Source organism: Trematomus bernacchii, unplaced genomic scaffold (genome assembly GCF_902827165.1).
Source record: "Trematomus bernacchii unplaced genomic scaffold, fTreBer1.1, whole genome shotgun sequence".
Taxonomy (NCBI): domain Eukaryota; kingdom Metazoa; phylum Chordata; class Actinopteri; order Perciformes; family Nototheniidae; genus Trematomus; species Trematomus bernacchii.
In genome coordinates, this window is record NW_022987803.1 from 1,204,682 (window position 1) to 1,268,276 (window position 63,595).

Sequence of the window (63,595 nt, forward strand, 5' to 3'; positions counted from 1 at the left end):
TATTAATGCCATACATTTTAAATGTAATTAGATATACATTATTAATGCCATACATTTTTGCATAAATATTTATTCAGTATGATAGCTGTCTAACAGAAGTTAAATCCATTTCTCACTTATTCTGACAATGTACTTAACCCCAAATAAAAGAACCCAATAAAAATAGTTGTTAAATAATAGTGAAGTCACGTTGTAATAACAATAACTCATCTCTCTCGGTTTTTTTTTGTTTTCTTTGTGTGCTTTGCCAAAAAGCCACTGTGTCAAGTTTCCTAGTTGGGTTGCCGTAACGAACAGCAGCCGGCTCTCGATTTTTAATCCTAATTTAATCGTTTATTGTTCGCCGAATTGACATGAAATCACTGACAAATATGAATATACTGTATTCAACTTCATTAAAATGTTATTAACGTGCCTAAACTCAGTAATTCACTAAAAATTACTGATCCCTCCGCGTCGCGTCGCGGAGGGATCTTGATCCCTGGGTGTTATTTTTCCCCATAATGACCAAGTCGCTGCAATTATCCCGCTTATTACATGGCCACAAAGTAACGACATGACTCCCAATATTAATTAAAATGCTTTTATGGATTTAGAAATATTTTTATTGATTTAAAAAATAGTTGTATGTATTGATTTAAATTTACATGCATCCGCTAAGAAAAATAGGTCCGTTGTTACCGTTTTTTAAACAGTCAGAATGAAACGGCAGCTCTCAGCTGTGTGTTCACACTCCTAATGGCCCATCACAGCTCTCTCCCCCCCTGGATCTTTCTTTTCCAACAGTTAAGTTAACTGTAGGTTACTCTGAGTGACAAGCTTACAGTTAGTGAAGTAACACTTTTTTTTTGTGAGTCACGACCTCGCTGTTTCATTCTAACATAACGCTCCAAATATGACTGTTTCCACTCGGACTTCAATACAGCAACACCATTGTTTGGTTTCCATGGTAGCGTGTCTCTTTAGTAGCGTGCACTCCTTTCCTGTAAATTACAGGTCCAGCCAGGCAAAACAGTAATATGAAATATGAACGTTAGTTTTAACTGAAATGATCAAATAAAGTCAAAATGTCACAGTGTTTACAAACATTGACCATACCGTTCACCAGCCCCCCACCCACTATGTTGAGTATAGCCTACTCTTTGTTTAAAACGAATTGGCCATCGGAATGTGTGTGTCCCAACCCCCCCCCTGTGATATCTCTTCTCCAGCAGTCTGTAGTTTGTGTTCGCAGATCATCACCCTTAGCTATTTCAATTACCTCTCAAACAAACTAAACTAGTTATAAATGTTTATTTTAAATAAAGTATGTTTCTTCACATGTTAGGTCTTGAAGGTTCATTGAAAGTAAAGCTTACTTTGGTTCTTGTGCTCTAGTTCTTCAAGGAATCTTACTGAGAACTTTATGTTTCCTCTGACTGCTTATGCCAAAAGCAACGACAAATTATCTGTTTTAAATACCTTTTTAGACCGTAAACTTTAGAATGAAATGTAATACCGGTTAGTTTTTTGTGTTCATACTGACAGAAGAAGAAATAAATTAAGTATGAATGAGAATAAGACTTATGTAATGTATTGACATTTGATCAGTAGCCTATAAATGTATTACTAACTTTATCCACTGTGGTACCGAAGCTTGGATCACCGCCAAAGACATGGCCGAGGGCAGCTGGCACCTTTCAATATTTTTCATGTGCGATTCTAACGCTTTCAGAAAGTGAAACATACAGCATCATTTGAGAAAAAAAAATCAAAATAAGCGTTATAAATGAACCCTGACTACTTGTGTTTAGGACTCACTGTATTTTGCTACTCTCTAGGTCTGTGGGCCAAATCCAGATATGGGGGGGGGGGGGGGGGGGGGTTCTGTTAGAAGGGGCGACGGGGGAGGGGGGAGAGAGTTAGACGCTCGTGAATTGTCAACGGGGGGGGGCCTCTCTGCACAGAGGAGCCGCGGAGAAGTGAATCACAGTGATCTCATAAACATATGACCAATGTGCGAGGGTGATGACATCAGAGCATCGTCCTATGGGCTTAGCCCCGGACCAGGTACAACAGGTATTCACTCAGAGGGGGGTAGTTACCCATTTACATGTCAAAAAGCAACAAACAGTGGGCGGGTGGGGAAGTATACTGAGAAGTATATAATGAGAACTGCTACCAATGGTGGCCTATTTAGTTTATTAAGAAATACATATTTGTAGCTTTTTTTTTATCTGCAGTAGGAAATGCAGAGAGTAGCGACAGGGCTGGTCCAACCTGATCTGTAAAGTGATCTAACTAAGTGCTATTCATTTTCTTGACGGGGAAGTGCAGTGTAAATGGGGGGCTTATATGCATTTGAAAAGCAATATAAATCACACAATTCGTATACAATAGGCATTAAAAGCACCGTCGATAACCATTGCCCTTCTCCTATTCAAACCAAAAGAGAAAATGCAGATATTACACTCTGAAAAGAAAGGGTAGACATATCTGTACTCTTATGGCGCATTTCCACTACACGGTCGGCCTCGGCCACACTCGGTACGGCTCGGTACGGCTTGGCCGCGTTGGGCCTTAACAGGGCCGACACACTTCATGCTGCGCTTCCATTACAGTTTAGGAACTGGGGTAGTTACTATAGTAACGCAGTGTAGGCGGAGCCGTGACGTCATCTTCAATGAGAAATCCAGAAACACAACACAGCCGTTAGCTGTGAGCACTCAGAGCTCACAGCTCCTTATATATGTTCAGAAACTCGACAAAAGTTAAACAAGTACACACCACAGACTGCCTGTGTCATGGTGAATACAGTCGCTGCCTTATTTATGTCTGTATAGGCCGTTGTTGTGAGTGTGGACGGTCGGGGCATATACTGCGTTAGCTTAGCCATCTCCATCTAGAAAAACACGAATTTTAAAAGGTTTTCGCCTGCCGTCTGTCTGCAGACTTGACAAAGCATTAATTCATGGTTTTTACTAACCGGTATCAGTATGTTGTTACTTCGGCATCATTTTGAAACGTGTATTACAATTAAATCACGGTCAAATATGTCCATCTTGTTGTAGTTCTAGCCCTCTTGCCAGCGCTCCTCTCTCTAGTTTAGCATACTCAGCCCGACTCAGCCCTGTTTGTTGGCCCCGATAGAACCACAATTTTCTAGGGCCAGAAAAGAGGGGAAAAAGTGGCCCCGCGCCGTGCCGCGCCGGAACGAGGCCTAGTGGAAGCACAACCAAAAAAGGGGACGGCACGACACGGCACGCTTAAAGCGAGCTACGCGCTGCAATGGAAATGCGCCATTAGTGCCAAGTAGCTAAATAAATTCTCCAAATCAAACCAAATCAAACCAAGATATCTTGGGTATTCACTCAGAGGGGGGTCGGTTGAACCGGGCAGAGTTTTTCGCCGGTCAACGTGTGTGAAAGTTTAAAGTTTATCATCTAAATTTGCCGAAACAAGTTTATATTCTGAAAGCCAAGACTTTGTTTATTTGAAATCAGATGAAAACAAACTGTAACGGACCCATATTATTCATATTCCGAGTCATAAAGACTTTATTTAAAATAAACATTTATAACTAGTTTAGGTTGTTTGAGAGGTACAGCTACCATTCTTTAATTAGATGTTTGATAAGTGCATGCAGATCACATAAAACACGTACACAGATACATTATTTTGTATTTTTATTAAATTCGACAATGTCAATTTCACTTTCCACTATGTCCACCGTTGTTTTTCACAACCAATGGCAGAACTTTATTGAGGCCTGTAATTAGTCGTTGCGACTCTGAGCGTTAGGGAAACCCATCATCTTGATAAAACATGAACTTTTCTTGTTATCATTTTTATTGTGTTAACAATTAAGTTAACAGGTATTCACTCAGAGGGGGGTCGGCTTCATAGTTGTATTTATCATCTAAATTTGCCGAAACAAGTTTAATATTCTGAAAGCCAAGACTTTGTTTATTTGAAATCAGATGAAAACAAACTGTAACGGGCCCATATTATTCATATTCCGAGTCATAAAGACTTTATTTAAAATAAACATTTATAACTAGTTTAGGTTGTTTGAGAGGTAATTGAAATAGCTAAGGGTGATGATCTGACTTGAAGTGTGTGTTTTTTGCTCCTCCCCATTCTTTAATTAGATGTTTGATAAGTGCATGCAGATCACATATAGTAAAACCTGTAAACCTGTATAGGATACCTGTAAATGTAAATAGATGCTAATGTATACCCCTGTAATTATGTTGTGATGTCCTTTTTGTTTTCTGTTTGTTTTTATATGTGTAACTCAATGTACCGCAGGTCTCCCTTGTAAAAGAGATCGTTGATCTCAATGGGATTTTTAACCTGGATAAATAAAGGCTACAAACAAACAAACAAAACACGTACACAGATACATTATTTTGTATTTTTATTAAATTTGACAATCTCAATTTCACTTTCCACTATGTCCACCGTTGTTTTTCACAACCAATGGCAGAACTTTATTGAGGCCTGTAATTAGTCAACTACAGGTCTCTTGAAGTCTTTTTCTTCCAAAAAGCTTGTGACAAGATGTTATTGCTCTTGGGGCATTAAAAACAAGATTTTAACTTTAGTTTTTTATATAATATCTGCATTGTCTCTTGTGAAAAACTAAGTCTTAGTTTGGCCATAGTTATTTAATATATAGCGCCATCTCCTGGTTAAACCCTGAAATTGGAGAATAGTGGGAGGGCCTAACATTCCTGAATACTGGTCTTTGGCAGGTCTTAGGCAGGTAACTGGCTGGCAGTAGGCAGGAAGCTGTATGCTGGGGTCCAAAATAAGAGGCTCCATCTGTAGTGGATAGTTTGTCTGTTCTTCTTCAGTTTGAAGAAACAATTCAACAGAAGATAATGATAGGTTGCATGAGCTTTCCAGTAAGCTAATTCATCCCTAAACCTCTGCGCTGCTTTGAATGCCAAAGGTTTGGGCATGTGGCAGACAAGTGCAAAGCAACTAAGCCCAGGTGTCCAAAATGTGCGGGGAACATGAATATGGTAGTTGTGCTACAGGTGCTAAGGTGAAATGTTGTAACTGTGGTGGGGAACATAGTGCTGCGTATCAGGGCTGCCAAGTGCAGAAAAAGGCCAAGGAGGTGCAGAGATACAAAGTGCAAAATAAAGTCTCATGTTGAAGCAACAGAAAAGGTATCATTAAACATAGCTAGGAAATCCCAAGTAGCAGCAAGTATATTCTCTTCAGAGGATTTTCCCAAACTCCCACAGGCAAAGGAAAGCTCCACAAAGTGTTCACATAAGTGTGTGATAGGAGAGGATGCATTGATTGTTAATAAGTACACATTTATGGCCTTTATTGGAAAAGTGGTGAATGTTGCTTTGCAACAAGCAAAAAGGTCAAGACTGAAAACAATAGTGGAAGCAGCAGGTGCATTTTTGGGGATAAAGGATATAACCGTTGAAATGCTACATGATATGCTAGCCCCCAATAATGATGATTCACAGATTAGTGAGTAGATGAATGGTGTTTCTCATTCTGCAGTGGAATGCTAGAAGCCTTATTGCAAATGGACAAGAATTCAAGACCTATATATATCAGTTATAAGAAAAACCAGACGTTATTTGTATTCAAGAAACATGGCTGAAGACTCATTTGGACTTCATTATTGGGGGATATAGTGCTTTAAAACAAGATAGAAATGATGGTCAGGGAGGGGGATGTGCAATCTTTATCAGAGAAGTCATGTCTTATAGTAGGCTAACATTTAAGAACAGTCTTGATTTAGAAATAGTGGGTGTAGAAGTTTGGATTAATAAAAGGAAAATTAGTGTCCTGAATTTTTATAATCCATGTAATAAACTCAAAATAGAGGAATTAGACAGACTTTGTCATGGAAATGAAATAATATGGTGTGGTGATTTGAATGCACATAATACAATGTGGGGAGGGAGATCAACAGATTACAACGGACAGGTGGTGGAGGACTTAATGGAGGCAAAGGAATTAGTTTGTTTAAATAATGGGCAAGGTACAAGACTCAATTTTAGAGATGGAACAGAGTCTGCGATCGATCTAACTCTGGTAACAAGTGAATTAGCTTCTGGTAGCAGTTGGGAAGTATTGGCAAATAACAGTATTGGGAGTGATCATCTTCCGATTATAATCAAGTTTGATATAAGTAATGTGGTTGAGCCAGGGGTCTCCAACACGTCGATCGTGAGCTACCGGTAGCTCGCAAGCCCTCAATAAGTAGCTCGCCAAGCAAATCCAAAATGTAAAAAATACACCAAAAATAAAGGAAATGTAATTAAAACTAGAAAATGCATTTCCTGCAGAAAATGCGTGTGAATGCTGTAAACTGTGAACATTTGTGGCTGAATTTAGCTGAAAATGCAGAAAAAGCTGAATATGTTATTAGCTGAATGGTAGCTGCTTTTAGCTACAAAAATGCAGAAAAAGCTTAATATTTAAAAGAAAAGGTTTAAAAAACCATGTATAGCCTTGATGTCCTGAAATAGTTGAATAATGTAATAGTTGAATGGTTTCTGCAGCTGAAAATAGGCTGAAGGAGCGAATTATGGCAAGTGTAAAACAGTTTTTGGGGAGAATTTGACTGAATATTGGCTGAAATAAGGGGAAGAATAAAGATTTGAAGTACTATAGTGGAATGCTGTGGCACAGCATTCGCACTAATAATCTACCCTATGCATAAACGAAACCTCAATCATAGCGAACTCTATCTACTTACTACAACTCTATATCTATCTAACACCCCTCCTCCCCTCACCCCCCACAATGAATATCGACCAATCACGTTCTTGCTTGATTTGCGGGACCAGCGTTGCAGTCGGGAAGAAAAGCAATGTGGAGCAGCAGCTCACCGCTTCATAAGGAGTTTAACCTTTCCTTCTGGCAGAATCTACACAACACATCAGCCCCATTGAACACAGCCTAGGCATGCCAGCCTATAGAGTGGCGAAGTCCCTCCCCTTCCGGTGGACCTCCATGGGACCTTATTTCGAGAGAGAGAGAGAGAGAGAGAGAGAGAGAGAGAGAGAGAGAGAGAGAGAGAGAGAGAGAGAGAGAGAGAGAGAGAGAGAGAGAGATAGAGAGAGAGAGATAGAGAGAGAGAGAGAGAGAGAGATAGAGAGAGAGAGAGAGAGAGAATAAATAATGAGATGGACTTTTTCTAAATCAATTGGGAGATGTTTGCTAAATTGTGTGATAATGAAAATTGATAAGATTGATTGGCAGGAAGTATTGATGAAATAAATGAGCAATTTACTTCAAATATAATTAAAAGCGCTAATCAAACTATTGGGAATAAAACTGGTAAACTTAGTAAATGTGTTAAGATGGTACCGTGGTGGAACAAAGAATGTAATAATGCAATCCGAAACAAGATCAGGCTGTTTGGAAAGTTAAGAAAGACACTACACAATTTATTAGAATATAAAAAGGCACAGGCTCAGGTAAGGAAAATTGTTAAAAGAGCAAAAAGGAAGTGTTGGAGAGGATTCTGTTCGAGTATTGGGAGAACTACGCCATTAGATAAAGTATGGGGAATGATTAAGAAGATGAGGGGAATTAGACAGCAGAGTAACCTGCCAGTGTTAGAGAATGGAGGGGAAGTTGCCACTGGTGCTATGAATGGAAAAGGCAGAAATTCTAGCTAAGAATTTTGCCAAAGTCCATTCTTCTGGAAATTTGACAGAAGAAGGTAAGATCAGGAGACAGGAAGTGTTAGATGAACATCCTAATGTATATGAGGAAAGACATTAGTCGAAGAGTGTTGTAAATGTACCTTTTTCTATTCAAGAGTTGAGAAGAGCACTAAGTAAGTGTAAAATGACTGCTCCTGGGAAAGATAATGTATGTTACATAATGTTGACCAAATTAAGTGATTTTGCATTAGGAAAGCTGCTGGAGATGTATAATAAGATTTGGGAGAAAGGGAAGCTGCCAATAATATGGAAAGAGTCTGTCATTATTCCTATTAGAAAACCTGGGAAAGATCCAACCAGTCCAGGCAGTTATAGACCTAGCTCTGACATCGCACTTGTGTAAAGTTATGGAAAGAATGATAACAGAAAGGCTGACATACTATGTTGAAAAAAATGAATGAATGACTCCTTATCAGAGTGGGTTTAGAAGAGGGCGGAGTACTTTAGAGCCACTACTGTGCCTGGAATCTGAAGTCAGGAAAGCCCAAGCGAATAAGGAGTGTGTTGTAGCTGTATTCTTTGATGTGGAAAAAGCTCACCATATGATGTGGAAGGAAGGGTTATTAATAAAACTGGACATTATGGGTCTGGGAGGTATCGTATATAATTGGATTATGGATTTTTTGTTTGGCCGTGCCATCAGAGTCCGAGTTGGCAATTCATATTCTCGAAGGCATGAAGTTGAGAATGGAACCCTGCAGGGGAGTGTAATTAGTCCTCTTTTGTTTTCTATCATGATAAATGATATATATACACAAGTAGGATCTGATATCGGTAAGTCACTTTTTGCAGATGATGGAGCTATTTGGAAAAGGGGTAGAAATGTAAATTATATTGTAGGTAAGATTCAGGAGGCCATTACGGAAATTGAAAGCTGGTCTCTGACATGGGGGTTTAGATTGTCGGTGGAAAAAACTGAAACTTTATTTTTTACGAGGAAAAGGGTAGGTGAGGAGGTTAGGTTAAAACTTTATGGACAAGAACTAAAGAAAGTGATGACATTTAAGTTTCTGGGAATATGGTTGGACGAGAGAGTCACGTGGAGTACTCACATTGATAAAGTAGTAGATAAATGTAAAAAGGTTTTAAATGTTATGAGGTGCTTGGCAGGCACTAAGTGGGGGGCTGATAAAGCTGCTTTGAGGAACGTATACACAGCCTTAATTAGATCAGTCATAGAATACGGACTAATAGTGTATGGTTCAGCTGCATACTCTTCTCTACACAAAGAGATAGAGTCCAGGCACAAGCACTAAGGATATGCTGTGGGGCAGTCAGATCTACACCAGTGTCTGCACTTCAGGTAGAGGTCGGAGAAATACCAATTTCTTTGAGGAGAAAACAGTTAATTGTTCATTACTGGGCAAATCTACAGGGCCATAAAGATACTCACCCTACTACACAAATTGTAAAAACAAGTTGGGAAAGTAACAAAATTAAAAAAGAAAGTTTTTGTGTGTGTGTTTCGGAATTATGTAAGGAATTCAAAGTTAAAGAATGGAATATTAGTCTGACGGTGTTGATATCAGCTGTTCCACCATGGTTGCTACCTCAACCTATAGTAGATTTATCCTTATTGAAACGGTTACATTCAATGAAAAATAAAATCAACGTGCAGGCTTATGTGAACACTGTTCTACATGAACAATATGGGCAGTTTATACAAATATTTACTGATGGATCCAAAAATCCAGAAAATTGTAAAACTAGTTGTGCATTTTATGTTCCTGAATTAAAGGTCAAAGTGGGAAAGCGAGCGAGTGATCACATTGCAGTGTACACAGTGGAGATGATGGCTATCTCACTAGCACTTCAGTGGGTAGAGGAAGTACAGCCAATGCGAGTGGTCATTTGCTCTGACTCCAGCGCAGCTTTGGAGAGTATAAATAACTTCTCATCAGTATGTCGTCAGGATATTCTACATGACATTTTACACATCATGTTTAGGTTAGTTCATTTGGGAATTGTTGTTCAATTTGTGTGGGTTCCAGCGCATGTGGGTATTAGAGGTAATGAGGTAGTGGATCAAGTGGCAAAAAAAGGATTGAAAGCAAACCAGATTGATATAATGGTACCCATCAGTAGAGCAGAAGTCAAATCAGTTACGAAAGTTGTTATCAAGCAACAATGGCAAAAGTTATGGGACAGTAACACTAAAGGAAGACATTTATACAGATGTAGCAGCTAATTTAGGACAGTTTGAAACGCGAGGGTCGTGGTCGGCCCGTGAACGGGCCGTGATCAAGAGACTGCCCCCAGTCTGACTTGAGACCGCCCCCGTGATAAATAAATGTAATTATTGTGAAGCCAGCTGCAATGGATCATTGATCCACCAGGGGGTGCAGTGGGGTTCCACACTGGAGTCATGTGAAATCAACTTCGATACAGTAAACTGGATGTACAGTATGTCTGGTACTACTGTATAGCGGATCTTTGTTAAGATCCATATGTCACGGATAGGATCATAGTCTGTGCTAAATAAGAGACATGTAATCATTTACAAAACATCACCATGTTGCTATTTAACAAAATAATGTTGTTTAGTCGAAAAAAACGAACGAGAGGAAATGCAGCCGGCTCTCGATTTTTAATCCTAATTTAATCATCATCTTCACCACGATCATTTATGTTTATGTTCGCCGAATTGACATGAAATCACTGACAAATATGAATATTCTGTATTCAACTTCATTAAAACGTTATTAACGTGCCTAAACTCAGTAATTCACTAAAAATATTTATATTTTAATGGAGCCTTGTCAGGCATCTTGATCCCTGGGTGTTATTTTTCCCCACAATGACCAAGTCGCTGCAAATTATCCCGCTTAATACATGGCCACATTCTCAACAAAGTAACGACATGACTCCCAATATTAATTGAAATGCTTTTATGGATTTAGAAAATGTTTTTATTGATTTAAAAAATAGTTGTATGTATTGATTTAAATTGACATGCATCCGCTAAGAAAAATAGTCCGTTGTTACCGTTTTTTAAACAGTCTGAATGCTGTGTGTTTACACACCTAATGGCCCATCAGCCACAGCTCTCTCTCTCCTCTTAGTAGCGCGCACTCCTTTCCTGTAAATTACAGGTCCAGCCAGGCAAAACAGTGCACTTCTCTTTCCCGCACTACTGTGACAGACCATGGGGCTGGGTCAGCCACTAACATATTCATATTGCTCTTCTCAAAAAGAGAAATATGAATGTTAGTTTTGAACTGAAATGATCAAATAAAGTCAAAATGTCACAGTGTTTACAAACATTGACCATACCGTTCACCAGCCCCCACCCCCCTGCCTACTGTAGGCCTATGTTGAGTATACTCTTTGTTTAAAACTAATTGGCCCTCGGAATGTGTGTGTCCCAACCTGTGATATCTCTTCTCCAGCAGTCTGTAGGTTTGTGTTCGCATATTTATGCTGTCGCAGTTCCTAAATGACGCGTTTACACCTTAAAACGATGTTTAAAACGAAAAGTAAACGTTCAGGGTTTTTATTAATGGTAATTTTCAGACTGTGAGTTGTTTAGTGGTAGCTCATATAGTCTTGATTCTTGTGGTTAAACTTTTCGGTGGCAATGGTGTTTTTATTTATTTATTTAACAGGGACAGTGCACATTAATGAACATTTCTGTAAATGTGCCAGAGTTAGCCAAGAGGCTATTTTTCATCTGTAGTCCCTGGACAGATTTTAAAAGTCAATCTAAAACACATTTCATTTTAAACAAGTAAATACAATACATTTAAAACATGCAACATACATTACTGGGATACTTAAATAAAACAATTTAAAATACAGAACATTAAAAGAAAACAAATAAAACAAATCAAAAGAACATGTTCAAACATGTTAAAACACAGGCAGTGGGTTGTAAGGAGCAGAAGATTGGGTCAGTGTTGGCAGAGCTGATTCCTCACTAACCATATTTTGAGTTTTGATTTAAATAAAGTGAATGTGGACTGGTCTCTGATTGGAGATGGGATTGAGTTCCATTGCTGAGCAGCTTTAACAGAAAATGAAGACTGACTGAAAGAACCTTTTCTGAGTGGAATAATGCAATCTCCTCTCTCTGCACCTCTTGTTACCCTAGTTGCAGTTGTGCGTATGTTAATAAACTGTCTAAGAGGAGGTGAGGTAAGGCCGTTGACAATCTTGTAAAAAAGGCAAGCATTTGCAGGTTTTCCCAGCTTAGCAACTTGGCACTAATGGCGCGTTTCCACTACAGCCCGCAGCCCGGTTTAAGAGGGCTGTGACGTCAGCGGCCCGTTTGTGGTTGCGTTTCCACTTGGCCTAGTACCGGCCGGCGGGTCCTAATTCACAGTTTTTCTGGCCTCATAAAATCGTGGGGCCAGGGCCAGAGACAACGAGGCTGAGTTTGTGACGTCAACGCTCTCGGCTGCTGATTGGTCGGAGAGAATCGTCACAATCTGCGCGCTAGATAATCCATTTTTACAAACAGCATTTTTGTTAACAGAGGAGCTAACACAATGGCAAAGAAAAGCACACCATGGTCGGTCGAGGAAGTGACGACGTCCATTATATTGCAGATGATAAGGTCCAGCGGGTGCTCGACGGGACAACTCGCAATATCAAAGTCTTTCAGGAGGTCTCTACACAGACACTGGACTCTGCAACGGCGTTACTGGAGTCTGCATGGTACGTTTTTGCTAACGTTCTGTTATTTGCTTGAAAGCTTTGTGTCCCTATCTGTTCTAAAGCTCACTTCTAACAAATAAGTCTATTTTATCCTTACATTTATGTTCGACAACCCATGATTTTATGGAGCCCCGAAGGCTAGCTAGGCAGATAGCATTAGCGAGAGCTATTGTTTGCTAACACCATATGTGCCATTGTTTACGTTCAGTTTGTCTTTTCTATAGTTGTTGTTGCTATTTATAGTATTGTGCTGCAGTAGTTTGTGGAATTTACAAGTCATGTTTCTGTTCTAGATGATTACATTGGGACTAGCGAGGAGGAACAGTTCCGAACAACGTCCTCTGCATCAACAGCACAAACCGAGGAGGAGACGATCTGGCCCTGCAGGAACGGCAACTGGCCCAGCAGAATCAATGCCATGTCTTATCTTATTGCTTGTTGATAAATAATTGCACCCACCAGCGATCACACAGAAAGATGGCATCATCTAGGCGTCCCTCTGCAGTCAGAAATATCACAAACACCATCGTCCACAAAGCACTGTACAGGGGTTTATGGATTTAAGAGAATATTTATCACAGTGAAACCTTTATCATCTGTTGCAATTAAAGCAAATAAGAGAATAAATACTTGGTTAAATAATACATTTTAACTCTTTAGCAGGACAACTCTGCATACTGTTTGAAATTGAGTTTGCTAGCTTGAGGTCCTCCTCTAAAACATAACATTACATAATGGTATTAAGAATACATGATAAATACATGTAGTAAAAATTACTCAATTGTAATACCCTCGTTGTGCTAGACTCAAACACATTGCTTATATATTTCAAAGAGAAGAGAACAAAATAAAACACCTATACAAAGAGAGCGGTGCACAGCGCTTAATATTTACTTGCACTATATTTCTGTTGATCTGGGTTATTGTGTTGCACTGTTGGAGGAGCCTGTGACCTAAGATGTTCATTGTCATAACTACACTAGCTATGTTCGTATGACAAAATAAAAAACCTTGAACCTTGAGGCTGTGTCTTTCAGACAAACCATCATAATCATATTATTTTATGCTGTGGATACTTTAGCCTCCATCCATGTTAACAATTTTTTACACTTGCATTTATGAATATAGTTCTGTTGTGTTTTACACTTTTGTATTTATGTTTATAGTTTGCTTTGATATTTGCTTCATTTATTAGATTATTATTATTATGGGGGCAGTACTGGTGCTTGAAATTCAAATATTTACTAAATAGTCAATTCTGATAACATTTTTTTGGTTTAAATAATTTGACAAACACATGTATGTGAAAAAGAAAAGATGTATTTATGTTCAATACAATGAATATTTAGGTATTACATTATACATTCTAGGTATTCAGGTGCGCATCAGACCCAAGTAACATGTAATGTAATGTTGACTAACTTATAACGAGCAAAACATTCCGGTTTTTAACATATATTATACAATAATGTCGCTTTCTCACAATGTCCTCAGTATTTATTGCTTTTATCACTGAATAAACATGTATTACATTTTGCAAACATGAAAAAACACATCAGTTTTACACATTTTTAAACACCTTAATTCCTGAATGACAACTTCGCTGTTTTCTGTTCATAATGCCCTCTTTTGAATTCATGTAATGAACGTAGGTTTTCCTCAGGCATCCTGAAGTTCTCCACCCACTTTGTGTGTGAAAGATGGAACAATCACATTCCACCACTCGGTAGCTCGGTCGGTAACTTCTGAAATACACAAACAAAAGCATACATATTTTAATACGTAAAAGTGGTAGCTACAATTAATTAAATACTTGAAATACTTTGGTCGTATAGGGAGCGTGAGCCTAAACACATTGCTAGTTAGCGAACGTTAGCTTACCAAGTAGCATCGTAGTTAGTAGTGATTCGAGTCGTCCTGTAGTCTCTGCGGCGTAGGAGGACTGCCCGAACTCTCGCGTCAGCTTCTTCTATACGTCGCCTCTTTCGAAACAACTCTTGTCTATTTCTTGTGATAATAAACCACACAGCAAAAAACAAGCAAACGATCGCTTTCACATCTTCACATCCTCCATTGTTGTGTCGCATTGAAGATGACGTCACGGCAGTTTTAAGCAGCGTCGCTCCGCCTATACTGCGTTACTATAGATACTACCCCAGTTCCTAAACTGTAATGGAAACGCGCCATAAAGTGAGCTGGTCCTAACGAGGCCAATCGCGGCCCAGCCATACCGAGCGGGGCCGAGCGAGGCCGTATAGTGGAAACGCGGCATAAGAGTACTGATATGTCTACCATTTATTTTCTGAGTGTAATATCTGCATTTTCTCTTTTGAAAAACTATGTCTTAGGCGCCGTTTACACGAGGAGAAAACTGCTTGTATCTGCATAGTTTCGCGTGCGTATAGCCCTATTATTTACACGAGGCCGATAGAAACTGACCCCACAAACAATAACGGGTCCCAAGGTGGATAGATTTGCAAACGAAACGCTCTGGGGGGTCAACCGAGTCCGTGTAATCACCTCGATACGAATATTTCCTGAAAAAATAACGATAGCCCCGCCTCTCCCCACCTCTCCTGCAGCAACTATCAAAAATAGCTGTGTTAATTAAACGCACAAGGGGTTCTTGAATGAAATAATATTATAAAAGGCAAACCAGAATTGTTAACGCCCAATATACTCCTTAAACAAAATAAACAGAGTCAGATTTCATGCATTGATCCATTATATTGACAAAGGAGGATCTCACCCGGTGTTTGTAGAGAATATCTCTCTCTTTCTGAGCGGTCCTCTCCACGGAGACCTTCTTGGTCGGGATGCAATATCCACAGATTCGGTTTCTTTCAGTTTCAGTTTCAGTTTCGGGGCTTAAACAGAAGGGTAGCCATGGCAACATTGCAGCGGGGCTGTTCGGTTGCTCTTCTTCGCGGCTTTTGGTGTATTTTGGCGGAAGTTACAGCGCCACTTACAGTCCCAGCATATGTACTACAGCGTTTCCAGCGGCCTCGTTTGAACAGACACGTTAAATGAAACTAATGCATGTGAACGGAAGACTTTTTTGAATACGCATACTGTGCATAAACGCAAACGGTCCCGTGTGAGCGGGGCCTTAGTTTGCCCATAGTTTGGCCACTCATTTTTAATCACACACGTCTCCCCATCCCATTCAAATTCAAATTCTTGACTGAAAGAGCAGTGTAGCCTACAGTACATGTAAATGGGTGGCATTGCCTATATGCATTTGAAAAGAAATAGTAACCCCCTCTGAGTGACTATGTGTTGACTTCACATCTTGTCACAAACCAGGGACTTTACTTCCTGATTTTTGGAAGACAAGACTGACCCAAGATACCTGTACATAGTGGAAAGTGAAATTGACATTGTCAAATTTAATAAAAATACAAAATAATGTTCACATTTGGGAACCGATTGGAAACATAGGACTCAATCTTTTGCTTCACATTGAGGGGAAGAGGCATTTTCCCATTGGTCCCAGTCCAGTTGGTTCTTTTCACCATTCTCCCATATGTTACAAATGGCGTTATGGCCATGAAAATATTAGCAGCATAGATCTCAGGGTGATGCTGTCCCTTAAAAAAGCTGTCCTGATAAAAATGTTCCTCTCGCTCTGAGGAAACTGCCCTGGTGGGTTCATCAGGTGTGGCCGCCGACCCTGGAGTGACCACTGGCACTGGAATGACCGGTGGCAATGGTGTTTTTATTTATTTATTTAACAGGGACAGTGCACAACAATGAAGAGAGTGTCTGTTTCTCTGCTGTGTAAATGTACCACAACCTGCAAAAAGAAGCTGTCTAGCCCTGTTTGTTTTTTTGACCTTTCAGATGTTGTTGTATAGCCTCTGGAGCAGAAATGAAAGAGTTTTAAAAATGTTTACGTTTTGGTAAGTTTTTAGGGAAATGTTGTAATATTGCAACGTTGGCCTTAGGTGGGAGCAGAATTTCTAACAACCTAAACTAGTTATAAATGTTTATTTTTACTGTCGGCCGGGTCACTCATTACTGGATCAGCTGCTGCATGAGACAGACACTGAAAAGTATTATCATCTGAAATTAATCATTATGTTATTAGTATTAAATACTATACATTACATACATTTAGAAATACTCTGTTGTAATTATTGATGCATAAATGTGTTCATCCATTCAATGTGGCATCTGCTATAATGGGGTTAATGCATGATATTACTTAATAATACAATACACTATATAATATATGATATGATAATTACATTTTAATTTGATTCATTTCTTATTTCATAGTTTCTCTTCATTATTATAACAGTTCTGTTTCATAGGAGTGTTGAGAGCTGTATCCATAAATCTCTTAATTTTGCCCTCAAAGTGCACCAGATTGATGCATTTAACTTCAATTTAAAGAAAAACATCTTCTGTTGCCAAAGTGCTGTACATATAATAAAGATACCCTACAATAAATACACTTTACATCAAATACAACAGCACAGTTTGTTCAGAATATCAGTATGAGTATGAGCACCCAATATTGATGTGTTCAAATGCTCTTCTAAACAAAACTGAAAGTCCATGAAAAGTTGTCTTTCTGTATTTGTGAATGAAGCGCCATCTCCTGGTTAAATCCTGAAATTGAAAATCTGGCAACGCCCTCTTGGAAAATAGTGGGAGGGCTTAACATTCCCAGATACTGGTCTTAGGCAGGTAGCTGGCAGGTAGCTGGCAGGTAGCAGGCAGGAAGCTGTAAGCTGGAGTCTGAAATAAGCTGCTACATCTTGTTGTAGCAAATACTTTTGGATGGTGGCTTACAGCCCCCCTCCGCTACGCGCCGTTCGTTAGATGAGGCTGGTTATATTTAATAAAGAAAGGGATTCAAAACACCGGAATAAAGGTTATAACAATAATCTGATTTTACTGATAAGAAACAAAACACGTATACAAGTTTACAGAGTACTCCGGACTTCAGGTTCCACAGCTGTGCGATACAGGTATCGGGACCAGCCAGTCAGAAAACAGGAAGCATTTTACATGCAAAAACAACAGTATTCATATTCATATTTTGGGGCGGAGATGTGTTGACTTCTTTCTTCCCATTTTACTCCGAAGCGAATCAGAGAGTCCGTGGGGAGGAGCTGTGTGAGCTGCTCACTCCCCCAGGTGTTTTTACTGGTTGGATTCACTTCTGGTCGGGTCCAATACAGCGAATCAGAGTTCTGAGAAAAAGTATGTTTTCTTCTGAGATTCGGAAGTTCACAAGGACAGAGTCAATCTTATCTCTGCACCTGTATTCACTTCTTTACTTTCCCAAGGAATATTTCACACAAACTATTCTTTCCCAGACAACCAAACATTGTACATATATTGATGCCCAGAAAGAACCTTGAAAAAAATATGTGTGTGTGCTGGTGGGAGGAGGTGTATGTGTGTGTAACAGGATCTCTGGGTCAGTGAGTTGTAAGTGAGAAGACAATATCTATATATGGGATTACTTAAAACAGTTCAAACAATACATGTTCATTAAAATACAATTCAAAATAATACATGTTTACTTCAATACAGTTTAGAACCATATCTGTTTACTTTAATCCCTCTTTTGATCTCACCTCACGAGATCAACATATACATAGCATTTGAAACATAACCACTGTCATTCTTTTCTACTGTGTCTGTCCCAACATTTATATAAATCCATCAGAAGCTGGGATTTAGAGCACTTTAAACCTTTAGGAACAGTCCACCATAACAACTTCTTATGACAGTGGAGGGAGACCAAAATATGTTTAAAAAAATGTGTCTTTGTTGGCTGAGTCATCGTACTCTTCCCCCTCCGACGCATAAGCCAACAAGGGCATTTGGTAAGAAGGGGAAGGGGCAGCTTTTCCCTCAATGGTGGAACTGATGAGTCTAACACACAATGAGCGGATACAAGGCACACAACAACAACCACATGTCACTAAAATGGCAATAAAAGTAGCCACAGAAATTAGAAGACTGTTGGGGTGAGGCAGACATATTTAGCGAGACCTGAGTATGATTTGTCAGAGTTGGAACATGGGGCGATTGCGCACAGATCTATGTCCACTATTCCGTCGCTACCTTCTTGGAGAGTGAAGGTTCTTTTTGGGGACATAAGGCTCGCTACTCTAGTTCCTCTTTTGGTCCTTACTATCTCTTCCTCTGGGGCGGGAGTTGGAGAAAGCACATCATTAGTTTTACAGACAATGAAAATTATCGTTACCATAATGGTAAGTAGGAGGCCCAGGCCCGCTACCATTCTCCAGTGCCCGTACATAATTATGCTGTTAGCTCCAATTCTTCTGGTATCTTTAAACCGTATATTACCAATGGTCAATGCCTTCGTACCTTGGTTCCCCAGAATACAAAACGTGCCCCCTGAGGGAGATTGAGACCCAGATATGCCAAAACCCTCTTGAGTACGAGGAGTATTTAAATAGACATCTACCCTCGTCCAGATGTTGAGTAATGATAAAAGGGCCTATTTGGAAAGTAAAACAGGAGTTACTCCAAACTTGGTTAGTGATTGATTTTAAGCGATAGGTTTTTAATGGTAAATGCGGGTCCCCACATATATCAGTAGTCTTCCACCAACTGATCCAATTTAGCAGGGGTGAGGGAGATACCCGGGTTTTATTACCTATCTCACGGAGGTTTTCTAAGCGCCTCTGAAAGGTACTCGTGTTGCTCGGAGTCTGAAGAGAGATTCCTGTCTCTGCCCCAAAAGAACCCTTCAACATTTCCTGGAACCTTTAACACATAGTTCTGTGGAATAAAAATAAACAAATCCCTTAAACAATGGGCAAAAAATATACAAATCCCTTAAATTATGGGATTATAAAGCAAAGTCCAAAGTTCCTCAAAAAATGGATTGTTAAAACAAAGTTCCACACCGGCTATATCAACCTGTTTCAGCGGGAAGTGGAGTCACCTGTGCCGTCTTGGTTTGCCGTGTCTTTGTCCCCCCAGCCCGCTGACGGCGGCTTCTGGGCTGCCTGCTAGAGAGATGTCCTCTGGATTCTCCTCCTCCGGCCCGCTGATGGCGGCTTCCGGGTTGATGCTGGAGAGATGTCTTCCCGATCCTCCTCCTCCGGTCCGCTGATGGCGCCTCCTGGGTCGACTGCTGGAGAGATGTCCTCCCGATCCTCCTCCTCCGGTCCGCTGATGACGCCTTCTGGGTCGACTGCCTTGACGAGGGCCAGATCTGTCCTGATGTCGTCAAGGGTCCTCACAGGTGTTTTCCCGACCGCACACTGGCTCCAGTGGTACCAGTTGTCTCCCTTTCCTTCTAGGCGGACGGCATGGGAGGTTCTTTGGGTCACTCGGTAGGGGCCGGAAAACCTGGGGTTGAGCCACTTAGGCCTGATGACTTTCAGCCAGACGAACTCTGCTGTGTTGGCCTCGTGTTTCTCGGGTCCCCCTTTGGCATCAGCAACCTGTGTGGAGAAGTCTCATACCAAGCCCTTAAGTTGCTGGAAATATGGTTTTGAACTCATCTCTTCTACTTCTTTAGTGTTTATTGGCGGTTGGCAAACCAACTTGTAGGTGCATTACCGCCACCAACTAGACTGGAGTGTGGACAAGAGACTATGCAGAAAACAATAAACAAAAGAAATAATGCAAAACCCAAACAAAAAACAAACAAACAAACAAAACAAAACAAAACAAAAAAGAACCAAAACTAGATTATTTTAAATTTATCAATTTCTCTTAAAAACGTAATAATCTCACATATATATTGCCTGATGAAAAGCACCTCTCTCTGAGTACAATATTTCCTGCAAAGCAGTAAAGAGCCTGCTTCCTGTGCTTCTTTAAGAGTGTCATCTGTTACGGCGGGCAGCAAGTCAGTGGACTTCATGACGAGCATTTGGAACTGTCAACTCTGTCCAGTGTGATACTTATGTACATCAGTATTGACCTATATCCCCCCTTTTTCTGAAATAGAATGCCGTTAACGGTGTTCTCATTTTCAGAAATATCGAGCCTTATATATCAGTTATTAAATATCAGTTATATATTATATATTATTATTACTTATATATCAGTCATTAAATATCAGCCTTCTTCCGGTCCCCCAGTTTGATCCCACTAACGATCAATCTCTCTGTCTGCCCCCACTGTTCTTCTCGTTCAAATTCTAAATATAATATAATATACAATATGTCCAGCAGATCGAGCCAAACCTTAATTTACCATTAGTCTCTGTTTGTTTTGTGCCACACCCTGTTGGCCACCAGATGGTAGCACCTGACCAGGAATGAGCTTCACTTCAGCCACAAATACTTCTGACTCCCCTTTCTTTTTTTGATTCCACTGAAAATCAATCTCTCAGTCTGTTCCCATTGCTCGCGGAAGCTTCCGGAAATTGGAACGCCTATATCACTCTTTTCAAACTCTCCTTCCATGATTGACCTTGTTTCTATTATCTGACTATGTTGATATGTGTTCGTTTGTATTTATTTAATATACTGGACAATTCTTGTCTTTACTCTTAACGTCCTTATTGTATTTATTGGAATGCCCTGTCCGAAATGTAAAGTTGTCCAGCGTGAAATTGTGCAGAATATTGTTACACACCCTGTTCGCCACCAGAGGGCAGCAGCTGACCACGAATGAGCTTCCCCTCTCTGGTGCAGACTCTGCACAGTTCTCCACACAACTCTCCGGGTGTTTCTCAATCGCGAGTAAAGCTGCTTCAGAGACACTATTTCAAGCATACTACGTCATCGAGTGCCGCCGAAGTACTGTTCCAATCTCCAGTATACTTGGAAATCTACCGAGCCCGGCGTACTCCGTTTGGAGAAATATCGAGTCTGCACATGAGTAGACTTCGCGGTCTTAAAATCCCCACAATGCTTTGCGCACGGACCAATTTCCCCAAATCTGTGGCGGAAGATGTAAGGCAGGGCCTCTCATATGACGCACACCTGCACACTTGCTAGCGTGTTCCACACTTCGTTTTCCGAATGCCAGGAAGTATTCTTGACTCGCTTCTGAAGCAAGATGCTCGGCAGACATGTGCTACCAAGCAAGCGTACTCGCGATTGAGAAACACCCATAGACTCATTCTGAAAACTGCACTGGAACAACATAACATCAAGGACATGGATTTCAAGTCAATATTCGCAAGTAACTCAAGAAGTGAGGTAAACAAGCTGATCTTCAAGTTTCTCAAAAACACTGGTCTGAGGACAAGGATTTGATATGAACATTTAATAAATCAACAGAAGTGGCGATATATGCTCCAAGTGGAAGCGATTCGCCATTAAAGCGAAGAAGAAGAAGAAGAAGAAGAAGAAGAAGAAGAAGAAGAAGAAGAATAATAAGAATGTAACGATTCAAAGGAAGCGGTAGTGTAAAATAATCCAATATGGTCTAGCTGCAGCCGCAGCAAGACGGTACACGACACGCCCCCTACACGACGGTACACGACACGCCCCCTACACGACACGCCCCCTACACGACACTATGGTGGCTGAGAGACGTTGATACCGTACATGGCAGATTAAAAACGAATTGCAAATGTTATTGTAGCATTTTAAGCAACTATTAGGCAAATAAATTAATAACCTAGACCAGGGGTTCCCAACCTTTATTGTGCCAAGGACCGGTAGATACATTAAAAAAAAATGTACTCACCACCAGCAGGTAGCAACAGAGGCTAATTGTATGTAACAGCCTGAACAAATACTAGAACAATATGCATCCAAAACATATTAACAAAGTTTAAAAAAGAACCGGTGTTGTTTTTTGGTTTTTCGGAAAACCAAAAAACCGACGTTATTCAGTTTTTAAACCAAAATGGGAAAACAGATAAATCAACGTTTTGGTTTTGTTTGTATGATTTACGGATAATCCAGTGAATGCTGGGAAAACGAGGAGAAGGCGCATTATGAAGGAGATGTCCGGTCGCCAGGGTGTGTGTGTGTGTGTGTGTGTGTGTGTGTGTGTGTGTGTGTGTGCGTGTGTGCGTGCGTGCGTGTGTGCGTGCGTGCGTGTGACACTGGCATTTGTTTTCAGAAGATATTATGATAGTGTCGTTCGTTCCGGTGCACTCCGACAGCATTTAGCACTACATCGAGATTAAGATTAAACTAATTTATTTTGGAAACAGCCGTATATATGCCGGTGTCGGACAGACACAAACACACCGAACACACAGAGCTGAGCTGAGCAGAGCACATACACACACACATCATGCGCCTTGGTGACTGACTGGACATCTCCTTCATAAAACTAATAAAAGGGGGAGTAATCGGGCAGTTCGATGTGTGTAGATGTGTGTGTGGTTAACACGTAGCAGCCTGCAGTCACTCTTAAGCTGTTCTGATTAAGTTAAACACAGCGAAGGCGGTGCGTAAAAAGGCACAGCTCTTTACCGAGTATACGTCCCGCTGCCTCCTGATGCTGCAGCCATTTCATGAAGTGAAGGAGGGTTTCCTTCTATAAAGCAGCTGCGGGCAGCAGATACCGTGAGAGTCCCGGACATTAATTCATAGATCAAGGCAGACTGGTTTACTCTAATGTTTTGCCAATCCGGTGCTTAAACAAATAGCTCCCTCTACACCCCTGGCCGACATGTCCTTAAAATGAAGTCCGAGTTTGAAATATATCTCAAATAATGTATGCACCACCATTTCCCCACATAAACATAACAGTCTGCAATCAAACGGTTGTCTCCTGTGCGCACCTCTTCCTACTTGGCTCACCAGTAACATTCTCGTGCGCACAAGAGGCTGAGACCTTAGGCTGAGCCGCCGAATCCCTCGGAACACCATAAAAGCCATTTTCAACGGTTTTCTGGTGAAAGATTAACTACTGTAGCTACTGGATGAAATAATATGACTGGTGGCATAGGTGCGAAAATTAAACACTTTTTTTTTCAAACTTCCGTTTGAGACACAACAGTATATGACTTTAAGCACAAATCATTTTGTCTAATTAATAAATTAAAACAAAAAGGTGGCTTAGTCAACTTTATTTTTTAGTACATATAAAATAGGTAATAATGAGATAATCTATTAATTATGTTTGTCTAACTGCTACACATGTATTTATACATAAATGTAGATATTTATGAACATCTAAATATAGTTGTTACAGGTTTTAAGATATAAATAATCACATCATGGGGTCATTAAGTTTACAAACAGGTTCATGTAAGGTAGGCCTACTATAACATGAAAACATGATTTTTAAAACTAATTTCTGAATCTCACATTAGCCTGTAGTTTGGTATGTTATTGATATGGGCTGGACACCTCTTCACAATGATCATCATTGACTTACTTTAGACCAAATTAGGAGGGCCAGTCAGGCCACTAATGAGCTCAATCATTCACATGTATTATTATTACTTTATAAATTAAGAGTACGAGGGGTCCATTACAAAACTTTTGCAGGAATCGTCATGCATTCTGAATGTTTCAGTACTTTAAAAACAGGCATCATGGCTTAAGATCCTGTTCTTGTTTAAGATTATTCATACTAATTTGTGAATTTAACATCCATATCACGCTTCAAAACTGAAACTAAAACATTTTTTGTTAAAGCATTGCAGGCCTAAAGCTCCACGTCAGTGACCTATATTTTATTTTCTTCCATCAAACTTTAAAAATGGCAAACAGCATGTTTTTAAAGATTTAATCTTTTAAGAAACAAAATATCAACTTTGAACAGAAGGGTTTAAAAACACGTGTTTAATGCAAATAAACTTGAAACATAAACCTATTTGTCATTTCAGAATTCACTTTTATTGTCTGCGTGAAAGGCACAGTAGGCTATGAGCGAATACATATCAACATTCAAAAATTACAAAATCGTACAATATATACCATGTGCTACTGTCTAGGATTAAGTATGGTGAGACTTTTCAGCCCGCGACCCCCAAAATAACAGTGCCAGAGACTGGCGACCCCCGACGGGATAGTGATCTCCAGTGTGCTGGGCAGTGTGGCGGCGGAGGGAGCCGAGGGCACCACCGGAGGAGAGGCAAGCGATGACCGCAGCATCACCGTGGTGCAGATAGGGCAGAACGGGGAGTACCTGGGCACGGCGCGGCTCCCCGCACAGACTGAGGGGACTTGTTACACGGAGCCCATCACCGGGGAAGCTGCCGGACCGAGAGTTTGATCCTGCCTGCGGCGGCAGAAGGCGGTCTGCTCGGCCTGCCTCTGGGGTCCTTCCTTAAACAAATAAATAAAAACCTTTTACATGAAACATTCATCTTAACAGATAAGATTTGATCATTTATTTTAAACGTCAGGCCTACAGCATGGCCACAAACCCCATCTACAAACAGAGGCTCTGTCCTAATTACCTGATTGCATCCACCTGGGTTAACTTTATATAAGTTTACTTTAAACCACACTTAAAATAATAATATAATTATACATATGTAGGCCTACATGTCTACAGTATAGCAACTAATAATTGTTTTAAATAAATAAACATTCAAATGTGCAAGACACCTTCAATGAATATTTAAAACTTACACAAAATCAGATTCTTGTAAAAATTACAGTACATGCATTGTTCCATCTGTCAAGCTAAGATATACATATATCTTAGCTCTTAGCTTGACATGCTCGCTCAGTTAGCATACACATATATATTATTTATGTATTCCATTCCTTTAAATTGAATATTTAAAATACAAATTAGCTAAATAAACACAATTACACTGCGCTAAACAGCCAAATCGACAAACAACCGAGAACCTAAATAGTATGTAATTATATCTAAAACCACAAGACGTTAATTACCTGAACTCGATGCGCCATATTGTTTGTTGTGTGTTCTCTGTAAACCTCCATGTATCCTTAAGTATCCTTGCGTCAGCGTATCACGTGTTGGGCATGCTCTCTTCTGACCATATAGAGGTGAAGTCCCTCCCCTTCCGGTCGAGCTCCATGGGACCTTATTTCGGAAAAAGTATGTATTGAAGTCAATGGAGAGAGAAAGATTATCTTTCGATCCCGTTTGAATTGAGCCACGAATTACACATATGATGTTTGTCAATTTAAAAGATAATTTTACAAGTCAACATTTTTTAAATGTGTCGTAAAACTGTGAAGTAACACTTTTTTTTGTGTGAAACGCTCAATGAACTACATCTCCCGTCTCGCACCAAGACGGCCGTCACGTTGGCACATTTCACTTCTGTCTTTCAGAATGAGGCGGAAAGTATTAAAAGAGGTGAAAATCACTACAAGTCTGGGCATGTTGAGAGCTGTACATACACACAAGGGGAGTTAGTCGGTTCCGTAAGAGCCAGCATGCGGGACCGGGAATCTGGGATTTGTAGTCTTTCTAGTTGCGTATTTTTCATAGTCTTATATTTCAACAGTTTTACGACAAACTGTGACTTTTTTGACATGGAAATTATTTGTTAAGATTGACAAACATCATATGTGTAATTCGTGGCACAATTCAAACGGGATCGAAAGATAATCTTTCTCTCCCCATTGACATCAATACATTTTAGGCTTGTTTGAGACGAGCGAGACCGACGCAGACCTGTGCAATTGCGATCAACAGGCTTGTTTGAGACAAGCGAGACCGACGCAGACCTGCGCAATTGCGATCAACGTCTTGCTAGTGCGTTGCATGATGGTTAGTCATTTTGTCCGACTTGCTCTGGAGGCTCGCCTACATGAGACGTTGAAATCTCGCGGGACAAAGACGCCCGCAGACTTGAGAGCGAGGCGCGGCGAGGCGGCGCAGTTTCTCTCCACGGGCTGCGGAAGCGAAATGCTTGATGGAAAACGACTCGCTGGTATCTCGAGCTGAGCGCTCATTGGTGTTTTTTACCCCGTGCTGGTGATGAAACTCTCCATTGGCTCGGCAAAGGTTTGTTGTTGTTTTGTGTCAGTTTTACGTCGCCACTTCCATTCACATCTTTCATCATTGTTCCACAATGTTTATCATCATGACATTAATATCTATATATTTTATACTATACTTGCACTGCTGAAGTAAAAAGATATGATTCTAAACTGTATTGAAGTAAACATGTACTATTTTGAATTGTATTTTAGTGAACATGTATTGTTTGAACTGTTTTAAGTAATCCCATATATAATGTCTTCTCACTTACAACTCACTGACACAGAGATCCTGTTTCACACACACACAGCTCCTTTTCACCAGAGCGCACACACATGTTCTTTTCAAGGTTCTTATGGACATCATTATATTTGTGCACAAGGTTTAATTGTATGAGAAAGAATAGTTTATGTGAAAGATCCCATGGGAAAGTAAGGGAGTGGATATCGGGGCAGAGATAAGATTGACTTTGACCTTGTGAAACTTTAGAATCTCACGTTCTGGTCAGAACTCTGATTCGCTGTATTGAACCCGACCAGAAGTGAATCCAACCAGTAAAAACACCTGGGGGATGTGAGCAGCTCACACAGCTCCTCCCCACGGACTCTCTAATTCGCTTCGGAGTAAAATGGGAAGGAAAAAGTCAAACACATCTCCGCCCCAAAATATGAATATGAATACTGTTGTTTTTTAATGTAAAAATGCTTTTTGTTTGCTGAAAGCTGGTCTAGAGACGGTAAACCGCATCACAAACCAGAAGTCCGTACTTTTTGTTTTCTGAAAGCTGGTCTGTCTAGAGACGGTAAACCGCATCACAAGCCTGAAGTCCGTACTTCTCGTTTTCTGAAAGCTGGTCTGTCTACCTGTAAACCGCATCACAAACCTGAAGTCCGGAGTACTCTGTATAACTTGTATACGTGTTCTATTTCCTACCAGTAAACTCAGATAATTGTTATAACTTTTGATTCCGGTGTTTTCAATTCCTTTCTTTATTAAATAGAGATCAGCCTCATTCAACGAACGGCGCGGAGGGGGGGCTATCAGCCACCAGATAGGTGTTCTGCTCCAACAAGTGGTGACCTGCCCGACGTGATGAGTGCTGGTCTCTAGAAAGGGACACCGACAGCCAGGGGACGGAATCCAGTCCAGGGGGAGGACACAGAGATACTGTTGACAACTAAACCAAGCGCGCTATATACAAAAGGTGAGCAGACACCTGTTTTGACTATCAAAAATCTGTGATTGATTATACTAAAAAATTTAGAGTTGTCAGCAGCGTTCTCAGTGTTCTTAGTCACGGTGGGAAATGCAATACGTATTCTGGTTGGAATAGTTTAATAGTGTTTGAGAGAGGCGAGTAGGTCAGTCCCGGCCCTTCACTCACTAAGTACGAACGCTGCAATGCTGTAAAAGATGTATGGGTTAAATTCCCCGTAAGTCAAGATAAAATGGATTAATACGGTTGGCTTGCAGTGCTTTAATTAAAGGCTGCGGAGGTGTAAAAAACAGAAGGGTTAAATTCCCCGCAGATCATGATAAGATTGATTAATGCGGTTACCTTTCGTGGTGCTTTAAATGTATAAAATTGCTGTAATTGTTATATGTGGGTGATACAAGAGGAGAGAGACGCGACCTCCAACTAATTATTTGGAACGACCGAATCTCATCACAACTCTTGCTGTGGGGTTAATCAGGCTCATTAAACGTGACGATAAAGAGATTTTGTTGACTGGGTTCCGACTCCTTGCCTGAAGCCGCAATCGCCGTGAGGGGGTTGTAGAAGCTTGCTTCAGGAAGTCACGCTATCTGTTGAAATATACATCGCACAATAAAAATGTGCCTGACTGTATGAGATAAAATGTGTGTAAAAACTGCAAACATAATTTAAGAACACCACTCTGTACACAGTACATACTGTACACAGAGATAGAATTCATATAGTACAAAGTCTGCAAAAGGGAATAGACTCTGTGTGATTTTTTAAGTCAAATCAGGTTTGCTGGACATAGAGAGTGAGGAGTACTTCATTCGTGGTCAGCTGCTGCCCTCTGGTGGCGAACAGGGAGTGTTACAATATTCTAAACCAATACACACAGGACATTAAGAGTAAAGACAATAATTGCCCAGTATATTAAATAAATACAAACGAACACGTATCAACATAAGTCAGATAATATAAATGAGGTCAATCATGGAAGGAGATTTTGAAAAGATTATATAAACGTTCCAATTTCCGGAAGCTTCCGCGAGCAACTGGTCAGGTGCTACCATCTGGTGGCCAATAGGGTGTGGCACAAAACAAACAGACTAATGATAAATTAAGGTTTGGCTCCATCTGCTGGACATATTGTATATTATATTATTTTTAGAATTTGAACGAGAAGAACAGTGGATGATCGTTAGTGGGATCAAACTGGGGGACTGGAAGAAGGCTGACATTTAATGCCTGATATATAAGTAATAATAATATATAATATATAGCTGATATTTAATAACTGATGTATAAGGCTCGATATTTCTGAAAATAAGAACACCGTCAACGGCATTCTATTTCAGAAAAAGGGGGGATAGGATATACATCAGACAATATGTATGTGAGATTATTACGTTTTTAAGAGAAATTTATCAATTTAAAATACTAGCTTTGGTTATTTTTTGTTTTGTTTGTTGCTTTTAAGAGAAATTGATACATTTCAAATAATCTAGTTTTGGTTATTTTTTGTTTTGTTTGTTTGTTCCTTTTTTGTTCGGTTTTATTTTATTTTTGTTTTATTTTTTTTATTTTTTTATTTTTTATTTTTATTTTTTGTTTATTGTTTTCTGCATAGTCTCTTGTCCACACTCCAGTCTAGTTGGTGGCAGTAATCCACCTACAAGTTGGTTTGCCAACCGCCAATAAACACTAAAGAAGTAGAAGAGATGAGTTCAAAACCATATTTCCAGCAACTTAAGGGCTTGGTATGAGACTTCTCCACACAGGTTGCTGACGCCAAAGGGGGACCCGAGAAACACGAGGCCAACACAGCAGAGTTCGTCTGGCTGAAAGTCATCAGGCCTAAGTGACTCAACCCCAGGTTTTCCGGTCCCTACCGAGTGACCCAAAGGACCTCCCATGCCGTCCGCCTAGAAGGAAAGGGAGACAACTGGTACCACTGGAGCCAGTGTGCGGTCGGGAAAACACCTGCGAGGACCCTAGACAACATCAGGACAGATCTGGCCCTCATCAAGGCAGTCGACCCAGGAGGCGCCATCAGCGGACCGGAGGGGGAGGATCGGGAGGACGTCTCTCCAGCAGTCGACCCGGAAGCCGCCATCAGCGGGCCGGAGGAGGAGGATCGGGAGGACATCTCTCCAGCAGTCGAACCGGAAGCCGCCATCAGCGGGCCGGAGGAGGAGGATCGGGACATCCCTCCAGCATCGACCCGGAGGCCGCCATCAGCGGGCCGGGGGAGGAAAATCCGGACACATGACTGGAGAAGGCAGCTCGGAGGCCGCCTTCAGCGGGCTGGGGGGACAAAGACACGACAAACCAAGACGGCATAGGGAACTCCACTTCCCGCTGAAAAAGGTTGAGAAAGCCGGTGTGGAACTTTGTTTAATAATCCATTTTTTAAGGAACTTTGTTTAATAATCCATTTTTTAAGGAACTTTGTTTAATAATCCATTTTTTGAGGACCTTTCAACTTTATTCTTATATTCCCATTTGTTTGAGGGATTTGTATTTTTATATTCCCATTTGTTTGAGGGATTTTGTATTTTTATATCCCATAATTTAAGGGATTTGTATTTTTTATTCTACAGAACTATGTGTTACCAAAAGAGGGAAAAGTTTAATAATGTCTTTTCTAATTTCTGTGGCTACTTTTATTGCCATTTTAGTGACATGTGGTTGTTGTTGTGTGCCTTGTATCCGCTCATTGTGTGTTAGACTCATCAGTTCCACCATTGAGGGAAAAGTGCCCTTTCCCCTTCGTACCAAATGCCCTTGTTGGCTTATGCGTCGGAGGGGGAAGAGTACGATGACTCAGCCGACAAGGACGAACTTTTTTAGACATATTTTATTCTCCCTCCACTGTCATAAGAAGTTGTTGTTGTGGACTGTTCCTAAAGGTTTAAAGTGCTCTAAATCCCAGCTTCTGATGGATTTATATAAATGTTGGGACAGACACAGTAGAAAAGAATGACAGTGGTTATGTTTCAAATGCTATATGTTGATCTCGTGAGGTGAGATCAAAAGAGGGATTGAAGTAAAAAGATATGATTCTAAACTGTATTGAAGTAAACATGTACTATTTTGAATTGTATTTTAGTGAACATGTATTGTTTGAACTGTTTTAAGTAATCCCATATATAATGTCTTCTCACTTACAACTCACTGACACAGAGATCCTGTTTCACCCACACACAGCTCCTTTTCACCAGAGCGCACACACATGTTCTTTTCAAGGTTCTTATGGACATCATTATATTTGTGCACAAGGTTTAATTGTATGAGAAAGAATAGTTTATGTGAAAGATCCCATGGGAAAGTAAGGGAGTGGATATCGGGGCAGAGATAAGATTGACTTTGACCTTGTGAAACTTTAGAATCTCACGTTCTGGTCAGAACTCTGATTCGCTGTATTGAACCCGACCAGAAGTGAATCCAACCAGTAAAAACACCTGGGGGATGTGAGCAGCTCACACAGCTCCTCCCCACGGACTCTCTAATTCGCTTCGGAGTAAAATGGGAAGGAAAAAGTCAAACACATCTCCGCCCCAAAATATGAATATGAATACTGTTGTTTTTTAATGTAAAAATGCTTTTTGTTTGCTGAAAGCTGGTCTAGAGACGGTAAACCGCATCACAAACCAGAAGTCCGTACTTTTTGTTTTCTGAAAGCTGGTCTGTCTAGAGACGGTAAACCGCATCACAAGCCTGAAGTCCGTACTTCTCGTTTTCTGAAAGCTGGTCTGTCTACCTGTAAACCGCATCACAAACCTGAAGTCCGGAGTACTCTGTATAACTTGTATACGTGTTCTATTTCCTACCAGTAAACTCAGATAATTGTTATAACTTTTGATTCCGGTGTTTTCAATTCCTTTCTTTATTAAATAGAGATCAGCCTCATTCAACGAACGGCGCGGAGGGGGGGCTATCAGCCACCAGATAGGTGTTCTGCTCCAACACTGCTTACCGTTGTCATACTTTATATATCTTAGCATATTCATACACACTGTTAATACTGTTCATACTGCTCATAGGCTACTGTGTATATAGTGTATTCATACCCCTCACTGTTTATTCATCATTCAATTCATTCTATATTTTATTCTGTAGATTGTGTACATTACTTTTCACTTTACTGCTTTTTGCACTCCTGGTTAGAAGCTAAACTGCATTTCATTGTCTCAGTACCTGTAATCTGTGCAATAACAATAAAGTTGAATCTAATCTTGAGCAGGAACAAATGTATTTACTTAGTACATATCTGACATTAACGATTAAACACATTTGTGCATTCTTTAGAAGAGAGAAACTTGCTCTGTCATAGGCCTACTGGGTCAGGCTACAAGGAAGTGGAGAGGAAAATATCACAAACAGAATACTACAGGATTGCTGGGAATATACAAAGTTCCAGGGGCGTGGGTTTGGCTGGACAAGTAAGGAGAGAACGAGGGCATATGGAGTGGAGACCATCACGTTTGCCAAAGCAAGCCCATTTAGCAGTGTTCCCTGAAGTAAACAGATATGGTTCTAAACTGTATTGAAGTAAACATGTATTATTTTGAATTGTATTTTAGTGAACATGTATTGTTTGAACTGTTTTAAGTAATCACATATATAGATATTGTATTCTCACTTACAACTCACTGACCAAGAGATCCTGTTACACACACATACACCTCCTTCCACTAGCACACACACACATATTCTTTTCAAGGTTCTTTCTGGGCATCATTATATCTGTGCACAATGTTTAATTGTCTGAGAAAGAATAGTTTATGTGAAATATTCCATGGGAAAGTAAGGGAGTGAATATCGGTGCAGAGATAAGATTGATTTTGCCCCTGTTGAACTTCAGAATCTCACGTTCTGGTCAGAACTCTGATTCGCTGTATTGGACCCGACCAGAAGTGAATCCAACCAGTAGAAACACCTGGGGGAGTGAGCAGCTCACACAGCTCCTCCCCACGGACTCTCTGATTCGCTTCAGAGTAAAATGGGAAGGAAGAAGTCAACACATCTCCGCCCCAAAATATGAATATGAATACTGTTGTTTATGCATGTAAAATGCTTCCTGTTTGCTGACTGGCTGGTCCCGATACCTGTATCGCACAGCAGTGGAAACCTGAAGTCCGGAGTACTCTGTAAAACTTGTATACGTGTTTTGTTTCTTACCAGTAAACTCAGATTATTGTTATAACCTTTAATTCCGGTGTTTTCAATTCCTTTCTTTATTAAATAGAACCAGCCTCATCTAACGAACGGCGCGTAGCGAAGGGGGGGGCTTTAAAGCCACCATCCTAGGTGTTTTGCTACAACATCCCCCATGGCTTTCCCCAGAAGCTAACATAGATGTGAGTATCATAGAAAGGAAAAAAGAGTGGCAAATAAATGAAGTGGAAATTAAAACGAGTATGTACCTGAACGAAAAGTATTACAATTACCTCAAAATGTATACAGATGGATCTAAGAAGCAAGAATGCGTGGGGATAGGCGTGTATATACCAGAATTCAAAATATCAATCTCAAAACGAGTGTCACATAACTTATCAGTTTATACAGCAGAAATACTCGCAGCAATTATTGGGCTACAATGGGTTGAAGAGCTCAGACCTGATAGGGTGGTGATATGCACAGACTCACTCTCTGCTTTGAAAAGCATACAGTCGACAATAACTGTTAGAGAAGATTTCATTATTGAACTTAATCACTGCTGACTGAGACTTCAGAGAAGGGGAATAGATGTGCAGTTATGCTAGGTGCCTGCACATGAGGGGGTTCAAGGGAATGAGCATGCTGATAAGTTAGCAAAAGATGCGTTAGAGAAGGAAATAGCAATACCAGTTTCACTTGGGAAAGGAGAAGGAAAAGCAATAATTAAGAAGAAGGGTATGGAAATATGACAGAAAAGGTGGGAGGAAGATCAGAAAGGGAGGAGATACCACAAGTTACAGAAATCAGTCATAACAAAGATCTATACAGAAAGGAACAGACGGGAGGAGATCACCATCACTAGACTCAGACTGGATCATACAGGATTAAACGGCACAATGTGTATAATGGTAAAAAGCGAAGTTGAAGAATGCAGGGGGTGTGGAGTGAAAGAAAATGTGGAACACATCATATTACACTGCAACATGTACAAAACAGAGAGGGAACAACTAAGAGACAGGGTCAGAGAGGCAGGAAGGGAGTGGAGCCTGATGGGGACACTGAGAACAGAAGGTGAGGGGGTAAGAGCTACCAGGAAGAGAGTGGAGCCTGATGGGGATACTGAGAACAGAAGGTGAGGGGGTAAGAGCTACCAGGAAGGGAGTGGAGCCTGATGGGGATACTGAGAACAGAAGGTGAGGGGGTAAGAGCTACCAGGAAGGGAGTGGAGCCTGATGGGGATACTGAGAACAGAAGGTGAGGGGGTAAGAGCTACCAGGAAGGCCATTCTTAAGTATTTGAGGGAAACAGGATTGATTGGAAGAATTTAAAACAACGTAAATACATGGTATACTGTAAGGTAATTATTATATGTACAGCACTTTGGCTCGACTAAAAATCGTTTTAAAAATGTGCTATATAAATAAAACTTGATTTGATTTGATTTGATTTGATGGTATAATTCCACAAGTGGTGATACACACTCTTGTACAGTAGGTGGCGGTATGCACCTTAAAGTTGTTTGCAATCCGCCAAAAACCGAGAGAAGAAGAAGAAGCCGACTCCGAGCTGTCCGACTTCAGGCGAGCTTTTTGAGACCTCCCCCAGCTGCAATCGGCTATTCTCGTCTACTTTCGAGGCGAGCCGCAGCTCGTCTCAAACAAGCCTAACGTCTTGCTAGTGCGTTGCATGATGGTTAGTCATTAGGCTTGTTTGAGACAAGCGAGACCGACGCAGACCTGCGCAATTGCGATCAACGTCTTGCTAGTGCGTTGCATGATGGTTAGTCATTTTGTCCGACTTGCTCTGGAGGCTCGCCTACATGAGACGTTGAAATCTCGCGGGACAAAGACGCCCGCAGACTTGAGAGCGAGGCGCGGCGAGGCGGCGCAGTTTCTCTCCACGGGCTGCGGAAGCTAAATGCTTGATGGGTGTCACCAGGGGCGTCGCCTGGACCTGAAAACATTCGGGGCTTAGCCCACAGTGGCGGCGGCACTCCAGTGGCATTTTTTACTGCAACACTCCCCACACGCACACACACAGTACACCCGAGACTGTTACAATGAAGGCTCGATAATCAGCTCACGGCATATAGGCAGGGGTAAAGTGGTATTTTTTATGAGTGGGGGGCTCACCTCCTCTAGGGGGGTCCGGGGGGATGCTCCCCCGGGAAGATTTTTTTTAAAATATTGAAGTTATATGCATCAATCTGGTGCACTTTGAGAGCAAAATGAAGAGATCTATGGATACCTCTCTCAACACCCATATGAAGCAGAACTGTAAACAGATGTACTTTTTCTTTATGGATATTTTACTAATCACTCCCCTTTTAAACTCTATTCTTGTTTTACTGCCATATAGTATTTCATAACTGTTTTTCCTTTATTATCTTTTTTTTAATAACTATAATGATCATATGAAGGTGTGCCGCGGAAATAATCTTTTGAATAATTTGTGACCAAACCGTTTGAGACCCACTGAGATAACTTAGACTAAAGTTAACTATCTAAACACTAGGAGAGTCCTTTAGCTCACCTGAGTCTCTCAGTCTGAGAGGAGAGGACTCTCCTCCAGCTTCTTGTGGAACAAACAGCTCCTTATGTCCGTTAGTGCAGCTAGCTAACCAGATGCTAACAACACGTCCATGCTGACACCCCCTCCCTCCCCCTCTCTCCCTCTCTCTATCACACTAAATGCGCTATTGACACACACACACACAGAGCCGAGCTTGAATGACACGGGAAATTACAGTGCTGCCGTCCTCTCTTGTGTCATGATGAGGTTCACGTAAAGCACGGTTAATGTATTATATTATTGAGGGAGAATTGTCCGGGGCTACAGAAAAAACATTCGGGGCTAAAGCCCCGGATGCCCAGGCCAGGCGACGCCACTGGTTGTCACTACCCGATCTGTCCACCTGCCCGATCTGTACTGCGCATGTGCGAGATGGTCCGCCATATTGGACAACTACATACGGCAACTCTACTAGGACACTTGACACAGTGGCTTTTGGCAAAGCAGAAAAAGAACCGAGAGAGATTATTGTTATTACAACGTGACTTCACTATTATTTAACAACTCTTTTTATTGGGTTCTTTTATTTGGGGTTAAATACATTGTCAGAATAAGTGAGACATGGATTTAACTTCTGTTAGACAGCTATATGCCATACATTTTTGCATACATTCACAGTAAATATTTATTCAGTATGATAGCTGTCTAACAGAAGTTAAATCCATTTCTCACTTATTCTGACAATGTATTTAACCCCAAATAAAAGAACCCAATAAAAAGAGTTGTTAAATAATAGTGAAGTCACGTTGTAATAACAATAATCTCTCTCGGTTCTTTTACTGCTTTGCCAAAAGCCACTGTGTCAAGTGTCCTAGTAGAGTTGCCGTATGTAGTTGTCCAATATGGCGGACCATCTCGCACATGCGCAGTACAGATCGGGCAGGGGGACAGATCGGGTAGTGACAATGGGAAACGACTCGCTGGTATCTCGACCTGAGCGCTCATTGGTGTTTTTTACCCCGTGCTGGTGATGAAACTCTCCAATTGGCTCGGCAAAAGTTTGTCGTTGTTTTGTGTCAGTTTTACATCGCCACTTCCATTCACATTTTTCATCATTGTTCCACAATGTTTATCATCATGAAATTAATATCTATATATTTTATACTATACTTCCACTGCTTACTGTTTTCATACTTTATATATCTTATCATATTCATACACACTGTTAATATTGTTCATACTGCTCATAGGCTACTGTGTATATCTAGTGTATTCATACTCATACCCCTCACTGTTTATTCATCATTCAATTCATTCTATATTTTATTCTGTAGATTGTGTACATTACTTTTCACTTTACTGCTTTATGCACTCCTGGTTAGAAGCTAAACTGCATTTCGTTGTCTCAGTACCTGTAATCTGTGCAATAACAATACAGTTGAATCTAATCTTGAGCAGGAACAAATGTATTTACTTAGTACATATCTGACATTAACGATTAAACACATGTGTGCATTCTTTAGATGAGAGAAACTTGCTCTGTCATAGGCCTACTGGGTCAGGCTACAAGGAAGTGGAGAGGAAAATATCACAAACAGAATACTACAGGATTGCTGGGAATATACAAAGTTCCAGGGGCGTGGGTTTGGCTGGACGAGTAAGGAGAAAACGAGGACATATGGAGTGGAGACCATCACGTTTGCCAAAGCAAGCCCATTTAGCCGTGTTCCCCCATGGCTTTCCCCAGAAGCTAACATAGATATGAGTTTCATAGAAAGGAAAAAAGAGTGGCAAATAAATGAAGTGGGAATTAAAACGAGTATGTACCTGAACGAAAAGTATTACAATTACCTCAAAATGTATACAGATGGATCTAAGAAGCAACAATGCGTGGGGATAGGCGTGTATATACCAGAATTCAAAATATCAATCTCAAAACGAGTGTCACATAACTTATCAGTTTATACAGCAGAAATACTCGCAGCAATTATTGGGCTACAATAGGTTGAAGAGACCTGATAGGGTTAGGGTTAGGGTGATATGCACAGACTCACTATCTGCTTTGAAAAGCATACAGTCGACAATAACTGTTAGAGAAGATTTCATTATTGAACTTAACCATTGCTTACTGAGACTTCAGAGGAGGGGAATAGATGTGCAGTTATGCTGGGTGCCTGCACATGAGGGGGTTCAAGGGAATGAGCATGCTGATAAGTTAGCAAAATATGCATTACAGAAGGAAATAGCAATACCAGTTTCACTTGGAAAAGGAGAAGGAAAAGCAATAATTAAGAAGAAGGGTATGGAAATATGACAGAAAAGGTGGGAGGAAGATCAGAAAGGGAGGAGATACCACAAGTTACAGAAATCAGTCATAACAAAGATCTATACAGAAAGGAACAGACGGGAGGAGATCACCATCACTAGACTCAGACTGGATCATACAGGATTAAACGGCACAATGTGTATAATGGTAAAAAGCGAAGTTGAAGAATGCAGGGGGTGTGGAGTGAAAGACAAATGTGGAACACATCATATTACACTGCAACATGTACAAAACAGAGAGGGAAAAACTAAGAGACAGGGTCAGAGAGGCAGGAAGGGAGTGGAGCCTGATGGGGACACTGGGGACAGAAGGTGAGGGGGTAAGAGCTACCAGGAAGGCCATTCTTAAGTATTTGAGGGAAACAGGATTGATTGGAAGAATTTAAAACAACGTAAATACAGTGGTATAATTCCACAAGTGGTGAAAGGATGATATGGTGATACACACTCTTGTACAGTAGGTGGCGGTATGCACCTTAAAGTTGTTTGCAATCCGCCAAAAACCGAGAGAAGAAGAAGAAGCCGACTCCGAGCTGTCCGACTTCAGGCGAGCTTTTTGAGACCTCCCCCGGCTGCAATCGGCTATTCTCGTCTACTTTCGAGGCGAGCCGCAGCTCGTCTCAAACAAGCCTACCGTTTCCATGGTAATACGTCATCAGCACTCGACCAAACACAGTGGTGGCGCGAGATTAGGGAAGCATTCAAAAGTATTTTCTCAAAAAGTGTTTTTAATGGACAGTTCTTGACATTAAGTTAGATTAGCTCTGTGTTATAAAGGCGCCTGGGTGCTCCGTCCAGCTGCTGCCATGACACAGTCCGTTGTTGTCCAAGGTGAGTTAAAACTCAACGTTAATGTGAGCATCCAGAGAGAAGCTAGCAGCTAGCTTAGCTGTCTTTAGGTTAGCCACTTCCGCTGCTGAATGCTAGTGCACAATTTATAGATTTACAGCAGGAGCATGTATAGTTCCGGGCAGAGTGGGAGAAGTACTCAGATCTGGTACTTAAGTAAAAGTAGAAGTACCAGAGAGTAGGAATACTCTGTTACAGTAAAAGTCCTGCATTTAAAATGTTACTCAAGTAAAAGTAGAAAAGTATTACTTAAATTACCAAAAGTCAAAGTAGTCATTGTGCAGATTGGTCCATTTCAGAATAATATATATGATATGTTTTATAATGATTGATCATGAAAGAGTTCTCAAAGCTGGTAAAGGTGCAGCTAGTTTGAATGACTTTGTATACTGCAGGGTAGCTTGTGAATTTACTCCAGGTGGAACTAAAGTCTGATTTAACACTTGATTATATTTCACATCATTCATCCAGATCTGTAAAGTAACTAAAGGTATTACATACATGTAGTGGAGTAAAGGTAGCAAAACATTTAGAGACTCAAGTAAATTACAAATCCCTCAAAATTGAACTTAAGCAAAGTACTTGAGTAAATCTGCTTTACACCACTGGCTACGGCTGATTCAACAAATGGTTGACACATTTTACTTCACTTAACCAAACTTTGAATGCGTGTTCTGCAGTTGGGCAGTGTGGCAACCAGGTTGGCTGCAGGTTTTGGGATCTTGCCTTGCGAGAACATGCCCATGTGAATAAAGTAAGTACTAATACACCCATCTCAACACTCATGAACTGAGTCAGGCACTAAACTGTCCTCACATTGTATTTGATGAGCCTGAATCTTTACGAGGACCCCAACAATTAGCTTTTTTAACAACTATTTATAAATTGTATTGTGAAAATGTATCGATGAAGTGTTATTATTTTATTGTTAGTCGTGTATGCATTATATATATTTCACTGTATGTTCGACTGTATGTTATATATAAACATTTTACTTCATTTACCTTATTTTTTCCAGCTTTGTTGTCCTTTTTACTATGTCATTTTCTGTACTGCTACACATACTTGGCCTATAGAATTCATTCTGATTCTGAAACAGACATGTTCACAACTTCCAGGACTTGTACAGGTTTCCTTACATCCTGTGTGTGTCTCATTTTCAGAAAGGATTGTATGATGAGGCACTCGGTAGCTTTTTCCGAAATGTGGACTCAAGGTAATCGAACACTCTAGTAACTAGTTACTGCTACATGAGTTGAGAAACGTGTCTCCATACAGTGGTCCTAATTTAGTCCTGTTGTTATATCTGGTTTTCTTTCCAGGAAATGTGATGGGGAGGCCCATGTTGTTGGTGGGAGAATCCAACATCTGAAGGCCAGGGTGAGTTCTGTTCATACCAGGAAGCAGCTTTAGGCACAGATCTTCCCCTCTGGTCCTCACTAGGAGTCAGATCAGGGTTGGATTAGATAGGGTTACGTAGAGAAAGGAAATATTCAAAGGCATGCGCTGTCCTCATACTTGCATATATTTGAATCTACAGGCGGTGCTGGTGGACATGGAGGAGGGTGTGGTCAATGAGATCCTGCAGGGCCCGTTGAGAGAAATGTTTGACAGCACCCAGCTCCTCACAGACGTGTCGGGTTCAGGCAACAACTGGTGAGACACTGACTCTTCACAGGACGATCTCTCATGGCTGCTAGCAACTGTTGCACACAAATCTTTCAGAATGCCAGTACATTTCTGAATGTCCCAAATCATTTTTATGGCACCATCATTTATAATTCCCAGCAAAGAAACAAAAGATCATGAGAAGCTTAGAGGTCTCTACGATTGTGGGTTTTTTCTTTCTACTGCCTCAAGCCTCCATTATACAATTTGGGGGAAAAGTCAGAAGTGGTTCTTGACATAACTACTGTGATTTCAGTCAGGGAGCCATTGTTACAGCTATGATTACCACAGCATGTCAAGCCTTGGTATTCTAAATATCACATGCTTAGAAAAAACTGACTTTGTATTCTTACAATAATTGGATGTACCTTCTCTCGCATACCATGAAAACACAGTAAAGAAATGCAATGTTTTTAGTCCCGGATAAAGTCATTCACGGGTGCTCACAGGCTGCAGCCCAGATATTCTAACTCCAAATTCTATTATTTCAGAATCAGAATACCTTTATTAGTCCCACAGAGGGGACATTTACGTAGTTACAGCACAAAAGAGCCACAGACAGCTTAATGTTACATATGTTACATTCATTCAAAAGTACTAAGTGAAAAAAAAAGTTTTAACCACTTTTTGAAGTGTACAAAATGAAAAATGTATTTTTCCAATTTTGGACCCAAATTAGAAAATAAATAAATAATTCTGCAACTGAAGTTCATTTATGGATAATAATTATCACCATATGAACAGAAATATACCGTCCATTTCAGACTCAAAAGAACCAAGACAATGTTTTCCAGTGTTTGCCCTTCATTTTTATGCTTGTTATTCTACAGGGCAGTTGGACACATGACGTATGGCTCAGCCTACAGGGAACAGATTGTGGATAAACTGAGGAAGGCAGCAGAACACTGTGACTGTCTGCAGTGCTTCTTCCTCATTCACTCCATGGGAGGAGGTAAGGCACAACCCAGTTTGACCAATTCCAGTCATGGGATCATTGATGCTTGACATTGAAGTATGTCAAAGCATTTGCAATGACCCCTTTTCTGTATGTATAGTACGGGTCCCCAGTAATTACAAACTGCCGGATGCTAACTCGCATATGTTGGGCAATTTGTACAATAAGCACAAGTGGTGTGTAATTATAACTAATTACTATTATAGCCTATGTAGACAATAGTTAAAGCTCACCTATTATGCTATATTTGAACATTATAAAACGGACAAGTCAAATCAAGCAATCTGATTGATTCTTAGCCGTGATATACTGAGCGTATACCACGGGTAGAATTGTAGTTACTTTTCACAACAAGTCAGTATCCCTCCGCATCTGAGAAAAACTGTATACAGTTGGGCTGAAAAGCAAACTGCCTGCAGTTTGCTTTTCAAACTGGGACAAGAAAACAGCGGAGAAGTAACGGGGCAGAAACCCTCCTTTTTACGCAGCGGTCCAGACAGACATCTAACGGCAAAACATATTCAGTGTGCAGTTCCTTTGGCATTAGGGCAGGGATATCTAGATACTTTCCAAGGTTTGACATAATGAATTGTGCTACTTTTAAAGCAAGCAACCATGTTTTCAAATCTGTAATCAAAAAGGTCCGCAAAAACGCTATCGACCAATCAGATTGCTTGATTTGACTTGTCCGTTTTATAAATATTATTACATTTCGTCCGTTACGAAACAAACTTACAAAGCTTAAGATGGAAACATTTAAGGTTAACTTCGACCTCCGGGGGGGGGGGGGGGGGGGGGGGGTGGTCCTATGGAGGAGTGGATTGAGCAGTGCCTATCTCCAGAACAAAAAGCACCTAAACAACGACATGTAGAGCTACGTGAAGAGCAGGTAGACCAACTGGAAAAGTACCACCATTCAAAAGCTTTCTGATGCGGGTCTTGAAACAAAGCAGAGAAATGATGACCGTTAGTGGCCACAGGTGCGAAAGCTCTCTCCAGAGCTACTGGAAGCCCAATCTCGGGGACCGGAGAAAGTGGAGCAATATTCTCGCCACGCCAAGCAACAGCCTAGAACAACCTCAACCAGTGGCGGCGCCAGGGTATGGCTGGGGTAGGCTACAGCCATACCAAGAAATGGCTTAGCCCCACCTTAGCCCCACCATGAAAAGTGATGTTAAAGTAAGCAAATTCAATTGAATAATAAGCAAAATGCAAAATGTTGAGAACACGGATAGCGAAAAAATACGGGTCGTGTCCACAGCACACAAACTGATCCTGCTGTAACAACAAGTGCACGTTACTGATGCAATATGGTTGAGACCATTCTGGGTTATGCTAGAATAGGGGTGCAAGGAATAGTCTAAGTAGTGGGGGAGTTTTATACACTAAAGGTGTGGAAATTCTCTGGCGTTATAATATCAGCGCCCACGGTCAGATCAAAATGCCTCCGAATGCAATTTGAATAGACCTACAGCCAATCAGAGCAACGAAACGTTGGGTCTGCGTCATGCATTATTGATTGAGATCAGTCGGAACCACCATTCAGTATCCCCATTGGATCTTCAACGTGTACTATCATACGTCACGTTCACAGTGATCCCTTTTTATTTACTACAAGACAAATGTGCCGTTTTATTTCATACAGTTCCATTTTGATTGAGAAAGGGAAATAATCTAAACCTCACGCGTGGCGTTTCACTGTCAAGGGGGCCGATATAGCGTGTATGTAATTACATTGCAAATACTGACTTGAGCACCACCACTGTATGGGTTAGCCCTACCATAGATTACCCAACAAAAATACCCTGACGCCGCCACTGACCTCAACCTATACAAGTGACCACGTAAGCCATGCTACTGATGCTGGACAGTTTTTCAGTGGGTGCACAATAAATGGCAACATACAAATGAATGTAAATAAATAGCCAAATAATGGATCAACGCTCTCTGTCTAATATGTTCGCTAGCTGTTAGTGTTGTTGCATAGCAACCACCTCGCACTATGTTTCGTGCAGAAGGCAACAGAGGGACTATTTTATTTTGAACATCATTATTTACTAATAAAAACTATTTAAATTAGAGTGTGTATTTTTCTTTCATATTGCCACACTTGGTAACCGTTTTATAAAAGCAATAGCTCACTTCAGGCCGTGATATATGCTCATTATATCACAGCTAAGGGGGTTGTCGACCCTCTGCTTCACGTCGGGCCGAACCTCGCCCCTTAGCTGTGATAGGCCGTGGTATATTCTCAGTATGTCGTGAGCTATTGCTTAAATATATTCATGGGCGGCGCCAGAGATTTTCTGTTGGGGGTGCTGTGGGGTAGCTTGCCGCTTCATAGAGGTTGCTCAAACATGTAGGGTTTCCCATTAAGGTAGCTATGGGCTATAATGTTCAACTGCAACACTCCCCACACGCACATACAGTAGGCTACACCCGCGGCTGTTACATTGAAGGCTTGATAATCAGCTCACGGCATATAGGAAGGATAAAGTGCTATTTTTTTTATAAGTGGGGGGCGGACCAGCCTCCTAGGGCTGAAGTTAAAGTTAAATTATTGAAGTTAAAAGCATCAATCTGGTGCACTTTGAGAGCAAAATGAAGAGATCTATGGATACATCTCTCAACACCCATATGAAACAGAACTGTAAACAGATTTCTTTATGGATATTTTACAAATCACTCTCCTTTTAAACTGTATTCTTATGTTACTGTCATATAGTATTTCATACCTGTTTTTCATTTATGCTCTTATTGTTTTATAGCCTAACTATAATGATCATATGAAGGTGTGCCTCGGAAATACTTGTTTACATAAATGGTGATCAAACTGTTTTGAGACCCACTGAGATAACTTAGACTAAAGTTAACTATCTAAACACTGAGAGTCCTTTACCTCACTGAGCTGACGTTATCTGACAGGAGAGGACTTTCCTTTCACTTAGTTGTAGAAACAGCTTCTAATATCTGTTAGCGTAGCAACAACAATCTTGCTCTCTCTCTCTCTCTCTCTCGCTCGCTCACTCGTGCGCTCTTGCCACACACACGGAGCCGAGCTTGAATGAAACACCCAGAAGTAGGCTACTTGTACTGTACTGTAGCATATCATTTTCGAATCAATCATTTTTCAAATTATGAATTTCACATATATAAAAAAAAACATACATTTATTGGGGTTGCTTAGCAGTTGCTAGGCCAATTGTTGGTGTTGCTGTAGCAACTGCAAGCTACCGCCTGGCACCGCCCCTGAATATATTATAGAGCCATATAAAACACGTCGCTCATTGTTTCTGATACAGCGAAGTTTCTGATAGGGCCGTGGGTGTAAAGCCAGCCCACAGTTTAGTAATGTCGTCATGACCGCAGCAAATCTGGATCAGCTCTGTTGTACCCCCGTTTTTAAAGATGTGGGTAAGGAGGAAAAGAGAGAGGGTTGTGTTTTCGGACACTTTGTGAGTCTCCTTACACACCGGGGACACATATTTATGTATAAAAGACATTAAAAAGTGCATTTTGCATAATAGGTGACCTTTATAAAAGGGCTTGGCCGATTTGGACAATTTTGGAGTGGTTTTGTATACGTTTTCTATACGTACTATACATTTCTAACAAAACCTTGGGGGACTCAACATTTCCGGGTTCACTATAGAACTCTATAAGTAAAAGCAATGATTATGAATTGAAGGTACAGGCTCGGGCCTTGGGACCAAAGTGCTGAGCCTGCTGGAGGAGGAGTTCCCCGAGGTGTGTCGGATTGTCACCTCCATCTATCCATCTGCAGAGGATGATGTCGTCACCTCTCCCTACAACAGCATCCTGGCTATGAGGGAGCTCACAGAGCACGCTGACTGTGTCCTGCCTGTGGAAAACCAAGTGTGTGCCTTTTCTCCTCTCACTACAAACATCTCTTCAGTATTTACAAAACAAAATAACCATTATTCAGGTGTATTGGTTCCCTCTGACTTCTCTTCCAGTCGTTGGTGGACATTGTGAAGAAGATTAAACATATGTCTCACAGTGGAAAGCCAGGGACTGTGATCAGGAGGGAAAGCGCCATCATCTCTGGGCAGGGGGGGCTCATTGGAGCCGAGAAGCCTTTTGATGCCATGAATAATATTGTGGCTAACCTGTTGCTCAACATTACCAGGTGTGGTATTTCTGTTTCACGTACATAAACATACGGCCTGTCCTTTGTTTCAATCCTGTTGTTATTTTATGTGTGAACCTATTTAAATAATTTGGAACCCTTTTTTTGTACACACTATTTTAGAACAATGCTAAATGGAGTGTTTATAAAACGTTGCCAAACTATAATGATATTTAAAGTACCCTTTTTTTTTTTTACTTTGTATAAACACCACAGAGCACCTAGTTATGTTTATAGCAGCAACTCTATGTACCTACTGAACAACAATGACGCGCAGCACAGGAGCTATGGGGTTGGATCTGTTAAAGCAGATGCTGATTCATTTTGATGCAAAAAACTAGATTGAACTACGAGGCTACAGAGATACAAGATTCAATAATGCCGGGCTAATAAGCCTCCGTTACACAATTGATGCGCAGGTTGCCAATTGTTTAGTGTTATACAGCAATACAAACACAACCAGAATGTGTTGTTTTGTGATCACTTTGCCAATGCACATTTATTCTGGTGAGGTTAAATCAAAAGGATACTTCTCCCTGGATGGACAGACAGGAAATAGATGTTGGATAATCAGGATGACAGAATGTTAGCATTCATGGAGAATACAGATCCAGGAGGATGTCAAGCACCTTCAGTTGTCTCCAAACAGTAAGAGCCATGACCGCCTCTTCACCATGGAGGACCACAGGCTACACAATCACACAGGAAGCAAAACTAAAGCTCAGCATTCAAACACATAGGAAAATAAACAAGAACACAATAGAGACAGACAGGAGAGGAGCGGAGGGACAAGTTGGCCCTGTGTGCTGTGACCACAGTCCTTATTGGAGTGTAACGTTTAAAGAGGTTATTGGTAAGAAGAGGCAAGTCCATAAGCACTTTTGTACGTAATTTAAAGCACCTTAAAGTCTTATCTGATGTGTATTACTAATTCACTGAGCATTACATTTTATTGTTTTGTTACAAAAATGCCATTTCCTACTAACTCACCAGACTTAAATGAGTTTGTTAATGCTTTTAAGTTGCTTATGTGTCATCTTCTGTTTCAGCTCAGCTCGTTTTGAAGGGTCTCTCAACATGGATCTGAATGAGATTGCCATGAACCTGGTCCCCTTCCCTCGTTTACACTACTTGGTGCCGAGCCTCACCCCTCTCTACACTCTGGCAGATGTCAGTGTCCCCTCCAGAAGGTCTGCTCTGGCTGTGAGAGCAGCTATTTTTGACTCACAGTTGTTTTGTGTTCAGGGTGTTGAGCTCACATGAACTCCATCATCCTCGTTAAACATGCCTCATGTTGACTGCAGTGATAACTGAGAGGAAATAAGCTCACTGATTAGAGGTGTGTTGATCCTCATTTGAAACATATTGATGAAACACTACCAGTTACATAGGAAAATAATTTAGAAATAAAATAATGACCAGCAATATCTGTAATAAATGATCAGTAACATTTAAACAAAGGCATACAATATTCAGATGCCACAAAGCCGGCTTTCAATTTATCAGATGGGATGTCAGCAACTTTAAGTTTAGTGCTGCAGGCTTGTGAAAAAGGCTATTTGATCCTGCCCCCACTCCACCTACCCTCCAACCTGCTCCCCAACAACAACTGCAATGAAAGTGGCCTTGTGAGCCATATAGTCCTCATCTGTTCCAGAGAAGCTGCTCATTGGTCAAAAAGAGTGGCGGTGAACTGGCCACGCTCACAGAGCTGAATATATGTGTCTGTATGAATGTAGAGCAGGGTGTTGCCTCAAAATATCTTGCCTGCTCAGCAGACTTGCCTGGATAAATAAAGATACAAAACAATCTTAGTAAAACATTGCTCCCTTGCCCCAGTCGGTCTCAATTTTACATTAAAAAACTGTAAATCCCTGAAGTCCTTTCAGTGACTGTAGGCAGCAGTACGCTGTGTGTCTCTGTCCTCAGCTCAGACCTCATCATGACAACTGTGCTTCTATAGTTCATAAAGAAGTTTGTGGTTTGGATTTGTTTACGGGCACATTTTTGTTTAGCACAGTGGTTCGTGTTATAACAAATCTGACCCGCCGCATCACTACTAGCCAGTAAATGGAGACATCATTCAGGGCAACCAATACATAAAGGTTGACAGACTGAGTGTAATACCTGGAAATATAGTCAAGATCATTTTCTTTTACTTTCTGTCTTTTGCTGTGCCCTCTAGACTGGATCAGATGTTCAGTGATGCCTTCAGTAAAGAGCACCAGCTGATCCGAGCCGACCCGAAGCACAGCCTCTACCTGGCCTGCGCCCTCATGGTGAGGGGCAACGTGCAGGTGTCCGACCTCCGCAGGAACATCGAGAGGTCAGAGCACCATCCAGCCTCTCAGTCTCCATCTGAAACAGCCAACCAGCCAGCACCCCCACCCTGATAGGCCCAAAGATGACCTTCACACTCGCTCTCCCAAATAGTACCCCCCATTCAGCACTGCCCGCCATGATTCATGACTGGTCCATTCAGCACCCACCTCTCCTCAGCAGACCTTGTTTTCATGTGGCATGTTGTCAAGAGAAACTGAAACAGAAGCTGCTATGAGAGCACATATTTGAGCGTGACCATGGTGTAACATAGGAGGAAAGGGAGGGAGGGAAAGCAAAACACTTTTCAGGGCACGCATAATCAATGGGTCATATTGAGGCACATTTTTATATTGGTTATGTCTGGCAATACTACTACGTTTGTTTAATGATTTTCTTTTGCCATGTCTCATGCAAACATCCCAAACATCTCAGCATGTGTTGCATTCATATATTTTATATAGTAAACTGAATATATTTTTGGAGGTTTGGATGGCTGGTTGGACAAAAGACCTTGCAATCTGTTTAACTGAAAATGTTTCTATATTTTCTGACATTTTATCAACCTAATTATCAGTGTTGTTAAGTGACTCGGTACTGAACTTTAGTTCCACCTGGAGTAAATTCACAAGCTACCCTGCAGTATACAAAGTCATTCAAACTAGCTGCACCTTTACCAGCTTTGAGAACACTTTCATGATCAATCATTATAAAACATATCATATCTATTATTCTGAAATGGACCAATCTGCACAATGAATACTTTACTTTAACTATATTTTGATGCTAATACTTTTTTACTTGAGGAACATTTTGAATGCAGGACTTTTACTGTAACAGAGTATTCCTACACTCTGGTACTTCTACTTTTACTCAAGTACAAGGTCTGAGTACTTCTCCCACCTCTAGTAATTATGAATAGCCTGATGAGAGAGATATCAACAGATGAATCAATAATGAATATATTTGATTTGTACAACTTCAGTGTGTTGAGATTCTTCACTTTACAGTTCTTGCTGGCATCCTTGTCACATGATGGAAAATAATATTACAATCCGTGCTGTTGAACGGTTTGAAGTGTTACTTAGTAATCTTGTATATATTTTCGTCAGTAAAATGTAAACACATATGTCATTTCCTCCCCGCTCTAGACTGAAGCCTTCGCTGCCATTTGTGTCTTGGAACCAGGAAGGCTGGAAGACGGGCCTGTGCTCGGTGCCTCCTGTGGGCCACTCCCACTCCCTGTTAGCCCTGGCCAACAACACCTGTGTGAAAACCACCTTCATGGAGCTGAGAGAACGCTTCACCAAGCTCTACAGGAAGAAGGTACAAGCTGTTGTATTGAAGAAGGAATGCGTCGTTAATCAAGCAAAACTGTCAAGGATTCCATTACAGCGACTTTTATCCAGTCTGTAAAAACATTCTGCATTACATTAATGCACATCATGCAAACATCTTGTTCTTTTTTAAATTGTAAATCCTGCACATTTCTTCTCCACACTACCTCTTTTAAAATCTGCACAGCTCTCTACTTTGAATATAGTATTTGTCATATTTTATTATATTTTACTGTACTCAGTTGCTCACATAATTATATTCTGTGTAAATATTGTCTATTTTTAATTTGTTATAATAGTTTTAAAATAGTTTTTTTTTTTTAAAGCTTTTATAAAAGTACAAGTAGCTTTTTCTTGCTACGCATTCTCTTTCTGTGTCTTTGCATGCACCACATATACCAAAGCAAATTCCTCCTATGTGTAAAACCGATTCTGATTCTGATTGATACACTCGGTCTAAAGTGAGGATTACTAATTTTATATATCTGACTGAAATACATTTTTGTTTTTTAAGGCTCACTTACACCACTACCTGCATGTAGAAGGGATGGAGCAGAGCCACTTCTCGGAGGCCCTCAGCTCTCTCAGCTCCCTGATTGAAGAGTACCAGCAGCTGGATGCCACCAAGGGGAGACTCATGCCTGGCGCACCCAGACTCCGCATCGCCAGATGAAGGTTCACTTTGTTTAAATCTGTCTGTTTCTTTGTCTGTCTCCTTGTATAACAATTATTATTTGTTATGTTATAAGGAATAATGATGACGTCACACAACCAAATCTTTTGTATATACCTTTAAATGTTATTTTTCAACATTTTCTAATTTATGACTCCATTAAAAACTTCTGTCTGAAAGAAATAAGCAGTAGCAACATGAGTTGTGCACCATGACCATAACATAATAATAAGTCCTGCTGCCCTGGCCATGTCCGGTGTTGTTATACAGTACACATACATGTGCTGATGACATTTTTCACAACTAACAACTTTTAAATATTTCTTCTTGTATTCGATGATTTTGAGCTTTGGTCTTTTTTTAGGCACATGCCACTCCTGAGGAGAACTAAATGACCAAAGTCTGCATTTGTTTTAGTCCCGCGTCTTTGTCTCTGAACTCTTTGGAAGGTTCCATAAGTTAGAGTAACCTCAGGTCAGAAAACATGTCACCAGGATCGTTGCACTTCCTCTGGCACACGCAGGACGTTATCCACTGCATCTTCCACTGTGTGCTGGTGCCTCCCTTGCAGGTGAAGTTGACCTTGATCATGCGGGACTTGTTAGGGACACAGCAGCGCTTGTCTGTGCAGACGCCGCAGTACGTGGGCTTAAACTTCTTGGTGCTGGTACAGCCCGAGAGGGTCAGCTTCTCCGCCTTCTTTGCTTGAAATTTAGGCCGGCATGTCTTTCCCTTTGGCGCCTATGAGAGGGAAAAAGTGATTATTTTATTGAAAACTATGGTAATACTTCCATATAATTTTACCAAGTTGTCACCTTAACACTCTTCATCACGCTTTTATCACATGGTCGCAGCAGACACAGGCGCCGGTCCTTCCTCATCTCACATTTGCCGTTATCGTTGTTGACACGCGATGAGATGCCCAGGCCGCAGGTTTTGGAGCAGGGGCTCCAGGGGGTGGTCTGGATCAAACAGTTCTTCTTCCAGGCTAAAGGAGGATCCCTGTAAGCTTTCAGTATTACAGTTAAAGGGCACTGTGTCAACAACACCCTACACAAAGAACTAGTCTGTGGGCTACATGCTGCCGCGCAGAGCACACAAACACACACCAAATACCTGCTCGTATCCACCATAAGGGAGTTAATTTTCTTCTAAATGTTTCCATTGAGCTGTACTTACACGGGTTGATTAGAATGAGTGGAGTAGAAATTGCCATTTGGCTGAAGTGTAAATATATTTGAGAAATCCCTAAAAACTACATTTGCCAGGTCATAGTCCTATTTTGAACCCGGAAATGTTGAGTACCCCAAAGTTTTATGTCAGAAATGTATAGTCAGTCCCCAGCACATAGAAACTGCCGGATGCTAACTTGCAATAGAGAGGCGAAGTCCCTCCCCTTCCGGTTGAGCTCCATGGGACCTTATTTCGGAAAAGTTATGCATTGAAGTCAATGGAGAGAGAAAGATTATCTTTCGATCCCGTTTGAATTGTGCCACGAATTACACACATGATGTTTGTCAATTTAAAAGATCATTTTGCAAGTCAAAAAAATAAATGTGTCGTAAAACTGTGAAGTAACACTTTTTTTTGTGTGAATGAAACCGCTCAATGAACTACATCTCCCGTCTCGCACCACACACCAAGACGGCCGTCACGTTGGCACATTTCACTTCTTTCTTTCAGAATGAGGCGAAAAGTATTAAAAGAGGTGAAAATCACTCCAAGTCTGGGCATGTTGAGAGCTGTACATACACACAAGGGGAGTTAGTCGGTTCCGTAAGAGCCAGCATGCAGGACCGGGATTCTGGGATTTGTAGTCTTTCTAGTTGCGTATTTTTCATAGTCTTATATTTCAACAGTTTTACAACAAACTGTGACTTTTTTGACATGGAAATAATTATTTAAGATTGACAAACATCTATGTGTAATTCATGGCACAATTCAAACAGGATCGAAAGATAATCTTTCTCTCTCCATTGACTTCAATACAAACTTTTTCCGAAATAAGGTCCCATGAGTCCCACCGGAAGGGGAGGGACTTCGCCTCTATTGGCAATTTGCACAATTAGCATCAATTGTGTTAATAGGCACAAATTACCAGTATAGCCTATGATGACAATAGTTAAAAAAAATCTTGGACAATTTTGGAGTGGTTTTGGGAATAATGGAGGATGCTTGATCTATTTCTGACATTTTCAGGAAAAATAATTGCAGTTTTAACCAGCAAGTGGTCACTCTGCATCCATAATTAATCCCTAAACCACTCCAAAATTGTCCAAATCAGCCAAGTCATTTTTAAACTATTGACCACATAGGCTATAATGGTACTTAGTGCTAATTAAAAACATATGTGAGTTAGCATGCTGCAGTTTCTATGTTCTGGGGACCCCTACTATACATTTCTATCATAAAACTGTGGGGAGCTCAACATTTCAGGGTTCACAGTGCTGACATCTACACTAAAAGGTTTAATTTTCCTAGTGTGGATAACTTCTACTGCCAGAGTAATACAATGCCAGCTCTCCTTCCCAGATGCCAGATAACGTGGACAGCAGTCCAGGCCCTGCAGGCTGGTTCCTGTACACAGGCCGCTCTATAAACACACACCTGACATGTAGGTAGTGTCCTGCTGGTTCTTCTTTGGACTCTGGCCACTGCGAAGGCCGGCTGGCATGTTTCCCATGAGTGAGGCGGGGCCTATGAGTTCTGCAGGCTTCTGGATGAAAGCAGGGGTACAGCCGATGGCTCCAGCAATACATGTGCACCTATAGAGGGGGCTGGGCTGGAAACCTTCTCCGTTCTCATAGTGGGCCCCATTCAGGTCACAGCCTACTGCCATCAGGTCTGAAAGAGGGAGGGAAACACGTCAACGCTCTGGCTCATGATGTTACTGTGAATGTTAAAAACAGCAAAAGATTTGCTCATATATCAATTAAGTCTTCTTGAAATTAATTGACTTATCACACACTTATTCTTACATGAAATAAAGAACCTTAAATAATTCCAAGATAGTGTGATATTTGCATGAAAATGCCCCCATTCATTTTTAAGAGCTGCTCAATAGACATTTAGAAAAACCTGCTTTTCTGTTTTCTTTCCTTCCAGCCAAGCAGTTTGAAAACATACAGGTACGAGACTTCTGCTGGCTCAGCGGTCTGACTTCCTGTCCGCTCCTCATAATTAATCACACTGCTTACATTCTGGTCACACAGAGTCATTTTCGGGGTTTTATGTCTCACAAAATATGTTTCTGCTGCTTTTCCAGTTATTGTGTATGGGCAAACATGTATTTTGGGGCCATCCTGTGATGATCCCAGTGATATTACTACGCCACCATAGTTTCCCAGCACAAGATGAAACAAAACAGAGACCAATCATAAAAAAACAGCCCTAGAGCCCTAGAGCTGTATAACTCCACATAGAAAGCCTTTGTAAGCTACATCCGTTCACTCAGTACTGGCAGACAGGACAGCAGAAACGACTTGGCTGGGACATCCCTAGTTTGTGATCTTGCTTATATATTTTATATTTTATCACCAGTTCCTGTGTCAACAAACGCAGAACGCAACATGTTGCATTTCTTTTTTTAATAACACAGTCCACACTAACAGTTGCATCACACTAACCGAGCTCTGGAGATTCAAATTGAAAGTGAGTAGCATCCTGTTTCTTAGAACTATCCTAAGATGAGGATTTCAGGGAAAGACGGAGCCACTCACATGCACACACTCCAACCTCATATCGTGGCTGGTCCGCTGAGAAGTCACAGTACATGCTCTTGTGGGGGTCACAGACGTCCCTCTCGTTGCACGGCACTCCGATCTGTCTGGCGCAGCTCTTGCAGCAGCCGCACCCGTCCAGGACGGAGCTCACCCCCGGGGCGCAGTTGGGTCTCTCCTGACACTTGCAGGGCCACTGGCAGAACTGCCGCCTCTCAGCCGCAGCCCGCCCGTCTCCAGGGGCCAGCTGCCCATTGTTCTGAGCCCGGCTGAAGACCTGGGTGAGGAGAACACATCCATTTTCACCCGCAATTTCTTAAAGGAGCAATACTCTGAAGAACTGTTTGACGATTTGCAAACCCCACTCCCCTGGTGAATTGGAATGGGGGAGACTTAAAGCGTGCTGCCTTTTTTTAATTAGTTTTAAATTGATAGCTCAAAGAGCTCCAAGTGAGGACCAGAACTCCACACCACTTTTTGCAACAGTTAGCTAGTCATTCCTAGATGTTAAAATGGGCAGGGTTGCACTTGGTTTGGAAATTGTCTTTATACTTAACAAAGCAACTGCTGTTACTGTACTACATTTAAATCTATTTATATTACAGTAAATAGCTTTGGAGATACAAAACACCAAACATGTTTTACGCTTTTGTACATTATGTTTTACCTTATTCATTTGAGACCCTCCAGAGGTGGTGTTTAATATGCAGCAAAAAGTGCTGAATGGACACCAATAGCCTCCTTTGGTTGCTAATGGAGACAGTTAGGTCAACCTGTCCCCAGAACAAGACTTTAGTATATGAGATGGGGATCTCATTTCCTCTGCAACATTGAGTATGTCCAATTACTAGAATTCTTCTGACTGACAGATTGGATATAATTTGGATGAGCACGAGGATAAACAATTTAGACTTTAATGACCTCATGACCTTTTTGGGCCACTCTTAGGGGGGAAAGCCTTTAAGCCCCACTACGTGTAGGTCTCTTTGAATAGTATTTCAGTATGTTTTAATTATATTTTTTATCCCTCGCTACCTCTTGTTAATAACCCAACTACTATCGAGACCAGAAGACCTCCATATCAGAGTACATAAATAGAGCGAGCAACAGACCCTTCAAATAAAAAACGTGTTGCCTCAAGTCAATAACAAATTGTAAGATATTGCATTTTCTGTCTTTTTTCTGACTGATCAAGTTAAGCTTGAATACAAGAGATTTGTGTGGGTGACAGGTAAACATTCCCGCTGAATAAACTAGTTAATCCATATTTGTGTCAAACATCCCTTAAGAAAGTTAGGAAAATAAACATTGTCGTTTATAAACTATTAAAAACTCATCAATGAGCCTCACTGTTGCACTGGCTGACTATTCCTCCCCGGTAATGAACATACACTTTATAAGGACTGCAAATACACACTGCCCTGCCACCCCAAGTACTCACTCTATCACCAAATGGGGATTAACCCACCGCTGAAATAGTTCCCAACGATTGCTCCATTTATTTGACTCTTATATTTTTTGTGTTTATAGAAAAACTGAGTTTTTAAAAAAACTATAAATTGGCGACCAGATTTGAATAGAAGACACGCAGCAGTGTTCCCTATAGTAAGCCGTAGATTGACATTTGACACATTCTTTTACATTATCACAGTGGAGGTGTACATTCTTTACATGAAATGTTAAGTACTCCATTTTGAGATTTAAGTTGTTTTGGGAATTTTTGAGTCTCTACTGTCAGTTACAAAAATGTAAAAGAACAAAATGAGTCAAGATACGCCAACAGAAATATTAAGGCCATTCAGCTAGAATCAAGCCCCTTTTTCACTACTACCACGAATGATAGAATATTTAGTTTTAGTTTTTAATTGAAGCATTAATGTTTTTGTTATGTCTCTGTGTTCATGTGAAAGCCTACGTGGTGACGGCTTATAAATCTTATGTTTGTATCCTTTTGTTTAATTCTTTCAAATGAATGGCTTTGATTAGCTTGGTATTTGCTATGATGCAATCTGTGTGGAGCAACGTGTGCTTCAATCCCCCCCGACTATTGTTCAAGGGTCACTGAGGGTTATGCCAAAAATCTGAAGCCTGTCTGCCAGGTTTACTGAATGAGCTCATTTGATGGTGTGAAAATGGGTCCACAGCAGCTTTTAAATAAAGATCTCAGACTTTTCTCCACAAGTTTCCCACTGAAAACAAGCTGTGAACCCAGTAAAAAAGGACAACACACCAATCTATGTTCAAATATGTTTTTATTGGCCACCTGATTATTATTTCACTATATTCCAAAGAGTCTAATAATGAAAAGTAAAAATGTGGGTTAATCCAAATTCACTGCTACAGAGAAAACTGACGCATCTCAGTTGTCTATTTTCCTGTTGCTTCAGATACGGCATGCATTAAGTGTGTGTATGGTTCCCTATCAGAAACACCAGTCTGTCTGTAGAATAGAAAAAGAGATCGTAGTCTTACCTGTTGAGCAAGGATGAGCAGCAGGGAATGGCAGAGAAGCGATAGCATCTCTTAAGTGAGAAGGTCTGTGTGAGCTCCAGGAGGGCGCAGGGGGACGACAGAGCTGGAAGGTGGGATTTAGAGAGGAAGACTGGCAGAAGGAGAGAGAGAGAGGAGTAGGGGGAAGAGATTGGGAGAGCTGACCTGGTGGAAAGGGGACAAAGCACCCCTCTGTGTCCTCTCCAAACACACCTTTCCCTGCCTCACTGATCCACAGGGGAAATATTTGTCTTCATAACTGCTGGGCCACACCAGGGCCTTCAAGTCCTGCCCACTTGTTTATTCTTAGTCTGTGTGTGGACCCGCTTCATTTATCTGGGAGCAACTAACAGTTCAATCTGTAAACCACGTGTGACAGGCTGCCACATAAAGTAGAACACTTTTAAGAAATACTTTCCCAAGCATTCTTTACCAGACAAAAACTGAACTCATGAGTAGACTTCCAGTTTGTAAATGCATCCACTGTTTGTTGTTTGTTCTATTTGGTGCCTAAACTGTATGGTCCCACTTAATGCAGACTGCGTGTCTTTGAGTTCACATTCCATTATTATTTACACTGAGTAAAGAGGTGACTCTCAGAGCCAGCCATCCACGTAAAGCCAACGCCCCTTTGAGACTACACATGGACAGACCAGAATGAAGCCGCTTATTGGTAATGTTTTTGACGAGTGATGCAGGAATAAGTCTTCAATCCGGAAATGAGTCAGCATTGTACCACTTCCGGGTGACTCAAAGTTAACGTTTTTTTCAATGTTTTTGGTTTAGAAGCAAATATGAATATCCAAAGCTTCTTTGTGTCATAAAAACTGTGGTTGAAAGTGTTTTAATGAGACTAGCGTAATCATGATGAACATTAGCAGCCTTTAGCTTAGCGAGGTGATGCACAGCCATGCGTTCGTGATGTACTGTAGTTTGTTTATAGCTTATTGTTAGCTTTTTATTTTTGCCGATTGCATTTTTGCTTAAATAATCGGAACAAAACATGTACGCTTGTCAAACGTGTTTGCACAGATCTTATTTTCTGCAATATTCCCAATTCAATGGAAAATCCCATTGTATTTGTCGAGAACACCAATGCTAACATTCGGGGTAGCCTACATCATCACTGCATCGCTCTACAATGCTCTACAACTACTCTCCCAATAACCTTTTCCCAGGTTTTGTGCAAAAATATCTTGTTGAATGAATTGTCAAGAATTGTGGAACAGATATTTACCCCACACTCAGACTACATTTTTATATATTTGATATTTGAAGTTATCACATAGTGCCTCATCGGTGTAATTTGTTCAATACTCTGGTTTATGACCATAATAACCTAATTTGAGCATCCTCAAAGGCTAAACTTAGATGGTAAGTATCGTCATTATTATACCTTCTGTACATCTTGTTGGCTTTGGCATTATCAGGGTCTCCGCAGATCCTTAAAAAGTATTAAAAGTCTTAAATCTATTTTTTGATATTCAAGGTCTAAAAATGTCTTCAAAGGTCTGGCATTTTAGGAGGGGAGGTATTCCATTTTATCTGGGGCAGAATGAATGAGTGTCTATTTTTTGTTAAATTTGTATGTTTTATTTTCTCGGTAACGTTATTTTTAGGGCTGTCAAGTTAACGCGTTAATAACGCGTTAACGCAAAAAAAAATTAACGCCACTAATTATTTTAACGCGATTAACGCATGTGTATTTTTTGTCCTCGGCCGCCGTAGTTTCAGAGCGCATCGAGTGTAAAATACCATCTACAAGCTGATGCTGACAGCCCCGCTCCTGCCGCCCGCTTGTGGCAGACCACACTTCCACGCTCACTGGCAGGCCCGGACTGGCCATCGGGAGGACCGGGAGGGAGTGTGTATGTGTGGCGCGACTCGCGCGAGCGAGGCACACCTTACGTGTTGTTGTTAGCATCTGGTGCTAGCTAGCTGCGCTAACGGATATAAGGAGCTGTTTCAATGACATTTCGCCGACAACTGCGCCGAGCACTTGACTTTATGCAGGTAGCCAGACAGTGGGACATTGTACGAAAAGTCAGCACACTCAGCACGGATAGTGCGCGCAACATGATTGCAGCTCCCGTTCGAGCATATATGCCTTGAGCTGCACATAGCTCCAACGATCACACACACACACACACACACACACACACACACACACACATACACACACACAGTATTATTGTATGAGAGAGGTTCCAGGTTGAATTGAGGCGAATATTTGTAATGTTCAGGTTGTTGTGTTTAATATTCATGAGAATATTTGTCATTGTTCAAATGATAATAAACAAACATATAAAGCATATTTGTCCACTCATATGTTGATAAGAGTATTAAAAACTTGAAAGATATCCCTCTAAGGTACATTTAGAACAGATAAAAAATGTGCGATTAATTTGCGATTAATCGCGATTAACTATGGACAATCATGCGATTAATCGCGATTAAATATTTTAATCGACTGACAGCCCTAGTTATTTTATATCCTGCAACGTCCAATACCTATTTGTTTTGTACGTGAAATAGGTAGACTAGCGCACACTCCGCTAGGTGGCGGTAGAACGCCTTTTGTGGCTGTGATCCGCATTTTAAGGTGGAAGAAGATTTATCCAGCTTCAAATTTGAAGGCTGCCGCGGACAAAAAGGAACACGATGCTGAGAACAGGTAAATGGGTAGATGCTTATTTAATGACAAGTGGTTGGAGGACGACAAGTATCGTGGCTGGCTGAAACAGTCCAGCTCCTAAAAATAATGTGTGATATATTTATTCACTTCAAGAAACTGGTGCATGCAAAAGGACTTTTCTATGTTTTCACCACACCTGAAAGAATGAGTGCAGAACATTTGTCATAGATCAGGTGTGCTGAGGTTTTAAGGTTTCCAGCCCTTTTTAGGTATGTTGTTGCCTTCACAGATTTCCTGCGCTTCAGCTTCAGCCCATCTCACACTGTAAGATGTCTGCTCTGAGATTCAGATCTCTTCTCTTCTTCAGAATTGTTTTTGCAAAAACCTGTGAAGATGTTCCAACATCTTGAATGACAGGTGTACAGCCACGGCCAAAAGTTTTGAGAATGACACAAATATAAATGTTCACAAAGTCTGCTGCCTCAGTTTATATAATGGCAATTAACATATACTGCAGAATGTTATGAAGAGTGATCAGATGAATTGCAATTAATTGCAAAGTCCCTCTTTGCCATGAAAATGACCTTAATCCCCAAAAGCACATTTGCACTACATTTCAGCCCTGCCGCAAAGGAATAGCTGACATGTCAGTGATTCTCTCGCTAACACACACTGTAAAACCTGACAAGTTAATAGAACTCAAACGTTTTTTTGAAACTGATTACATCGAAGTTTTTGAGTAATACTTATACGTTAACTGAAATGTTTTAAGTTAAAGTATAATCTTATCAATTGAGTTCTATTTAGTAGTAATTTCCAAGGGACACAAACATATTGTTTTTAAGTTCAAGAAACATATATTACGTTTTTTTTAACTAAGAATTTGTGTTAACACTGTACATATAAAGATCAAGTATTGTTTTTTTTTTACAAATCTTTTTATTGCAAACAAGTCATAATCCAGCAAATGACAAGAAGTGAGATCAGTAATACTAAACAGTACAGATGTTACAATTACAATGGGGATCATTACAAAGGACCTCCCTGAAATTGCATTCACTTCAGGGTTCGTAGAGTCCTTGTTTACAGTCTTTTTTTTTTTTTTTCATTTAACCCCCCCACCACCCACCCACAGGTATGGATGGTCCCCAAATAGTAAAATAACTGAATAAGTCAGATACAATTATAAGTAAAACATAAATAATAATACTAATACAAAATAAAATAAAAAATAAAAATAAAAATAAAAATAAAATAAAATAAAAATAATAAATAATAAAATAAATAAAGTCGAGAGCGAAAACAGTCTGCTGGTGTAAGGGAAGAAAATAATAGTAAACATTGTCGTCTTGGTGAGGAAAAAGGGTTTCATTAAGAGCGAAAAGGAAATATAGATGAGTAGTCTAGGGCAAAGGATCATGGCGGAAGAGCAGTAATATGAATGGTCACTTTTATTTAATTTATTCCCTTTCAGAGAGCTACCTGCGACTCAGCGTCAGAAGTGATAGGGAGTTCTTTGATAAGGCCTAATAGTGGGTCCCAGGTAGTACGGAAGGATTTCAGAGATCCTTTTAATGAGAATCTTAACTTCTCCATCTGAAGGCATTGCAAGACATCACGTATCCACTGATCATGTGTTGGTGGGGAAGCATGTATCCATTTCAAGAGAATAGAGCGTCTAGCTAATAGAGTGGTGAAGGCAATGACACGGCGTATAGTAATGGGCATATTCTCAGATGGAGGAAGGCCAAACAGTGCAGTCATAGGATTAGGGTTTATCTTTGTGTTATAGGCCTGCTCAATGGTTCCAAATATGTCAGACCAAAATGTGTCCAGCCTCGGGCAAGTCCAGAACATGTGCAGATGGTCAGCTGGGGATTGATTGCATCTGTTACAGGCATCACTCCGATCCGGGAACATTTTAGCCAGTTTAGCATTAGTAAAGTGAGCTCTGTGGAGCACCTTGCACTGGAGTAGGCCATGTCTAGCACAGATAGATGATGTATGGACTAGGTTGAGAACGTTACTCCATTGATCATCGGAAATGTTGCTACCTAGATCACGCTCCCAGAGCTCCTTAAGAGGCACCATAGGGTCCGGACTCAGGGAACCAATCTGACCATAGAGAACTGAAACCAAGCGCTTTTGATCAGGGTCGAGTGTGAGAAATGTATCAATTGGCGATTCGGGGGGGCGGTTAGGAAAATGGGGAAATTGCTTTTGGATGAAGTGCCTGATTTGGAAAAAACGGAAGAGATGACTGTTTGGCAGGTTGAATTTGACTGACAGGGATTCAAAGGATGAAAAGACTCCATCCTCGTAAAGGTCATTAAGCGTTGCCAGACCATTGTTCGACCAAACGCGGAGGGCCGGGTCAGTACATGATGGGGAGAATAGGTGATTGTTTGAAATTGGGGGCGTGAACCGAAGCTCTATGTAACCCGTGCTGTTTCCTGAATTGGAGCCAAATGCTTAAGGTGCTAGTAACAATTGGGTTACTCAAATGTTTATGGGTCGCTACAGGGAGCTGAGAGCAGATTATAGAGTGCAAAGGAGCAGAAGATGACAGCTCGATATGTACCCAAGGTGGGCAGGGGTCTGAAAGTTTATATTTAGCCCAATAGAGGAGTTTATTAATATTAGAGGCCCAGTAATAGTGGCGAAAGTTGGGGAGCGCCAGGCCCCCTTCTGATTTAGGGAGTTGGAGACACAACCTTCTAATACGCGCAGGCTTGTTGTTCCAGATGAACGCATTCAACTGCTTATCAAGATCAGTGAAAAAAGATTTGTTGATGCGTACAGGGATGTGTTGGAAAAGGTAAAGAAACTTTGGCAGGATGACCATCTTTATAAGGTTGAAGCGACCCGCAAGAGACAGGGGAAGGGAGGCCCACCTAGACATATCAGCTTTGCATTTATCTAGTAGAGGCTGAAAGTTTTCCGGGAACAGGTCTTTAAAAGAGTTTGCAACAAACACCCCCAAGTATTTGAACCCCTCCACAGCCCTTTTAAAGGGGAATAGGGATTGGGGAAGTGCCTCTGCCATTTTATTTACAAAAAATACTTCGCTCTTTTGAATGTTTAGTTTGTAACCTGATACACGGCCAAATTGATCTAAATCGACAGTATGGGGGGGAGAGAGGATAAGGGGTTCGAGATCATAAGAAGAAGGTCATCAGCATACAGAGACAGTTTATGAACCAAGCAATGACGCGTAATGCCCTCAAACCTATCATGGCTTCTGAGCCAGATAGCGAGAGGTTCAATGGCTATATTGAACAACAGCGGCGAAAGAGGACACCCCTGGCGAGTACCACGTTGGAGAGAGAAAGGGGGAGATCGAATGCCATTAGTGTGTACAGAGGCAGATGGAGAGGCATATAGGAGTTTAATCCAGGAAATAAACCGGGAATCGAAACCAAATTTATCAAGACTAGAAAATAGGAAACCCCACTCAACCCTATCAAAGGCCTTCTCTGCGTCAAGTGTCACTATGACTTCGGGGGTGTTAGAGGAAGGAGAGAAAATTACATCAAGCAACCTCCTTGTGTTAAAAAAAGAGTGTCTCCCCACCATAAAGCCTGTTTGGTCCAGCGAAATTATATCTGGCAATACGCGTTGGAGGCGGATAGCCAGTATTTTGGCCAGTACAGTCCACATTTAACAGTGAGATTGGTCTGTAACTGCCACATGAAGTAGGATCTTTGTCTTTCTTGAGAAGCAAGGAGATAGACGCAATGGACAACGTTTCTGGCAATCGGCCTGTCTGGAGAGAGTCATTGTACATCCTTGCCAAAATCGGGGCTAACTTGATAGAATATGCCTTATAGAATTCAACTGTATAGCCGTCAGGCCCAGGAGACTTCCCACTTTGCATAGATTTTATTGCATCATGTATCTCAAGGGTGGAGATGGGGGCGCCCAATTCGCCAGCGATGTTCTCGTTAATTTTGGGGTATGTTAAGGAGTCAAGAGGATTGGGGGTCGTGGCAGGGATCGGGGGACAATCCGAAGTGTAGAGATTGGTGTAAAATTCAGAGAAAGCCCTGTTAATATCAGCTGGGTTAGAAGTAAGGTTGCCATCGGACAATCTGATTTGGGGAATCAATCTGGACGCACTGGCCGCACGAGCTTGTTGAGCTAGGAGTCTACCAGCTTTGTCGCCCTGCTCAAAGTAACGTTGCCTACACTGTCTCGGTTGTCTCTCAACAATGCCTGTCATCAGAAGGTCATGTTCTGAATGTAGCAGGAGGCGTTTTTTATAGAGAGAAGGAGAGGGAGAGGAGGAGTAAGTTTCATCGAGTAAGCGAAGCTCAACACAGATTTCTGAAAGCCTAGCCTTTTCCTCTTTTCTCTTACGTGAAGTGTACGAAATGACCTGTCCCCGTACAGTGGCCTTAAGAGCCTCCCAGAGAATACCGCTACTAACGTCGGAAGTGTCATTAATTTCAATGTCGGAAGAAATCTGAGTGGAAAGATAGTCTCTAAATTCACTGTCTGACAGCAGGGGAGAATTGAATTTCCATAATGGAGGGGGGGACATACCAAGAGGGAAATTAATGTCAACCGAGGTGGGAGAATGATCTGAGATGGCTATCGGATGGTATACGCATAAATTGACTAGATTAATCAAATTGTTATCGAGTAAAAATAAATCAATTCGTGAAAATGTGTGGTGCCTGTGCGAGAAGAAGGAAAATGCTCTACTTTGCGGGTTAATAAATCTCCAGGGGTCTGAGAGTCCTAATCGTGATGCATTGTGCAGTACTACCTTGGCCGAATTGGAGAGAGTAGCTTGTGTGAGCGATGACCTGTCGAGACTCACGTCCTGGACCAAATTCCAGTCGCCAGCCATAATAATACGATGGTTGTCGGCGTTGGGAATTTGAGCGAAGAGGTTCACAAAAAAATTACCATCATCCCAATTGGGAGCGTAGATAGAAGCTAGTATCACTGGTGTGTTCTGTAGCGTCCCCGAAACTATGACATAACGACCATTAGGATCTGATATCGAATTTGTCAGTTCAAATCTGACATTCTTGTGAATAATAATTGCTGCCCCTCTAGCTTTGTGGGAGAATTTTGAGTGGAACAAGTGACTCATCCATGCCCTCTTAATACGAAGGGTATCAGAAGATTTAAGATGAGTTTCCTGCAGGAATATGATATCTCCATTCAGATCTTGCAGCCGTGTCATTACTTTACCAATTTTAGCAGCGTTGTTCATGCCCTTAGTATTCCAGGAAATCAGGCGTACTCCTCTACCTGTCGTTGTCATGGCAGACACCATCTAGGAAGTTCCTTGAAGACAAGTTGACCTGGACAAACACTGTCTTGCATACACAGGAGAAAGAGAAGAGAGGACGACGAAAAATAATAATAGTAATGATAACAAAAAAAACAAAAACAAAAAAACA

General features: G+C 41.0%; 2 protein-coding genes across 4 annotated transcripts; one reads left to right on the top strand and one right to left on the bottom strand.

Moving 5' to 3' along the window:
• Positions 1 to 37,956: 37,956 nt before the first annotated feature.
• On the top strand, positions 37,957 to 51,941 carry tube1 (tubulin, epsilon 1). 2 transcript variants are annotated; one of them, XM_034150803.1, is made up of 13 exons: positions 37,957 to 38,214; positions 38,913 to 38,986; positions 39,396 to 39,448; positions 39,555 to 39,612; positions 39,773 to 39,888; positions 40,731 to 40,852; positions 44,544 to 44,731; positions 44,833 to 45,005; positions 46,055 to 46,195; positions 47,191 to 47,331; positions 48,476 to 48,650; positions 49,176 to 49,336; positions 51,867 to 51,941. In XM_034150803.1, exons 1-12 carry the CDS (start codon positions 38,190 to 38,192, stop codon positions 49,332 to 49,334), a joined length of 1,425 nt encoding a protein of 474 aa, XP_034006694.1. In that variant the 5' UTR covers positions 37,957 to 38,189; the 3' UTR covers positions 49,335 to 49,336; positions 51,867 to 51,941. The 2 variants fall into 2 exon arrangements, with proteins under 2 accessions (XP_034006694.1, XP_034006693.1); XM_034150802.1 differs by lacking the exon at positions 51,867 to 51,941 and having other exon boundaries at positions 49,176 to 49,348.
• On the bottom strand, positions 49,733 to 55,907 carry ccn6 (cellular communication network factor 6). 2 transcript variants are annotated; one of them, XM_034150805.1, is made up of 5 exons: positions 55,526 to 55,907; positions 53,054 to 53,330; positions 51,942 to 52,178; positions 50,150 to 50,322; positions 49,733 to 50,075 (listed from the first exon to the last, which is right to left on the bottom strand). In XM_034150805.1, the coding sequence occupies exons 1-5, from the start codon at positions 55,571 to 55,573 to the stop codon at positions 49,794 to 49,796; spliced, it is 1,017 nt and encodes a 338-aa protein (XP_034006696.1). In that variant the 5' UTR covers positions 55,574 to 55,907; the 3' UTR covers positions 49,733 to 49,793. The 2 variants fall into 2 exon arrangements, with proteins under 2 accessions (XP_034006696.1, XP_034006695.1); XM_034150804.1 differs by having other exon boundaries at positions 50,150 to 50,343.
• Positions 55,908 to 63,595: the final 7,688 nt, after the last annotated feature.

What these genes read in the sequence shown, in the direction of transcription:
- ccn6 (XM_034150804.1), bottom strand. Translation starts at nt 55,573, where the DNA reads ATGCTATCGCTTCTCTGCCATTCCCTGCTGCTCATCCTTGCTCAACAG. An exon ending in TGCTCATCCTTGCTCAACAG is followed by an intron (nt 53,331 to 55,525) that starts GTAAGACTACGA and finishes CTCCTCACCCAG; the next exon opens with GTCTTCAGCCGGGCTCAGAA. An exon ending in GCGTGATGAAGAGTGTTAAG is followed by an intron (nt 50,076 to 50,149) that starts GTGACAACTTGG and finishes TCCCTCTCATAG; the next exon opens with GCGCCAAAGGGAAAGACATG.
- tube1 (XM_034150803.1), top strand. Translation starts at nt 38,190, where the DNA reads ATGACACAGTCCGTTGTTGTCCAAG. An exon ending in ACAGTCCGTTGTTGTCCAAG is followed by an intron (nt 38,215 to 38,912) that starts GTGAGTTAAAAC and finishes CGTGTTCTGCAG; the next exon opens with TTGGGCAGTGTGGCAACCAG. An exon ending in CATTCACTCCATGGGAGGAG is followed by an intron (nt 40,853 to 44,543) that starts GTAAGGCACAAC and finishes TATGAATTGAAG; the next exon opens with GTACAGGCTCGGGCCTTGGG.